The 72,089-nt window shown below is 37.7% G+C and overlaps 1 protein-coding gene and 1 pseudogene across 1 annotated transcript; both read left to right on the forward strand.

Moving 5' to 3' along the window:
• The first annotated feature begins 16,783 nt into the window (after nucleotides 1–16,783).
• LOC118650593 lies at nucleotides 16,784–18,291 on the forward strand (annotated as a pseudogene).
• A 4,342-nt stretch (nucleotides 18,292–22,633) lies between these two features.
• On the forward strand, nucleotides 22,634–55,661 carry RASSF9 (Ras association domain family member 9). Its single transcript, XM_036300076.1, has 2 exons — nucleotides 22,634–22,939; nucleotides 51,566–55,661. Exons 1-2 carry the CDS (start codon nucleotides 22,893–22,895, stop codon nucleotides 52,824–52,826), a joined length of 1,308 nt encoding a protein of 435 aa, XP_036155969.1. The 5' UTR covers nucleotides 22,634–22,892; the 3' UTR covers nucleotides 52,827–55,661.
• The last annotated feature ends 16,428 nt before the right edge of the window (nucleotides 55,662–72,089 follow it).

The raw sequence follows: 72,089 nt of genomic DNA on the forward strand, positions 1-72,089 counted from the left end.
ACTTCTCACTGCACAAATGTTTCAGCAAAGGGTCTGTTTTATTACATTTTATTTTTAATTGCTTCTTGATAGCATATAGACACCAGAGAGATGTTTGCATAGTATCCCTGTATCCTGAAATTTTACTAAATTCACTTACCAGATCTACTAGCTTTCGGTATATTCCTTAAGTTATTCTACCTGAACAATCATACTATCTGTCAATAAAAACACTTTTATTTGTTCCTTCTCAAATTTTAATCATTTGTGTCCTTGGTTTTTTTGTTTGTTTGTTTTTGTTTTTTTCCTAATTGAATTTTCTAGGACCTCCAGTACAAAGTTGAATAAAAGCGGAGAGAGTAGAAATTCCTACCCTATTCCAGACATTAATGAGAGGAGTTCAATATTTCACAATTAAGTTTTATGCTAACTCAAAGTTTTTTCTTCTTTTCCTCATTTTCTGAGAGTTGTCATCTTTAATGGGTATTTAATTTTGTCAAATAATTTTTTTCTGCATTTATTAACCCATTGTATGCCATAAGCGTCTGTAGACCCAAGCAGCGGACCTTCCTCACACACCATGTGCATCTATAAAAAAAAAAAAAAAATCTTTCCCTAAGTGGCAGCCCTGACCAACTTTAAAATAATTTTTCATGAGAATTTTCAGCTGAAAATATTCAAGAACACCCGAATTGTGAGTAATATATTTATTTTTATAATATTCATTGCAAACTGATATTTTAAATTAAATTCAAAACATCATTGGGATGGTTTCTGGTTTAGACGCATGGCAGTTAACTGGTTAAGGTATCATATGAATTTTTTCTATTAATATGTTGAATTATCATTGACTTTTAAGATTAAAAAAATCAACATTTTGTTGCTGGAATAAACCTCACTATATCTTGTCTTATTATCCTTTTAATAAATGTTTGGTTTGCTTTGCTTATAGTTTGTTAAATATTATTTTCAAGTCTTTTCATGAGAGATAATGGTCTGTAATTTTCCTGGAATACGTTTGACTAATTTGGTATCAGGATTATTCTGACCTCATATAATAAGGTGGAGAGTAATATATTCTCTTCTATCTTTTGAAAAGTTTGTATAACATTGGTACTATTGTTTTAACTGTGCTTGGAATCTACAGTGAAAACACCTCAGCCTGGTGAAAAAGTTTAAGCTTTTGAAAAATTTTAAAGTAAATCTAGTCCTATTCATATGTTCTATTTATTTATCTAATTTAGTTTTATTCTAAAAATAATCACTAAGTATGATAGAAGGGTCATCTGTGCTTATTTGTAAGTCTTTTCATTTGTGTCTACAAAATGTTGAGCAGTTAACACACATTATTTAAGACATAGGTAGTTAACTGTTTAAATGAACATAAATGTTAAGACTGATTCATCCCAATAATTGTCTTTCACTGTGAGCATACTAGGAAGCTGACTACTAATTCTGACAATATGATCATAATACCAATTGAGAAGCTGCTTCAGTAAGTATCCCACTATTTTTAAACATATATATCCTGACTGGATAAATCATTGTTTTAGTGACTATTTTAATGAATTTCACTATATTGGTTAAGTTATTAAACTCATTCATATGTATTTCTTCATATTTATTATTTTTATTATTTGGAGCATTCTTTTCATTCTTAGAGTTGTTTGTATTTTCCTTTTTTCTTGATCAATTTGTTAGAAATTTTTCAGTTCCATTTATCTTTTCAAAAACTACTTTTAATTTTGTTGATTTTGTTGTAGCATTTGTTTTATTGATTTATCAGTCTTATCATTATTATGACTTCCTTTCACTTACTTTTGATTTAAATTATTCTTTCTCTTTATATTCTTTAGGTTATGCTTAGAACAATGATTTCAAACTTTTTCTCTTTTGTAATATAAATATGTAAATCTATAAATTTCCATCAACTCATGGTTTTAGCTGTTTTCCACTACTTTTTGATAAGTTGTGTTTTCATAAACCTTTATTTTAAATTATTTTTTAAATTTCCTTGTAAACTTTAATTTGATCCACAAAGTCCTGGATCCCACCCCTAAAGTTTCAGATTCAGTGGGTCAGGTAGGGGTCAGAAAATTAGCATTTCCAACAAGTTGATACATGATTGCTGCTGTTACTGTTCTGAGAGCCAGACATGAGGGACCACTGCTCTCAGACACGGTTCTTAATCTTAAGGTGTGGCCTTTCTAAGCTTCTTCACTCTAGCAATTTGGAAATCCAATTTCTTCCAGCACCTGGCTACTTCTAGAATTTCCGTTCTGCTTCTGTTGTTCCAACAATTACTCTGTTGAGGCCTGTGGAGTCAAGCCTTGTGTTTAGTCAAATATCTGAAGAAGCACCCTGCAGATGTCTGAGGCTCCTTCTCTGTGCCATTCCCTCATCTCCGCTACCTGTGCCACCGAATACAGCAGGCTCAGCAGTTCCAAGATAGGATCAGTGTTTTCTTTGCCCAGCAAGGCTCAGTCTTCTTCGCGGGGTTTTCTTCCTTGTGCTGCAGTTTGAAAAGTGTCCAGGAAGAAAATCAGGGTGAATGTGGGACTCAGCTCATAAGTTTTCCTTTATTCAGGAACTATAGTAATATGCTGTGCTTTCCCCAAAGCCCAAAAAGAATTGTTTAACATATTTTATGCTATTTTGTTGATTTTTAAGGCCGGAAGGTAAACCTGATAGCCATTACTCTGTTGTGGCCAGAACTGGAATTCTACATACTTCATTATTGCAACTCCTTCCCCGCAACTGAATGAAAGATATTCTCTCAAATGGCTAGTTGTTGTTTGTTTCTTCCAATTCTCATTCACCACTCTCCAATTCCTGCTCTGAATATAAACTACACAGCAAAGTATTTAATATTTTGAATTCAATTAAATGAGTCCATCAATGAATCAGAAATAACTCTCTAAGTAACAACTTAGAATGAAACAAGGTAAATGGCAATAAACAACCTGATATATTTTAAAAATCTGTTTTGGGTGTATTCATTCATTTTTAATTCATTTATTCTATTTACATTTATTGAATACCTACATTTTGAAAGCTCATAACTAAGATGGAGGATTGGACAGTGAATAAGAGACATCATTCTTTTATTATGGTTTGGAGAAATAGTCTGAAAGAAAAATTTCATTGTGAAAAAAAGAACATCCCAAAGCCTAGATACCAACTCTTCTCTTTGGTTGACATTTATCTTGATGAATTCAGCATGGTTTAGGATCCAGAAAAAAAATCTTTGTCAACTAATTCATGATAACTGAACGTGCCAGAAAGTAAAGTACTTTAAATATTTTTTAATTGATTTTGGAGAGAGAGAAAGGGAGAGGAAGAGGTAGAAACAGTGATGAGAAACATCAACATTGATTGGCTGCCTCTTGCACATCCCCTGCTGGAGATCCAGCCCAAAACCCAGGCATATGCCCTGAGCAGGAATCAAACTGGTGACCTCCTGGTGCATGGGTCGATTCTCAACCACGGAGCCACACTGGCTGGGCAAGAGTAAAGTACTTGAATCAGATTATAAATTTCTTAATTTATATTCAGACCAATAACTACCATAGGGTCTGCTCTCACCCCCTCAGGCCAAGACATTCTTCCTTTGTACACAGATCTATTATAATTAGGAATTGTTTGTGAGAATGACATCAGCACAAAGACTCTTAAATGATAAGAATGGTTCCTGGCACCAGGCTCTGAATTGCTTCATCTTCACAGCAATAAGAGTTAATGTTTATTAAGCCACTACTTTCTCACAGAATTTCAATGTCTTACCATACACTTTTAATCTGTATTTTACAAATAGAAACACTGAGGCACAGAGAGCTTGAGTAACTAGTAAGTGATAGAGCTGGAATTCAAACACATGAAGACTCATTCAAGAATTTAAGTTCTCAGCCACTCTGTTATAGTGCTATGCAGAGTCCAAGGCAGCAAGATCTGATATATTGATTCTTGAGATGATAGTACATGCATTGAGGTGGCCTCAACATGTCACTTATTTCTATCTATTTTTCTATGTTTCAGTGGCTGCCTAATGTCGCATTAACTAAGATATTATTTTTTTAGGGATGATAATGAATTCAACTATATTTCAGTGAAGTTTGTCAGGTGGCTTTGAATAACTCTTTTCAATCCACTATTGTAAATTTATAGGGAGCTGTCAACCTGGTGCACTGTGGGTAGTGTCTGCATTCAGAATTATTATATTTGGCTTTGGCATTTAAAAAAAATGTAATTTGTTGCTCTGTGTTTCATATGTCAAGGTTTCACATTTTAAAAAATTCAGATTTTCACAGGTTCTCTTGAAAAAGAATTTGAGAATTTAGAAATGATGGACCCACATTCCACATAGTGGCAATCTGCTAGAGCTATCCACGTACTCCACTAGCATCACCTGCTTAACAATTTCAGGCAGTTTTCAGTAGCAATCCTTGACATGTGGTTTCGCTTGAAAGAAAATAATTACTGATATCATTTCATTAAATTGTATATGAATACCTAATTTAATATTCATTGAGTTATAATTGGAGTGCATTATTTACTTAAGCATTCTGCTATTAAAATATATGAAAAATATTGCTTTTTTTGAGAAGCAACCTATTGTAATTTTTAAGAGCATGGCTATGAAACTCTGCTCTGCTACTTAGTAGCTTTGTGATCTCAAAGAAGTTATTTCACTTCTCTGCATCCCAGTTTCCCTTATCTAGAAAATGGTGATTAAAAAATAAGCCTATCTGGCCTGGCCAGTGTGTTCGTTCAGTGGTTAGAGCATTGGCCTGTGCACACAAGTGTGAAGTGTCATGGGATAGGTTCCAGTCAAGGGCACACTCCTGGGTTGTAGGTTCCATCCCTCGCCTGCTCAGGTCACATGTGGGAGGCAACCAATGGATGTGACTCTCTCACATTGATGTTTCTCTCTTTTTCTCTCTTCCTTGTCTCTCTCCTCCTACCCCTCTCCTTTCCCCTGTCTCTGAAAATCAATGGAAGAAATACCCAAGGGTGAGGTTTTTTTAAAAAAAATGAACCTATCTCATAGACTCTTATAAGGATTTAGGAATTCCCTGACGAATAATGTGTTTTTCACTACTGTACACAATGATACGAAGTGCACCTTTTTGGACATTTCCACATACTTCTTTAGGTGGATTTTTTGAAGTAGAACCACTGAGTTAGACATGTGTATTAAACATTTATAGATAGTATATTGGAAAATTATTCTCCGGAGTGTTTTAATTAAATATCCTATATAATAAAAGCCTAGGCGGCATCACGCCCTTGCACAACGCCCTCGCGTGACACCTTGCAGGACGTCATCACAAGATGGCCACCACAAGAGGGCCAGCAGGGGAGGGCAGTTGGGGGCCATCAGGCTGGCAGGGGAGGGCAGTTGGGAATGACCAGGCCTGCAAGGGGGGAGAGTTGGGGGTGATCAGGCCAGCAGGGGAGGGAAGTTGGGGGCAACCAGGCCTGCAGGCAAGGGCAGCTGAAGGCGAGCAGGCCATCAGAGGAGGACAGCTGAAGGCCAGCAGGCCATCAGGGGAGGGCAGTTGGGGGCAATTGGGCTGGCAGGGAGGGGAGTTGGGAGCAATCAGGCCAGCAGGGGAGGGAAGTTGGGGTTGATCAGGTTGGCAGGGAGGGGAGTTGGAGGTGATTGGGCCCGCAGGGGAGCAGTTAGGCATCGATCAGCCTGGCAGGGGAGTGGTTAAATGATGATCAGGCTGGCAGGCAGGAGAGCAGTTAGGAGCCAACAGTTCCGGATTGTGAGAGGGATATCCGATTGCCGGTTTAGGCCCAATCCCTGCTGGCAGTCGGACATCTCCCAAGGGGTCCCAGATTGGCGAGGGTGCAGGCTGGGCTGAGGGACAACCCCCACCCCTTGCACAAATTTCATGCACTGGGCCTCTAGTTCACCAACAATGTATGCCCTGATAAATAATTACTTTTTAAAATTTGGCCAATCTACTATTTAAGAATTGTCTGGGTTTTTTGTTTGTTTGTTTGTTTGTTTATTTGTTGTTTGTTTTGTTTTGTTTTTGCATTTCTCTGATATCTAGTGAGTTGAATTGTGATAGTTATTTAACTCTGTATGATACTGTGATTTATAATAAGGAACACATACTTGGTCTTTGTCCCCATTTGTGGCACGGAGAGCTAAAAACCCTTGGAATTTCCTAAATGAGAGAGTAATAAATGTGTCTTTTGTTATATGAATGAGGTAGATGTGGGACCCCACCTAAGGATGGGGGGCTGGCTATCAGGAACCAACTGTGTGATTAGACTGTTGGGACTTTCCATCTCCCAGCCCTCACCTCCAGCGAGGGGAGAGGAGCTGAAGATTGAATTCACTCACCAATGACGAATGATTGAATTGTCATGCCTATGTAATTCAGGCTCCTTAAAACCCCTAAAGTATAGGGTTCAGAGAGCTTCTGGGTTGGTGGACACGTGGAGATGTGGGGAGAGTGGTGCATTCTGAGAGGGCTTGGGAGCTCTGCACCTTTTCCCCCAACGCTTGCCCTATGCATCGCTCCCGTCTGGTGTTCCTGAGTTATATCCATTTTATAATAAAACAAGGATCTAGTAAGTAAAATGTTTGTCTGAGCCACTCCAACAATTTAATTGAACCTGAGGAGGGGATCATGGGAACTTCTGATTTATAGCCATTCAGTCAGCAGTACAGGTACCAACCTGGATTATTAATGGAAACTAAAATTGGGGGGTGTAGGAGGTGGCAGTCTTGTAGGACTGAACGCTTCACCCATGGGATCTGGTGCTGCCAGAGTCCATTCATTGTCTTCACTAGCTGAGTTTAGACAGAGACCCCCAAAAGCTAGTAACCTTTGAAGTCCTAGCAAAGGTCAAAACTGTGCACCACCCAGTTAATCTAGGAACCACCCAGTTAATTTAGGTAATAATAGTTGAAGCATCCCCACCTTAGTTCCCTTAATTCCTTAGATACTTATGTAGATCCTTGTTGATTATTGTTAATCAGATACTCTGCCTACTCCCGGAAATCTATTGATGAGCTAATCAGATACTTTGTCTATTCCTGGAAATTGTTTTCTGATCTGTGTGTCATTGAAACCTCCTTACCCTAGGGCTACCCCAGATCAATAAAAGATTGGAGCAGCCTGAGCAGTGGGGGAAGTCCTTCGGGACTTGCCGCCTGGTCCCCCAATATTGCAAAATTATCTCGTGTCTTTTTCTCTCATTTGTTGTGCGGCTCCTCTTTCAGATACCGAACCCTACTCCACGCAGAACGTGGAGGGAGTCTTACTCAACAGGTGCTATCTCCATGTAGACAGTCTCATAATTGAGCTGAATTGTTGAATACCCAGGGGTGTCTGGAGCACTGCTTTCCCTTTACCCAACAGTTTGGAACTGTGATTAGGATACAAACACTTTATGTGACAATTTATCCCAAAGCTTAACAGCTAAAAACCATTTATTAATCCAGGCAGTTTATAAGAGGCAAGAATCTGGGAGCAGCTTTGCTGGGTGGTTGTGTCTCAAAGTCTCTAATGAGCGCTCAGCCAATCTGTTGGCAGGGATGCAGTGTCTGAAGGGGCTGGGTGTCCGCTTCTACACTCATGCCATGTGGCCATTGGCAGTAGGCTTCACTTACTCACCATGTGGACTCTCCATAGATTGCTCACAACATGACTTTCCCCAGAGTGAGACCAAAGCTACAGTCTTTTTATAATCTAATATTAGAAAACATCATAACTTCTGCCATTATGTGTTATAAACAAGTCACTAAGTCTACCCTACTGCTATTCATTGGAAATGTGTCACTAAGACCTGTCTACACTCTTGGAGAGGGGATTAAGCTTCACCTATTGAAGCGAGGAGCATAGAAGAATCTGTGGACACAGTTTTAACATGTCAGCACTGAGCTTCTTTCATCCTTCTGTGGATTGCCTGTTCACAAGTGTGACCATTTTTTAATAGTAATATTTAGGACTTCACTACATATGAAAATCTACAAGATCTAAGCCACTATATTGAGTGACAATATAATCACATTTTTTATGTTTCTCCCATCAAGCACTTGAGTAAATGCCTATATTCTCCAGTAAATACCTGAAATGAGGATAGTACTAAACCCTATATACACTGGTTTTGGTTTTTGTTTTCCTTATACATACATACCACTTCTCTTGGGCAAATCCGAACTGCCAGCATCACTACTCTTGTGCTTCAGGACCATTATTGAGTCAAATAAATGTTACTTGAACATAAGCACTGTGATTCTATGACAGTCAATCTGATAACAGAGGTGGCTACTGAGTGACTGAGGGTGGTGGTGTACAGTGAGGATACTCTGGACAAAGGGACGATTCACGTCCCAGGCAGGATGGATAGGGACAGTATGACATGTCATCACTCTACTTAGAAAGGCACCAATTTATAACATATGAATTGATTATTTCTAGAATTTTCCATTTAATCTTTTCAGACTGTTGTTGACCAGGTGTATGAAACGTCAGGAAACAAAGCAATGGATAGGGGGGACTACAGCATTCATCAGAAAATCTAATATTACTTCTCCCTCCCTCATTCATTTTTCTCTTTATTTATAAAATAAATCAGTTCTGCTTACAGAGAATATGGAAAGGGAATTTTTAAAAAGTGAAAAGTTTACTTGTAGTTGTAGCTTTTAAAATTTATTTTAAGAATAGTTTAGTGGGTTTTAGAGAGAGAGAAAGGGAGAGGGAGACAGAGAAACATCAGTGATGTGAGTGCACAACATCCATTGGCTGCCTCCTGCACACCCCCTACCAGGGATCAAAGCCACAACCTGGGCACTGCCCTTGACCAGGAATCGAACCAGCAACCTCCTGGTGGCTGGGATGAGTGCCCAACCAACTGAATCATACTGATCAGGGCTGCAGTTATAGCTTTTTAGCTGCCCTTGTTTCTATTGCTCTCACAGGTTCCAATCTGAAAATCTACATTCATAAAATCGTATCTGTGCCCACTTATCTAACAAGCTTAGATCCCTACAAGTGCAGAAATGGCAGCATTGAGGGTCACACATTTCTTTCTGACCTACACTAACAAATTTAGCTAGAATTTGGAAATTTATGGTGGCTGCATCTTAAAAATTTTGAGAATGAGTCGTCCCTCATACGGCTGCAGGTTTGTCCATAGAACCCTAGTGAGAAAGATGCAACATGTAAACTTGCTTACAGTTGGATTCAAATCACCCTTAGCAACCCTGGTATCCTTTTAATCCAGGATGACACTTTTAGTCATGAGAAATTCTGTAACATTGAATCTCAAAGGGAAGGTGTGGACTGAGATCCATGAACTTCCCAGGAGGCTCCCAATTCAGGTGCAAATTCGCCTGCCAGTTCTCTCAGAAGACATAGGTATTAAAGAAGGTAGTGATTTTCCCAAAGAGCAAAAGGTACTGTGATGTTCTTCAAAAAAAATTAGTCCAAGTTCATATGTTTCATATTATTGGTGTATTAGTCTACTCGGGCTATCATAAACACACACACACACACACACACACACACACACACACACCACAGATTGGGTGTCTTAAGCTACAGAAATTCACTTTCTCAAAGTTCTTGGGGCTAGAAGTCATTTATCAAGATGCTGGTAAATTCAGTTTATGGTGAGAACTCTCATTTTGGCTTTAAACTGTTTCCTTCTCTGTATCCGCATGGCCTTTTCTCTGTGTGTCCTCAGTGAGAGAGAGCTCTGCTATCTCTTTCTCTTCTTAAAAGGATATCATTGCTATGGGATCAGGGACCTGCCCTCATTTAACCTCAACTAAACTCCCTAAATGCCCTCCAAATACAGTAACATTGGGGGTCAGAGCTTCAACATATTAATTTTGGTGAGACTGTTTAGTTCATAAAATTGGTATTAGTGCTTTGATAAATATGAGACTAATCTCATCTTTGTATTCTAAGGAAAGATAGCTGGTATTGAGGTGAACTAAAATTATATTCACTATATCCTTAATAATTTTAAAAAAGGAAACAATTCTAAAGCTATTTAATTAAATATCAATTAAAAGCTATGTTCGTGGCTGTATTATAATTCTAAATCATTATTGTTGTTAACATCTATAAATAATAGTAGCAATAATAACAGCTATTTTTCAGTTATTATAGTTTTCCTCAATTCTCCTAAGTCGATTTAATTGCTTTTCTCCCCATATTACCACTCTATGCATAACTATATTATAATTGTTTTTCCAATTCAATTCAACCTCTTTGAAAGCCAGTACTGTGCCATTCAGTCTTTGAATAGTAGGCTTTTAATTCAGGCTTAAAATTTTTGTTAAGTGAAAACTCTAGCATTTGAAAAAATGTTTATTGTGTCAAAGAACTAATGAGCTTCAAATCAATGTGTTTGTTAAACATGAACCAAACATAAATGGTAAAGAATATGATTAGTAAATTTATTAAGATTATGTTTGTATCTTTTTAATATTAATAATTTAACTATTTTAACCTTTATTAAAAATCAGCAACATGTGTTATTATTACTACAGATTAATTTGAATCACTCCCATAAGGCACTTCAGAGGTAAAAGATTTAAGGCTCTTATTTTTGGTATTAATAATATTTGAGGTAAACCTCAAAGTCTTAAAGCAATAAATGATAATTCGCTTTTTAACATTTTTTAAAAGCTCTGAATTGAATGATATTCTATTTCTTTTTTTGTTTTGCTGTACAGATGTAGACTCTTTTTTAATATTTACTGATAATATTTATAAATTAGTCAGAGCCAAAGACTAACCTTCAACTTGTAATAATTCTAGCACTTTCATGTGTGAGTAGTTGAGGAGGTAGGAAAAAAAGAGGTGGTCCTAATTCTTCTAGAAACAGTCTATTCCAGCAAAATAATTTTCCATACATAGCTCCAAATAGTCAGGAAATGCTGGGAAATGGAGCTAACATTTATTGATTACATATTATGTACTTGGAATGTTGTGTATATTCCCTATTATAATTTTAAAAAACCATCATATTAAGTATGAATTCTGTCATTGGAGGCTAGTTAGAAAATTAAGGGTTAGAGAGTTTAAAGAACTCAATGTCCCAATGTCACACAGCTAGTAAATAACAGAGGCCAAATTCAAATTCAGATGTTAGATTCCAGAACTCATGGTCTAGGTCAGTAGGAGTATATTGCATGGCAGTAGTTCAGCATAAGATCTTTTTCTAAGGGGATGAAATATTGACAGAGAGTTTTCTATTACCAGTATATTTATATACACATAATTTACATCACTCATAAGATAGGACATATTAAACAGCTTTCCCTTTACTCAGCCTTTCTCCCTTGGCAATATGTATCACATCTCTGATTTTTTTTCCTCCACTTACTTTATATACAGAAAGTGTGTCTTTTGTCTCTGTACTCTTCCAGGTAGCTATATATTGGCAAACTAGCTAATGTCAAATCTTATATGACTTAATTCTTCTTAGTCCATGTCCTTCTGTATTTTCCACCATGCCAATAAGTTTAGAAGCCTGAAAATTCTATTTCTGAGACACTTTGCCAAGCTAGTAGCTTAAGTGCCAACTTCTCTTAAGTTATGACATTGAGAAATATGGGCAGAAGTTTTGAAAGTGGGAGGATCTGAGGGATTTACAAATATTGACCCAGCAGCATTGGAGTACACACTGCAGGGTTTTGCCAGGAGCACCCTGAAGTTTTAACAGGTGTGGTTGGTCAAAGAAGTTTCCCCAGCAGCTGAGAAGCTGTTGCTGGCTCATGGCTTCCAGTATGGTAGCAGCTTCCTGTTATTCTGCTTTTGTTTCTCTATTCCTTTCAACACCTTTGTAAATAACTCTCTGCACCAAACCTTGCTTGGCTTGAACTACCTAAAGTGGTGTTTAATGCCAAAACTAGAAACATGGTGTCAGCTTTTCTTTCCTTTTTTAAAGAGACTTCCACATTTTAAAATTATTATTAGTATTTGGCACATTAAAACGTAAAGAGCAAATTTCTAGTAATCATACATGACACCTACACTAATCAAAGACAAATATGCAAATTGACTGTACCTTCGCTACACCTTAAGCCATTCCCACCAGCCAATCAGAGTGACTATATGCAAATTAACTCAACCAAGATGGTGGTCGGCAGCCACGGAGCTTGAGCAAGCAGGAGGCTTGATTGTTCCAGTGATGGAGGAAGCCAAGCTTCCCACCTGCCCAGCTGGCTATGAGCTCCACTCAAGGCAACAAAGTTTCAATTATAGAAGATAAATAAACCCTAGATACCTGCATTCAGCTGGCGGTGGCCATGGAGCTGGAGGGAGTAGGAGGCTTGGGTTGCCCCTGGCGATGGAGGAAGCCAAGCTTCCCGCTTGCCCTGGCCAGCTTTGAGCTCCACTCAAGGCTACAAAGTTTCAATTATAGAAGGTAAATAAATCCCAGAAATAAAAAAAAAAAAAAGAAAAGGAAAAGAGGAGAGGCTGGGAGCTTCCATCGCTGGGGGGCATGCCAGCCTGAAAATGGCTCTCAGCCCCTCACCCAGACTGGCCAGGCACCCCAGTGAGGAACCCTCACCCTAAAGGGGGTGTGGCCAGCCTGAAAACAGCCATCAGCCGCTCACCCAGGCTGGCATAACCTCCATGGGGTGAGGGTCCCCACTGGGGGTAGGGGCTTGACCAGCCTGCAAATACCCATCAGCCCCTCACCCAGGCTGGCCAGGCACCCCAGCGGGACCCCCACCCTGATCCAGGACACCCTTCAGGGCAAACCAGCTGGCCCCCACCCGTGCACCAGACCTCTATCCTATATAATAAAAGGGTAATATGCAAATTGACTCTAACAGCAGAATGACTGGAAATGACCGGTCACTATGACACACACTGACCACCAGGGGGCAGACACTCAATGCAGGAGATGCTCCCTGGTGGTCAGTGCGCTCCCACATGGGGAGCTCTGCTGAGCCACAAGCCAGGCTGATGGCTGCCAGCACAGCGGTGGTGGTGGGAGCCTCTTTCACCTCCTCAGCAGCACTAAGGATGTCCTACTGCAGCTTAGGTCTGCTCCCTGCTGGCAAGTGGACAACCCCTGAGGGCTCCCAGAGGGATGTCTGACTGCCAGCTTGGGCCCGATCCCCCAGGGAGCGGGCCTAAGCCAGCCGTTGGTCATCCTCTGCGGGGTCCCAGACTGTGAGAGGGCACAGGCTGGGCTGAGGGACCCCCCCTGCTCCGAGTGCACAAAATTTGTGCACCAGGCCTCTAGTCCTATATAATAAAGAGGTAATATGCAAATTGATCCTCATGCCCTCACAACACAAGATGGCTGCCCCCATGTTGTCACAAGATGGCCATTAGGGGAGGGCAGTTGGGGGCAACCAGGCCTGCAAGGGATGGCAGTTGGGGGTGATTGGACCTGCAGGGGAAGGCTGTTGGGGGGAGCAGGCCAGCAGGGGAGCAGTTAGGGGGTGATCAGGCTGGCAGGCAGAAGGGGTTAGTTGCAATCAGGCAGGCACGCAGGCAAGTGGTTAGGAGCCAGCAGTCCCAGATTGTGAATGAGATGTCCAAGATTGGAGAGGGTGCAGGCTGGGCTGAGGGACACCTCCCCTCCCCGACCCAAAAGCACAAATTTCATTCAGCAGCCCTTGAGTATCTTTATAAGAGTATTTTTAAAAATCTGCTATTGTTTCATGAGTTCATCAAAATTATTTTCACTGAATTAAAACTATTTTTTAAAATTATTTATTGTTTAATATATTACATATAATATTAATAAGTCTCCTTTATCCCCCACTGACTTCTCCCCAGCCACTCCCAACCCCCACACATTCCGTCACCCCCCTAGTGTCTGTGTCCATTGGTTATGCTTATATGCATGCATAAAAGTCCTTTGGTTGATCTCTTACCCTGCCCCCCACCTCCCCTGCCTTCCCTTGAAATTTGACGGTCTGTTTGATGCTTCTTTATATCTGAATCTATTTTTGCTCATCAGTTTATGTTGTTTATTACATTCTATAAATGAGTGAGATCATGTGATATTTATCTTTCTCTGACTGGCTAATTTCACTTAGCATAATGCTCTCCTGGTCCATCCATGCTGTTGTGAATGGTAAGAATTCTTTCTTTTTTATAGGAGTGTAGTATTCCACTGTGTAGATGCACCACAGTTTTCTAATCCACTCATCTGCTGATGGGCACTTAGGCTGTTTCCAAATCTTAGCTATGGTGAATTGTGCTGCTATGAACATAGGGGTGCATATATCCTTTCTGATTGGTATTTCTAGTTTCTTGGGATATATTCCTAGAAGTGGGATCACTGGGTCAAATGGGAGTTCCATTTTTAAATTTTTGAGGAAACTCCATACTGTTTTCCACAGTGGCTGCACCAGTCTGCATTCCCACCAGTTGTTTTCTTTATTTATAAACTATAAAATACAGGTCATTTTGGTCTGTGAGATTAAACCCAAGTCATTTAAATGCTTGCAAATAGAATGATCATATACATTTATACAATTTAAAAAGAGTGCTGAATTGGGAGAATTGTGTTTCAAGCCTACTACTCTGTGGTTGGCAATTAATTTATTCTGATGTCCTTAGCAGGAAACCTTGCATGGATGAACTCTAAGGTCTGTTTTAAATCCCTAGGTTTTTATTTTGTTCTACTTTACAAGTTAACTAAAAGGCTATATGTGAGTTATTAACATAGTTGATAAAGTCTGTTCTTGGTTCTCCTCTATGCTAACACGTGCCCTTGAGCAAGTGCATTTATCTCTGAGTCTTGTGTTCTTCATTTTTATAATGAGAGATTTTACATTGAGGGTGTCTATGTTTTTCACCTACTCTAAAATTATCTTTGTTCCAGTTTGATTTTATTGCTTTGAGTAATAGTTAAATCACCACATAACTCTTAATGTCAGCTTTTTAATTGATAAAAATTAAAATAATGCCTTTCTTTTTTAAAAGTATGTTTTTATTGATTTTAATGACAGAGGAAGAGAGAGGGAGAGAGAAAAATATCCACGAGAGATAGAAACATCCATTGGCTGCCTCTTGCATACCCTCTACTGAGGATGAAGCCTGGGAATTAAGCCTGCAACAAAATAGCCAACATTTTTTTAAACATATTTTTATTGATTTCAGAGAGGAAGGGAGAGGGAATGAGGGATAGAAACATCAATGATGAGAGACAATCATTGACCGGCTGCCTCCTGCACCCCCTACACTGGGGATCGAGCCTGAAACCTGGGCATATGCCCTGACCCAGAATCGCACTGTGAACTCCTCGTTCATAGGTCAATGCTCAACTACTGAGCCACGCCAGTCGGGCAAACAGGCAACCTTTTGGTGCATGGGACCACACCCAGCCAATTAAGCCACAGCAGCCAGTGCTGAAATAAAATTTTCTTTTCTGCTATCAATATTGGGATCAAATGAGATATTAGATATAAAAATACCTTGTGTAAAACATTATTATATAATAATATGATTCTATTATTTAGTACTGTAGATGATGTCTATTTGACAATGTTTAATCATATGCACACATTTGATTTTATTAAACTATCTGTGTTTCACAACACTTTTTTTGAAGGTGAGTCATTTATAGTAGTAGTCACCCTTATAGGGATTTGCCAATTTATCTCTTTAGAGTTAATAAATGTCATTGCTATGAAGTGAAGAAATTTGGACTTTTATTTAGGACACAGGTATCTCGCTAACACCCAACCTGTCAGCTATTCAAATATTGGTTAATTAGTTAAAAGCCTATTGAAGCTGGGTGACTAATTAGACACATGATTATATAAGGCCTACAAAAGCTTAGGAGTGGCAGTCTAAACTTTTTTGGAAAATGGAAAGGACATTGCCACCATAAAATCTCTGCTTCTGGGCTTTCCCTAACATTCAAGATAATAATTTTTTCCAGGCTCAAACCTCTTAGAGAAATTAGTTCACTACTCGTGATACCTACATCCAGTATTTACACGATCCTGTGAGAAAAGCCACATCCATTCCAACTTTAAGACATGATTTATTTTACTATGAGAAAAATTAAGGCAGGAAAAAACTTCGGAAGGTAGCTTCTCATTGGAATAATAATAATAATAGCAACTCAGATTCAGTCTAACTTTTTATACTCCACTAACTCTCTTGTGGTTTTCTACCTTCTTCTATGAACAGCTCCATTCTGCATGGTGCCCTTTTGCTAAATCGTGATGGTCCAAAAATTCTCATTTAAATTTTGATCCCACTTTTCTGGCTAGCGTTATTTGTGAGTTCTCTATTGTCCAAACAAAAAAGATTTTGTATCTTGCTATTATTTTCCTTAATTAAGCATGGGCTTTTGAGTAAATCAGATAAACTGATTATTATAACAAGCTGTGTAGGATGTTATTCCCTCACAAATTACCATATAAGTGGTAATAGAATAGCTCAGAATCAAGTAACTGTGTGTAATCAAAGATCTAGAACCTTAGATCTGCTGTTCTTTTCAGGCAGGCCCTGGGGAAAACTGGCTTTACCGGTACAGACGCGTATGATAATTATACCACTAAGCCAGTTTTATCATTAATATGTGAAGAGTAAATTTCTAGTAATAAGAAAAAACATCTGTACAAGACACTATTTTTTTAAAGAAAAAAATCCCCTTTCACTTACTTTTGATGGAAAATGAGAATGCATTTTTATTAGTTTCTTCATTTTGCAGATCAGGAAACTCAGACAGGTTAAGGATTTTATTCAAGATCTCTACTAGGAAGTGGCAGAGCTATGACATGCATCCAGTCTATGTAGCTCCAAAACGAATGCTCTTACCTCCTGTGCTATAGGGGATGGGGCCTTACATCTCTCATCCCGCGCAGAGCAGCGTCACACGGGCTCCCTTGCCACGCCCTGAACTGCTGATCCAGGTTGTTGATGTTATTGTTGGGAAAGACAGTAAAAGGCAGAAAGATCCCAGAATGTCACGACCATTTTAACAGTTGGAACAGAAGCTGGGATGGGTGGGCAGCTGAAGATCATGTGCTCGTAACACCAATAAAAATCGAAGATTATCGAATAAATTCGCAAGAAAAGCTGCAGCTCACATAACCACAAAAAGAAGGGAGAAGCGCTGCAGGTTACCTGATGTCAATTCTGTTGTTAAAAGCCTCCCCTTAGAAGAAAACGAGAAAAGTGATGAGAACTCCATCAGCACTTCCTCTGGGACAGTAGTGGAGAAAAGGGTGAAGCAACACATGAAGAAAGTGGCCTGCAGAAGAGGCTGACGTGAAGGAAGAGCTGGAGCCGCACACACAGAGGCAGACGGAAGAAGGAGCAATGACTAGACATCCCTGGCGCTCTGAGGAAGCCGGAGGACGATTGTTACTATATCAAGGAAAGAGGAAAGAGTGAGTGAAACTTCCGTGCCAACCAACACCTTAACTGTTTTGGAATCCAAACTGAAGCGTTTTGCTATCAGTGCATCTTGTCAGCCGATGAGAGGCCTCGCTGCCGCAGCCAACATGGATGTGCATTGTATCCCAGCAGAACAGAACGCTGACCTTTGTAAGGAGACGGTGGTGGATTAAGGATAACCTTTGGTTATACTCTTCCACTGTTTTTGCCGTATCCATAGGAGCAAGGTCAGTATATAAAGGTGACGACCCTATTTTCCCTTCTGCTTAAGGAAAGTGCCGCAAACACTAATAAGAAACAGAATGAGCTTTCTCCAAGCCCACCTTTGTTGAACCCGTCTACCCCTTAGTCCATGGAGAGTCAGCCCAGCACAGGTGAACCGGCCTCCCCCAAAAGGTAGGAAGCTGAGCCAGAAGCCATGCAGTCTCTGTGGTGGTCGGTCCACACATCACTCTCCCAAAAGTCTTAGTGACTTGTTACCTCAGCCCAGGCGCCTGCAGCAGGACACAGCAGGACATGTCCGCCATCACATCCTGCACCTAGAGAGGAAGACACCTGTGCATAGCAGATCGTCCCCACCTGTTCCCGTGACCCCTAAAGAGGAAGGGAGTGCAGCATATGCCAGCTTGGATGTCAGAAGAGCTAATGAAATGAGCAAGGTACTCTCCCTGAGACTTGTACCTGACAGTTGCCCTCCAGGTGACCTGTGGCCTCCACCTCTTCCATTTATGGGGGACAGCACTTGCGGTTGTTTGTGCGTGTTCCCAAAATCTTTGGAAAGATGTGCTTTCCTGAGGAGAATCTGAAGGCTTTCCTGGAGCACTTTGATCTCTTTCAGCACACTCTTTCAGAGGCTCTCCTAGGGTCCCAGGGTTCCAGAGTCTGCCAGTGTCGCTGCCTGGGGGCACACCACAGCACCAAGAGCCCCATGGCGATTTACTGAAGTTCCCATGGCTCTGGAAGAACAGCCTCTCTGCCCGGCTTTGCACTCTAGGTTCCCAGTGGGGAACTGGGGAGAGAGTGGGAGATGTGATGTCCATCCCCGGGGAGGGGGGCTAGAGCGGAGGGCCCAGTTATTTGAATTATTACATACCGTAGTTACTTCTGTTAAGGAGTACTTCCTTTGTGCTTGAACAGCCTCCAACACCTGACGGTAGCCACTGTACGCATCATCTGTGATGGTGGGAAAAGAGCAGCTATGTTCCCAGTGAAATGTTTATGAAAATGTATATAGGTTACCAGTGGTCAGCAAACTGCAGCTCGCGAGCCACATGCGGCTCTTTGGCCCCTTGAGGGTGGCTCTTCTAAGCCTTAGGAGTACCCTAATTAAGTTAATAACAATGTACCTACCTATATAGTTTAAGTTTAAAAAATTTGGCTCTCAAAAGAAATTTCAATCGTTGTACTGTTGATATCTGGCTCTGCTGACTAATGAGTTTGCCGACCACTTGTTATCTCAGCCAAGGCGCCTGCATCAGGACACAACCCTTAGGCTGTTTCAGTACACATTGGAGTTGTTAGCAATAACCACAGTTTTTAGTTACTTGTTACCACTAGTAAAATTGTGTTGCAAACTGTTTTCATTCTTATGATGACACTGAGCAACTCTAACAAATTTTAGTTTTCCCTGGAAATTGCAAAAGTAGTCCAAAATTATTTTAGAGGGAATTGATATCGAAGGCAAAAGAAAATTTGCAGCTATACATTTGCTTGTTACAGTTTCTTTTCTGTAAAACTTTATTTTTGATGATCTAAATAAAAGCATTGCTTGAGTTGTTTCAGATTTTACAGCTGTACTTCATTACGTAATGTTATGGTTCCCATTCTGTAAAATGTTATTTTTTTTAATGTTCTGAATAAAGCAGAGACCTCCTCCCCAGAAGCAAAAAGGGTTTTCTATCAGAATACATGTTTTAATGTTTTAACCTTGTTTGGCTTTTGAGATAAACTCAAGCATACATTAAGTATTCTCATTTGTGAAAAATATTCATTCACTTTTTTTTCATATCAAGTGTAATGTTTCATTTCCATGTTGATTTTTCACATTAATTTAAATGTATAAGAAAATACACCTTTTCTGTATATTCTGGTTGAGCTTCGTACTCATAAATGAGTAAAAGGGCACTTTATATTATACCATCAAAACTTATTTTACGCATTTTTATCTTTTAAGAAGGTGGAGATTTTATGGAATCTTTCTTCTACAAAGATTTCCTTTTGATTCAGAAAAGAACAATACATTCTGAATTTTTTAAAGTATAAGTTTTAAAAATCTGAAATGTATGAATCTCATACAAATGTATAGTAGGCAAGTAACAGAGATTGGCTAAATTTATTAATGAGGAATGCAGCAGAAGTATAAAGCTGTTCAAAAGAGGATAGAAAAGAGTGCTATCCTATATAATAAAAGGGTAGTATGCAAATTGACCAAATGGTGGAATGACCAGTCTCTATGACACACACTGGCCACCAGGGGGAAGACGCTCAACACAGGAGCTGCCCCCAGCCCACAGGCCCTGATTGCCTGATGGCCAACAGGAAACCAGGGGTGGGTGGCAGCAGATGCGGGCGGTGCCAGGTCAAGGCCTCTGCCCCGCCAGTCACCCCACACACAGAGAGTGACTGGCATTGGGGGACAGGGCTGGCGAGCAGGCAGGAAGGGCCAACCTCTTGGTCCCTCCCCCGGCTGGCAGGCTCTGATCAATTGGTGATCTTCTACAGGGCAATAAAACCATAACCTTTTGAGTTATAATTCTACTAGACAAAAACCATTTGTATTGCACCCAAATAAAAAATAATTTGCAACTCACTCTTTTGTTTTTCAATTTAACATCTAATTTTTCAGAGTATGGGCCTAACTAATAGTAAAAAGTGAGTTTAAAAAAATGCCTTTTTCCAAAGAAGTGAATCATCTTTGGGAGGAACTATGCAATGCTCCAAGATATCACTGCAAAGACATGCAGTCAGAGTTGGCCTATAATCCCTGTTTTTTAAATAAATTAGTACTTTGTCTAATACTCTGTGTCAACACTTGTACACAATATTTTATCTAGTTCTCAAATGAATATCAATAAATATAGGCCTTTATATGAAACTCTGATTATTTCCTTATGAGAATCAACTTGAATAAAATAGTTTAAATATTTTGAAGGTTATTGATGTACATAGCCAGATTCATTTCTATCAGGGATATTATCAATCTGTACTACTCATGTAGAGTAGTATACTCTGACCATCATACTGACAGACTTGAGCATCATCATTTTTAAAAATCAGGCAATTAGATAGATGCAAAATGAAATCTCTTTTTCAGTTACCTATACAATATCTGGTTACTAGTAAAGTTGATTTTTTAAAAAACATGGTTTTGTTCTTTTCTTTTAAAATTGTTATTTGCTTATTTTTCTATTTAGATGTTAGTGCCCATGTTGTGAGTCCTTTTAGCTTTTAATGTCTGAGGGACATTAACCCTGTGTTTTAATTCTTACACATCAAAGAGCTTGTCATGAACAGTATTAATAGAATATTTTATGTGAGGAATAACAACATCATAAATGAGACTCATTTGAGCTAACTTGAAACTCAACATAAGATTATACTAATAAAGATGTAATGTTTCCTCTTGTTCCATTAAAATTCCTTTATTGAAAAACGTTTTATATGAAAACTGTCTGTACAAATAATCTTAATAAGGGTGGAGAACCAAAACTACAGGAAACAGGTATTTGTAAATACGAAATTCTTTGCAAATTGATGTCAGGCATTATATTAATAAGTAAACAGTATAACTTTAGGTGATTGTGTTTAGAACAACTTAGAATAACTGGGTGATCATCCGCAATAGTTTAAATCAAAAATGTTTGTGATGTGCTTGTAAAATAAAATCAAGAACTGAAACTGATGTATGCCCAAGATGGATATTTATATATATATATATATATATATATATATATATGGCATACACACCCACATTAAAAATAATAAATAACACATTTTAAATATAATATATAAATTGCATATATGTATATATAGATAGAGAGCTATACAATATAGAGGACTAGAGAAGAATTATGATAGTAGACATTGGAGGAAAATTTTGAGCTCTGTAGAATCCTTTATAAATCAGTTCATATAAAAGGATAGTCATTTTTTGGTCCCTTGTTTTGTTGTTGTTTGATGTTGTTGGGGATGCGGCTAGAGCTCCCAAAGAAAGTGTGAACCATCATGCTCTCCGCCAGGGTCCAGAGACCCCCTAGCCTAAAGTGTGATTTCCAGTGAACCTACGGGTACAGTCCCTTTGACTTCTTTCCCTGTCTCCCTTTGCTGAGGAAGCCAATGATTAGATGCTTTGGGCCAGGAGTGGGAGGAGGGGCAGGAGGGAGGGGATTAGGGAGAGGAAATCCTAGAAAAAATATCCTGGGAAAACTCAGCAGGCCCTCATCTCCGCACAGCGCTTTCCCACGCCTTCGTGGGGCGCAGGGTAGCTCAGGGGGCACTGCGCTGGCTGCCCGGGCCCTGGGTTCGAGCTAGCTTGGGATCCGGCGATGCCTGCCCACCCCTCGACCTCCACTGCACACTTGAAGTTCCCTGAAGTCCTCCTGGCGCGTCCTGTCACTTTCCTAGTTGAGTGAGGGGCGGGACCAAACTTGTCGCTCTTCCTTCAAACTCCCAGGCCCCCAAAGGCCCGAGAAATGCCCAAGGTGAGGCTGGGGCAGGCTTAAACCCCTGGGAAGTCGCACTGCAAACCCCGACTGGCTCCCAGGCCGGTGCTGAGCTCAGGGGCCCTTTGGCGCTTCACCTTTCGAAAGGTGACCTGGAAGAGTGTGAGGAGTGGCGTTGGGACGCTCTGAGAAGCGGGAACTGGGGGGCTGAGAGCCCCGGGAAGTCTGTGACCACCCGCACTGCGTCTCCAGCTGCGCTCCTCCCCCGCACGCTTCCCGGCACCGGCACCCCGGGCAGGGGATTTCGGTGTGGAATCCGCAGGCAGAGTTCTGGGCCCTCACTCCCACTTGCCAGATCAGATGATTTTCACCGACTGGAGCTGCTGGGAGGTGGGGGATTTACTGTTAATCCTTTTATGTGTGTTCAGCTCACCTTGTGTGGTTGGGTGTGGAAAGGAGGGAGGGGGGTTTCCAAACCAAGTGGAATTCTCATTCCATGGGCATGAACCTGCCCGCGGGGTTGGCAGTTCTTAAAGTTTAGCAAGTCTGCAAATAAGTACAGAACACAATAGATTCCCCCTCCCTTCCTCTCCCTTTTTTTTTCTTTTCCTGCTTCCAAATGCTTTCTTCGAGGCTGAAGCTGGGCAGGTCTCCAAAGGTGCAGCAGCCACAACAATCCCGCAGTTCAAAGTTAAGCAGCAGTTGCACAACTTCCAGCAGCTCCCTTCGCCTGCTGCTAATGAGCTGAAAGCCAGGGACATCTAAGGAGGTGAGCAGGAAGCTTCCAGTCCGCCTCCCTTCATCAGAAACACCCGGCACTCCTGCCTCCCATCCTCAGATAACTTTGAGATATAAGTCCTTGCTCTTCAATTGCTTGGCGACCATGGCTCCCTTTGGAAGAAACTTGCTCAAGACTCGGCATAAAAATAGGTAAAGTCCGACGTATGTGTGCTCCGGAGTTTGTGTGAAAGTATGTGATTTGTTGCAGTTGGGTTCTGGTGAAAATTGTTCTTTGGGGGCAGAGCCCTAGGGAGTGAGGTCTTGTATTTGTACTTAACTGGTGAGGATATTGTTTCAGAACCAGTGACTGCAGTGGCCAGGTCAAGGATCTTTGAAAATAATGATTTTTTTTTAACTCATTTCCCTCCGCATTTGGCCAGTCATTGTACCACAATAACACCAAAATTTCTCTTTGTGTTGCTTTACATATTTGAGAGTAGTAGGCTAGCAAGTTTCATTTTGTTTTAGACAAAAATTTAATGTGTTTTTGGAAGAGTTAAATTATTATGAATACATAAGTAAAATTAATTAACCACTAATTAGAATGAAAAACACGGCTGCTGATACAATCCTGAAACAATGCTTTGGCTCTCCTTAAAGTAGGGCAGTCCTGAAACTTGAAAAGTTCCTGAAGGGAAAATGCTCTGTAGAGAAACTTTTCATGAACTGGTTCTTTAGCAAATGTTTCGGAACTTTAGGTGGTTTTAGGAGGATTCAAACAGCTGTCCTCCTTAATCCTTATTATTAACATTTTACTTTGATTTGATTTCCTTTGCACTTTCAAGCCTGCAATGCCCATAATGTAAATAATTTCTCTTTATCTCAGTCTCTCCCTCCCTCTCTCTCTCTCCCTCTCTCTCTCTCTCTCTCTCTCTCTCTCTCTCTCTCTCTCTCTCTCTCTCTCTCAGATTTTTTGAGCCAATATGTGTTTCAGTCCTCTTAAATGTTTTATTAACACCTTCAATGTTACATCTCTAAGCCAAAAATGTGAGGATAATTTTATACATGGGCTTTATTTTTTAATATATTTATTTTGGCATAAAGGCTTTTCCACAACTCTTCTCTCAGTCATGCCTGTTTGTACTTGTAATTTACTTGTGTAAATTTAAAAGCATACAATTAGATGGTAGGAAATGATACAATTATTTTAAAGTGTCTGCATAACAATATGGGAGCGATACCACTTTAAAGTAAATCTCCATAGTTTAATTCTATATGAATGTCTATTTGAAACATTCTGTTTTTAACTCATTCCAAATATATTCATGATTCAGTTGACTAAGTTTGCTTAAGAAACTAAAACAGCAATAATTTATACTATAACATTTTCTGAACCTGTTTTATTTGCTAATAACTCACAATATACCACAAATATGGTATATCTGGTAATCGGTAAAACTGTGTTAAAATAAATAAATGTGTTTGGGTATTATTAAAAAAATGTTAGTGATGGTTATCAAAAATAGGTTTGTATCTTATACATGCAAAATATTCTAAAATACTCCCCTTTTCAAAATAAAATCCTTACTACTTTTTAAATAATTATTCAGTAGTATTATTTATGAGTATGTTTTTTTTTTAAATGCTGTCAAAATATATAGAAATTTCTTTGGGAAAGTTTATGGTTTTATAAGACAAGATATATTTCTGCCATACTGATATTTTGAATACTTCCAGGTAGTTTAGGATTGTTGTGTGCATGTGCGTGTGTTTGTCTTTTGTTTTTTTATTATAAATTCAAGAATTCTGTCATTGGTATGCTAAATAACAGTGCAATAAGGCTTTGCACACACCCCTCTGAGTTTCCCTCAGGGGAATACGTATCCACTTTCATTACCTCAGTTTTGCTACTGCTCCATCTACTCTGCCCATAAAACTAATTTTTGTTCAAGGAGGTGAGTATAGAAACATTTTTAATGTAACATTTTCTATGCAAAATTATGAAAAAGCGGAAAGAACAATAAAAAATGAGGAGTTTCATAGTATTTCAAGTTTCTCTGAGTAAATGGAATGGTGCTCCAAAAGGTGATGCTTTATTATGAATATGTTTTCGCAAAGGTGGTAAGTGATATTTTCCTCTTATAATTGAGAGCTTCTGTTACAGGTTTGTATATTTCTAACCCTTAAGAAAAATTTAAACCACAGTGGTAGTTGAGTCTGTAAAAATAGGGGTATTTCAAACTAAGCAGTAAATAAGCCATATAGAGTATTGAAATATAATTATTTTGTATTTATTTTTTCAGTGTTTAATATTGCTATCGATGATATATTTTTGTTTTCTTCTGTTTCATTTTTCCACCTGTTTCTCTCTTATTCCCCTCCCCCACCTTCCTCCCTTCCACTCTCTCTAAAAATCAATGGAGAAAATATCCCTGGGTGAGGATTAACGAAAAACAAGAAAAAACCTGGTTGATATTTGATATAATGCAAAACCCAGGGAAATAGACAAATAATTATATGGATTTGGACACGAAGTTAATCTTACCCTACCAGATCATCTTCTAAATTTAAAAAAATAATTAAAAAATTTTAGGAAACAGTATGCAGGAAATTTGAGAATAAAATATATGGTCACAAAATGATTGTCTTTGGGCCAGCAAACTTTTTACGCTTTTCAGTTCTATGTTGCATATAAATAAAAGAAGTGGAGCCAATATAAAATTATTTGTTTACAATCAGAATTAACCTTTAACATTTTTCTAACTCATTAGCATTTAATAGCGAGAGTAATTTTCAGAAGAGCTTTTAGTCTCAGAAGATGGGTCGTTTACTTTGGTTCCAGAATAATAAAATATTCTGTGACTGAATCCTAAAGATCCATGAAGACCTTATGCAACTTCTTGTTCAACATGAAGAATAAAAATGTTGGAGATTCTAGATATTTTCTTTTCAATAAACCAAGATTCTGAAAGTGCTTTCTAAAAGTCACTAGATAGATATTGTTTCTCATATAAAAGCCAAAGAAGCAAATAGTGAAGCCGACTTGACTTGGCATTCATATGGACATTTAGTAATGGGATTTAGATTATTAGCCTTTTCAAATATTCACATAGGTTCCATTTGTGATCCTGATCATTTTTATAGTAGATTTGATGGTCAAAATAATGATTGTTTTAAAAAATATTGCTACTAAATAGCAACCAGCAACTTTTTTGAAAGTTCAGAGAAGTAGAATGCCACTGGTAAAGCTTTTAGGGAGACTTGGTTGTGAGTTGTGATTCCTTGGGGTTTTCATTAATAAAATTTGAGGTCAGAGAGTTGCTTGGACCTTTTGCTAAACTTTGCTAAAGGCAGAAAATTGTCATAGTAAAGCAGCATCCCATATGTTTATTTGAAATTTAAAATAGAATATTTATTTAGGTGATTTGTAAAAGGAAATTAACAGTGATTATGATAGGATCTAATCTGGTTAACATGGCCTTATAATTGTTGTTAAGCACTATTTAGTCCACTCTTGACTTTCCTTTGGCTTTCCCTATATCTATGGATATATGTCTATTGCAGGTCATAAGAAATATTGTCGTAATATCAACTTGAAATTAAAAGTCTCCAAAAATGTTCTTGTAATAAATATATTAGAAATAAAATACAGCTATCTTGTTTATAATTGATACATAAAATCTGCATTTAAACTTGCTTTTGAATCAATTAGAACATATCTGCCAGGCTTTTTAAAACCAGGTGCTTTATATTGCTCCCATAAGTACATCATGCCATGAATGCTTCATCAGAAGGAATAATTAAGTTTTGTGGTTAGAAGAATTAAGTTTTGCTGGCCGGATAGATATTTTCCCTTTGTAATTAGAAGTATGGTAATTCATGAATTCTGCAGAATAGGAAGTTATTATGTACTCTTTTGTTTGACTTTCAATGAATATTTAAAATGGCCCCAAAACTGGATTGAGAAATGCCAGATATTTGAGTATGAACATCTTCTTAGTTCCCAGGAGTTCCTGAAAAAAAACTCCCTTAATACCTGGTAACTTAAGTAGTTACTAGTTGGCAGCAGACAGCCCATTCAGAACAATGAATGGAATGCTCTATTCCTGGCAAAAATATCCTGAGAACAGTAGCAGTGGTGAAATTGAGCTCTAGGTTAAATCTTGAATTGTTACTCAAACAACTATAAGCCAACTTAAAATCCCCCTACAGAAGATGTGTTGTTATGCCCTGTACTAATTCATGAAACATCAAGGTATAAAGCTCTTAAGTGGATGTTTTTGGAAAAAAAAAACATTATAAAAATGCTGTAGCTGGTGAACGATTTTATTTATGAGGAAATTTGATAGTAGCTTTAAGTAATTCACAGAACGTGGCTAGCTTTATTTTAATTCTGAAGGTGGAAGAAAGTTGAAGTGGGGGCATGAGTTTACCTCTTTCAGGTGCATGTGGATCCCAGTTCTGGAAAAGCAATCTCTTTGTCTCTAGCATATTAGTTTTCTGAAGTGAGGCAATAATCTGCACCAGGTACATGTGAAAGTCAAAAGTTCAGCATACTTCTGTGTTCCAATATTTTTTAATGTATGTTTGCTTAGGAGTTTTTAAAGACATCTTTTTGGCTAAATAAATATACACAACACATATACTATTGATTTCTCAAGAATCAATTATTTAAAATATATTCTGATTCCATTCCTGTGGAGCCTGTTGTAATACTACTTTTTAGAGGAAGTTTGCATAGTTGTTGATTATAAAGTAAAGCAATTACTAATGTGAATAGTCATGCAGGGGTAAAGTTATTACTTTATGTGAATTGAATAGAGCCTTGGGAAGATGCTTAGCCCTGGCAAGATATTTTAAGGATAAGGATAATCAATGACAATTAAATATGCTGACAAAGAAAATTATCCTGAAAGGCTTATATCCGCCAACTATAAAGCCCTCTTGTTTTTTTTTTTGTTTGTTTGTTTGTTTTTGTGTGTGTGTGTGTGTGTTTTATAAATAAAGTAACTGAAAATAGCTATAAAAATTCCCATTGAGTATAGGCTTAGTGAGAGCAGGACTTTATCTTGTTCCTTTCTAGGTAACTAGTGAATAGGTGCTCAATAAATATTTGTTGATTGAATAAGTGGATTCAATATATACTCTCCAAATACAGATGATCCCTGTACAGAACTTGGATCACAGCAATAGAGCAGTATGTTTGATGCATGGGCAACTTAAAGAATGAATCTAGAAATTCAAGGTTGACTTCTTTTTTTTCTTTGTTTTTTTGGATTTTTTTTTTTTTTTGCATTTGATTGAATAGTAGTTCAAAATATGTAACTATTTAAATTTTTTAAATAATGTTATGTTTTAATTTGTCCTTCTCCTTGAAAGTATTGCAGATGTTCCCTCCCTTTTTTTCCCCATTGACCCCCTCCAACCCATACCCACCCCTCCCAGGCCTTCACCTCACTATTGTCTGTGTCCATGGACTATGTATATCTATATTTATATTTATAAAAGCCAAGTGACCAGAATGACGAGAACATCTGGTCGCTGTGACGCCACTGCGGCTGGCCAACCACCCTGATCGGCAACTCCCCATCAGTGGTGGGGCCAGCTGACTTCCCGCGGCCCTCCCTCGGCCGGCCCAGCCCCCACTGGGCCCTGATCAGGGGCAGGGCTGGCAGCCAACCTCCCGCAGCCATTCTCCCTGGCCGTGCATGAATTCATGCACCAGGCCTCTAGTCCAATATAATAAAAGGCTAATATGCAAATAGACCAAACCGCGGAACAACTGAACAACTGGTCACTATGACGTGTGCTGACCACCAGGGGGCACACATGGAACATGGCAGGCATTGGCATCAGGCAGCAGAGGGCAGAACATGGTAGGCATTGGCTGTGGTGGGATTATCGAGCAGGTGAGCAGGGGTGCCAGGCCAAGGTGGGGCACCGGTTGCTGTTATCTGGGCGAGCCTCTGGTGATTACTGAAAATTCTTTGCTCCTGTGCTCCGTGGTCCCACTCAAGGCTCACACCTGCTGCCGGCACCAGAGCCACCGCTCGCACCTGCTGACAGTGCCCGGCACTGGCCCCGATCGCTCAGGACCGTCAGAGGGTGCGAGCACCGGTTGCCAGCCTCAATGATTACCCCTCAGGGCCTCTCCACCTCCCTCTGTTCCTGAGGGGCGATTGGGGCTGGCAGCTGACACTCACACCACTGCTGGCACTGGCCCCAATTGTTCCACGCTGTCAGCAGGTGTGAGCTGGGCTGGTGTCGTCAGCCCGTGGGAGCTGTGGTGGCAGGAGCAAGGCTGCCAGCAGACAAGGGGCCAGGGGCCATAACAGGAGGGGCTGGGCATGGGCACGGAGGATGGGCCAAGTCCCACCCCTGTGCCCACCGCAGCCTCACAGCCCACAGTTCCTTTCAAGGTTCACAAATTCTTGCACTGGGCTCCTAGTATGCATATAAGTTCTTTGGTTGATCTCTCCCCACCCACTCATCCACACCGTCTTCCCTCTGATATTCCACAGTCTGTTCCATGCTTCTATGTCCCTGCATCTATTTTGTTCATCAATTTATTTTGTTCATTAGGTTCACCTCTTTATATCTCTGGTCCTAGGCTCAACACCTTCTTTCCGTCAAATGGTGAAGGGTTATATCTGACAAAAATGCTGTAAAAGATATTTTAGAAATATGGCTTGGCTTTTGGTAGCAAATAAACAAAGGTAACACATTCTTCACTAGTGATACTCGTATTTAACTTCATCTCCTTGAACACAACTGAGTATGTGTGAGTGAGGTTTGGCAGACAATGGTGGATGGCTACTCTATACACCACTGCTAAATGTGAGCATTTTCTTTTTCTTTTTAGATAAGAGGGAAATATGATTGTGAAACATTTATTTTCTCACATGAAATGATAATTTATGCTCTTTGTATAAGATAATCACAGTTATGAGACAAAGGGAAAATGTTAGGAAGAAAAATATCTTGATTAAGAGTTCCAGCTTTTTATTTACATAGACCTTAGGTCATATCTCAGATATGCTATTACTAATTGTATGCCCTGTGGCAAATACTTAATCTTTCTAATATAACAACATGCAAAGGTAAATCCAAGTTTGATAATTAGAGGACGTGCTCTTTAAGTAAATAATACACAATTATGAATAAAAATATTGCTAAGGTCATTCTCGGGTCGTGGAAGGTCACTGTGCAAATAAGGCAGCCCTTATGCTTAAGTTTCATTAGTTTCAGGGTAAATCCACCTCTGCTAATACTTTTTATAACATGACGTGCCAAGAACTGCTTTAAATAATTTACATAATACTTAAAATAATGCTGTGAAGAAGGAGCTATTTTTTTCTCTATTCTACATTTGAGGCAATAAAGACACAGAGGAGTGCAACAATTAAGTGGCAGAGACAGGCTTTAAATTCATGCTTTTAACCATTGTGGTATATGGCTTATTTTGGACTAAATTTTGTCATCTCTAAAATAGACTTAATCCCAAACCATCAAGAAATCTGATTTTATGTTAAAGACAATGCAATACTAGGAGATAATAAAATCTCAATAAATACTTATTCCTTGTTCAGTCCTGTTGGATTAAAAATGCTATTTAATACTTAAACATGGTGTGATATTTTGGGTTTTGAAATGTCAATCCTCACACTCTAAAACTTCCGTATCACCACTGATTTCTTTTCCTCCTTGGATATAGAAAAGTCGATTATAAATTAATTAATAAAATTAAAAATGAATCTATAAATGTTATATAAAACTATCTCTGAATCCTGATGAAAACATGAATTCTGACATCTTTTAGGTTTAATCCTCACACTTTTTTGAGCCAAATTGTAAGACCATTAATGATTTTGCAATGCATAACATAGTTAAGGGATATTTCCTTATTGTTTTTGTGAAGTTTTGATAAAAAGAAGGGATACATAATTTAAATATTTTAACCTTACCTTCAATAAAAAGAGAGATTGAATATTTAAGGTCCCCTTAATGTCTAAGCTTCTATAATTCTAAAGAACCCTCTGCAAATTAGAGTTTAATTCTCTTGTCCCCTTTGCTTACCTTTTCAAGATAACTTTAGAAAATAGAATTATAAGGAGAAATTTATTTTAGTGTGATTTCATTTTACCTAAGACATGTGATGCATTGTCACATAGCCTCTACCATGAAAGGTAGCATTATGGTAAAAGTCAAATGTGCTTATTTCTACTTATAATCACATGTGATTAGTTTATAAATTATTTTGTTTATCTAAAATATCTAAGAATTATTGAGTATTTTCTATCTGCTAACCATAATTTTAAATTTAGTAATACAAATACATGAATGTTATGAGTAGTTATCTTTTTTTAAAAATTCCTTAGAGTAGTTATCTTTTTTATTACATTTCTTTAGGACCGGTAAACTCTGGATTTGGTATTGTACCAGACATGCAAAGACACACTTCCATTCCTAAGAGATTAAACTCCTAATTGAGAAAACAGCATTATAGTTCAAATCTCATGAATGAACTTATTTTTAATTCACTCTTTCATGGGAGACTACCTTTGACAGGGTAGATAAAAGCACAATCTTTATCAGACAGTTAAGAAAATGAAAGCTTAGTATCTTGGAGTTAGAGAAGGCTGTTTTTCTGTAGAGTAGGTCTCAATAAATGTTTTTGAAGTGGAAGTATATAACAGAGAAGTAAATGGAGGTACAGGAAAACAAAAAGAGCATCATCATAATTAGCATTTATTAAACTCCCACAGTTAGGTGACAAGCTTGGACAAGAGAAGGGAACACAATAAGATGTATAAAAGTATGTAGGAGGGGGCTGAATCACCCAAAGCTAAGACTGGCTCAGATAGGATAATCAAAAAAGAGGAATCCGGAAGCAGGCAGAAATACGATCAGTGTGGCGACAATCCATAATCTTGGTTATGTTAGTAGAAAACAACATTTACAATTGAAGAAGTGTATAGAAAAATGTTAAAGATGTGTTTATGACAAACCATATTAGACTTACAGTCAACTGTAGTTAATTGCTGTTCATTCTAATAATCATATTAAATTGGTCAGATTATCAGTTCATAGAATTGAGTTATTCTACTATTATGTGGATCTCTTGGAGTTGAATTCCATTTGTGCATATAGTGGTCTAACTTCAGCAAACGATAGGAGTTTTGTGTCTGAGGCTTATTGGTATACTGCACAGTGTATGCTTTTTTCTCAACCAGTGATTAGGAAATTGATAGTCACCTCAAATGCCCTTGGTTGCTCTCATGCTCCTCATTTACTCTGACTTTTTTCAATCCTCCTGGAATTCCCTGAAGTATGGATAACTGAGGGTACTTATGATCTAGTAGCAGGGCATTAATTTGGGGAGGCCACAGTCTTTCATAGTAGAGTCTGAGGATACCTATTTTCAGCTCTGCACATAAGACCTTACATTTGCCTGGAAGCTCAAGAGATGCTATTAAAAACATGTCTGTTTCCACCAGTTAGACATATAATAACTATAATCTCACATGAAGAAAAGAGCTTTACACAATTAGAAAAAGCCCGTACTGTATAAAGCTATAGTGAGCCTTTGAGATTCCATCTTTTTTACCAGTGCAGGCAGTTAGGAACTTTACAGCAATGGGACCAGGATGTATAAACTTTGGTTTCTTGACTGCCTGCTTGTCTACTCTAGTATTGAAAGTGAAAGAATTTATTCCTAGGACTACTAAAATAGGCATGAAATTTAGACCAACTCACTTTTTTTAGATGCTGATTATTTTCAGTGGTCCTACTTTTTTTGCTGTAATCACAGTTTAGAGGATTAAGTAAAATGGCAGTTTGCACTATGTAATGCTTTATGAAGTCTGGGTAGACTTTGGTATTGCTTTCCTATCTATCTTGGCACCTAAAAACAAAACATTCATGAACTATCCCACTCTGTCATATTTGGCATTTACTTGTATATATCTGGCTTGTTGTGACACAAAATAATGATTATTTGGTGACTTTTAAAAATACAGAAATATTAAATGAACCCCACACCTTGGTGGGCATTATAAGAGAGTAAAGATGAATCAGATATAGATCATACTTTGAAAGAATTTGCTGATTAGTGGACACACAGACATACATAAATAATTAAAATGCAAGGCAGGCATTTTAAAGTATCATAATAAAATTTATGTATTCAACAATAAATATTTACTTCCTAATATGTGCCATATGTTATTTTATAATGAGGTAGCATAATGAGATAGTCAAGGTCTCTACTCTCACTGAATTTGTAGTGCAGTGGTAAACAGCAGACAATAAACAAACAATAAATGAAACAATTTATTGTTTCAAATACTGTTTGAAACAATACATTTTAGATATTGGTTACTATTAGGGGTCACTCGGGAGACAGAATTTATGGGAATTCAAAATTGAGTTGGTAAGGGCAGTAGAAAGTGTCAGGATGGGAGAAAAAGAGTCACTGATAATAATAATTTTGGATCTGAGTAACTGGGAACATAGTGTGTCATCATGAGGAACAGAAAAAATGGCAAGGTTAATTTGGGGAGGGAAGAACATCAGGGTGAAGAGTGAAAAAATGCAAGGTATCATTTGAATGTTTCCAAATATTCCACCTCCAACCACCTGGTGTTGAGACATGCTGCACCTGAGATGGGACTGTGAAAGCAGCCTTTCATCCAGCCTGCTTCGATACCTCCTGATGTCCACACAGGGCTGATTAGTGTGGAACATACAGCACCTGGAATGGGGCTTTAAAGACAAAACACACTGGTTTCCCAGAGAGGACTTTCAAGCTGACTAACCCTATATTAAACCCACCCAATTTCCAGGGAGCATTTAGTAACCACTCCTTTAGTGATCCTTCAGTCATTACCTTTGGTTGAAATTACTTCTAAACAGGGCCATCACTTCTATGGGATTGCAAATTTTTTGTGTTTATTACCTTTTTTATCCCTTAGAGTCAGATACAGAATCATTGTGTATACAATGGAGTTCAAAGAATTTTCATATTTAAATAAATAAAAATCTAGATTTTTGGTGCAGGGACGTCGTCTGGGTCAGGAGTTGGCAATTTTTTTGTGTGTAAAAGGCCACATGCTAAATTTATTTCAGTGTTTGGGGGCCATAATCTTACCCTCTCAGCTACTCAACTCTGTCAATATAGTGTGAAAACACCTGTAGACAATAGATAATTAAATGTGCATGACTGGTTCCAAGAAAACTGTATTTACAAAAACAGGTGGTGGGACAGTTGTAACCACCAGACCCTAATTGACTGAGAAATTCCCTTCATTTGTCTCCCACCCCAAATACAGTGGGGCCTTGACTTACGAGTGTCCCGACTAACCAGTTTTTCAGCCAATTTTTTGCATTGAGTTGATAGAGTAATTTGAGTTAACGAGCTCCTTAATGAGCTCGGTCTCAGAACGAATTAAACTCCTAAGTCAAGGCCCCACTGTATAATCCCACATCCCCATCTACCGCCCCACCCCTACTCCAAAAATTAAAAGAAACATTTATAACATCTACTAAGTTAGACACTTAGACTTCAAAGATGAAAGACTCAATCCAGGACCTGACTGAAAAACTACCAAAAAATAAAAGTTAGAGATGCTATTACTTAAGTCACTGGGTTTTGTAGAAGCATTAAGAATGCAAACTCATTTCAGTCTGAGGTGGTGGAGGGTAGGGTATTCAGAGAAGGTAAGGGAATTTTCCTAGAGGAAGCAATATTTGAAGTAGAGTTAATCCAATGGAGAAGGAGGTAGAAGGGTTTTTCAGACAAAGGGAACAAATTGTAGAAAAGCCCAGAGTGAGAACAAAAATATGGCAGATATAGTTCAATTCTGTCGAGTAATCCATAGGGTGGTACATGTGAAAGTCAGGTTGCCCTCATGTTAGACCTGTCAGATATCAGCAAGAAGATAGGAATCGCTAGATGAATGTGCTTGGTTATGAGCTGGGGAAAACAGATCATAGACGAAATCCTAGGAGCAGACAGGGGAGAGAGGCTGAATGGGGGAGGTTTGCATGAGAGATAGGGAAAGGAGAAAGGCTGAAGTAGAGAGGAAGAGAGGTAAAGAGATTAAAAATAAAGGACTTGGAAGCTATTTAAAATTTTAATTAAGGAAGATACACAATTAGATTGCAGTTTAAAAGGAAAGTCTGGCAATATGGTGCACAAATGTGAAGTGGACAGGAGTTTATAATATAATTTGTAATAGTTTACTACAGTAATCTATTGTAAAATAGAGTTGTCTGAATTGAAGTAGTAATCATAGAAATGAGGGCACATATTTGTGACAGTTGGAAGGAAGAATAATATTACTGGGGATGAGAGAGAGAGAAAAGAATTGAGGAAGACATCCAGTTTTCAAGCTTGAAAAAGGGGCACGGGGATAGTGATTACATTCAGTAAGGTGGAATAGTTTGGGATATGATAGGATTGGATGATGAATTAGTTTTTGATTGGTCAAATTTGAAACGCCTTGGGCTATACAAATGTAAATATCAAGTAAATAAGCAAAGAAAGGAAGTTGGGAACATGGGTCTGGAATTCAAGGGAAAAATAATTGGATTTGGGAACTATTATACACTTGGTTGATAAATTTGTGGGCAATATTACAATCACTCATAAAATGTGTATAGTGAAACAAGAAATGAGTCATGGAAACCTGGGGGGTGCCAATTATATCAGTTATCACTGCATAATAAAACATCCTAATAATTACTAGCTGAAAATAAAAATTTATTATTTGTCAAGATTTTGTCGATAAACTGGGGTGGTTCTTCTGGATACACCTGGCTCTCTTGTGAGCAGTGGGTTGGCTGAAGACTAGGGTCAGAAGGGACAACAAATGGCTGGGTCTCTCCATGTAGTCTTCCATCTCAGGCTTTTTCATCAAACAACAGCCTCAGTTCAGCTGCAAAGGATCTGTGGCCATTCCTGCATGACACCTACATCTGTAGAATGTGCAGAGGAAGTGAGGCCCATGCAGGAACTGAGTCGCAGGAGCTAGAAAGTAAAGGAAGAACCATGGAGAGCGCAGTCAAGAAGTCAAGCAATGGATTGCTGCAAAGATGGAAGAGAAAGGTCACAATGCATAATGTAACAAAGAGGTCAAGTCGGATCAGGGCCAAAAATGGCTATTGGGTTTGACAGTGAGGAGAGTTCTGATAAACAAGAATTGTGTTGGTTGGAGGTGGGAAAGGGTGGAAGTCTTTTTATTACGGTGGATTGTTGCTTCTGTAAAGTGATGAACTAGAAAAAGTAACTGTGGGTTGCTATTGGTGTTTGGTAAAGAAAGATAACTGAGTGGAATATGTGGTCACTCATATTCAGGCTATGTGACAGGGTAGTAGGAAGGACCAGAGGAAAAGGGAGAAGATAAAAAGAGATTAAGAATGAATAAACCATAAAGCAACGTCCACGAGGAGGTGGAGGCAGTGAAGTTCAGAGCATATTAAAGAGTTTAAGATATTGGGAAGTAAATGGACATAGATACTTTTGATATAGATAACCAGTGTTTTTCTCTTATAGATGATGTTTTCAAGTATCTCCTTTTCCTTAACAAAATTATATGACAGGTCCTCGTGTATTCTTGTTTCTACAAGTTACTAATTTATTGTTTCCCTTTAGGTAATTTATTTATGACTAATGTGAAGAGCTAATTATTTTAGATAAGTTTCCAATTGGAGGTCATATTTTATTACAGTTTATTACAAAGTATGTTCAGAAAATCAGGGATAAAGAAGCTTATCTGGTGCCTTCAGCTATCCTACTGTATAATTCAAATTCATACATATTTCTAGTGCCATTCAAATATGCCAACATATCTGAGAATACATTTAGAGAGGAAAGAGCAGGTGGCTGCAGGCAGATACAGGCTGAAAATCATCATCACCAGGGAATATATTTCACTGAGAACCAAAACCAATCGTGGACTTAGCTGCCAAAAGGAAAACAAATGCTAATCGTTGATATAACTACAGCAATCATTACACTAAATACTCAGGCTAGGGAATTTTCCTTTAATAAATATACTCATGCTTTGTTGTTATGAAATATTTCTCTACAAAGTGCAAATCAATAAGCAACTTTAGGTGTTTGCTAGTACCGGTAACACTGGGAAGTAAGCACTAGAATTTCCAATGAGATTATTTTCTCAGCATTTCATTTGGCAAATACAACATGTTAAATATTTGCATTTTGATTATAATCAATTTCTGGAATCTGAACTATGAGCTTAGTTTACTTAACCCTCAGTAGTCTCCAATACACATTCTTTACACATTCCCTTCCCTTTTCTCTGTGAATGGGAATTATGTATTAGAGCTACCCTGCAGTTATGGAACATCTAGGGTTTTCCTTATCCTCCATGACTGGCATATATTATTACTTTCTAGAAAATTAAGCTGCCATTAATAGAGCATATAATAGTGAATTTTTCTATAGATATGCATATATACATATATATGAAATTTTAATTTTCAGTGTGTCTTAAATTATTATTTTTCACTGTTGCAGTTATGTATAGAATATTTTCTGAAGGACCCCAATTTGAAAACTATTACAATAAAAGTTAATGGTTTATGTTTAGTGAAAACTATTTGATAGAACTACTTTCATGCTTCATTTATTAAAACAGTGATTCAAATTTTCTTAGTGACTTGACGCATTCCTTAGTGACGCATTCTTTATGGCTCAAAGGTTGTGTGATTTTCTCTTCCCCAGACGACAGCACTGTGGTCCCCAAAATGTGACTTCAGAAGCCATTTGCCACACTCTGGGTAAAATAACCAGAGTGAGCTTGTGGCCCGGAACTGCCTCACTATTTGCCTGCTTTATTAATTTTAATAAACTTGTGTGTGTGTGTGTGTGTGTGTGTGTGTGTGTGCATGCACACACTCACACACTTTAAAGAAAGACAATCAAAATGGTCATTTAACATTCCCTTTTCAATTTTATGTACAGCGTAGGGGAGAAAAAAAATTCCTCAACCTTCTTGAGGTCCCTGGGTAGGTCTGAAAATTAAACTGACACAAAATAACAGGAAAAGAGCACACACGTTTATTACAAGTTTTACATGACTTGGGAGCCTTTCTAAGGAAATGAAGAGAAAAAAAAAGGTTAAACCTGCATATTTTTTGGTAGCTTTGATAAAGAGCGACAGGTACTGTAGTAAACTGGAGGCAGCTTAGAAAGTCATGCCTGTTGGATTCCTCTTGTTCTTCTGTCTTCAGAGATAACGGTGCTCATTCCCTCCAGGTGTAGGGAGGGCACTTCCCGCGTAAGGGTGTTATGACCTGTTTCGTGAAAGAGGCATGTGTGGAAAGTCTGAATGAACTTCCTGCTTCTCCCATTTTCTCCCTCTGTAAGCTAAAAATACTCAGCATACCAAGGTGCCTTATCTAGGGCTATTGTGTCCTGAATCCCACTAGTAGTATATTTGCTTTATTCCAAATGCCATCAGTCTTCCTGAGGTGATCAATTTTTAAGTACAGAAAATAGCCAAAACAAACTTCAAATAGATTTAAAAAGTCAACATAACTTTTAAAGGCTGAAAGAATGGGAAACACACAATACCTTAGACAAAAAAATAACATTCATGAACAATTCTCTGAGACAAAGAAACCCGAAACTCTCTCTTAGGTTGTTATTCAACATCTATTCTTTCAAAAATTAGAATGTTTTATATAAGAGAGCCCATGACTATATACCATATCTACACTAATAAAAGAGAAACATGCAAATTGGTTTCACTCTGCTACGCCCACCAGCCATTCAGAGTGACTATGCAAATTAACCCAACAAAGATGGCAGTTAACTTGCATACACAGGCGCAGAGCGAAGACTGAAGATGACTAAAGATGGCGGCGGCCACGGAGCTGGAGTGAGCAGGAGGCTTGGGTTGCTCCCGGCGATGGAGGAAGCCAAGCTTCCCACGGCTCTGGACTCTGCTCAAGGAGTGACTGGGGGCCTGGGTCACTGGGGGCAACCCAGGCTTCCAGCCTGCCCTGGGTTCTGCTCAAGGAGGGGCTGGGGGCCTGGATCTCCAGGGCTGACCCAGGCTTCCAGCCTGCCCTGGCCTCCACTCGAGGAGCTGGGAAAAAAAAAAAAAGGGAGCGGCTGGGAGCAGCTGGAGCGGAGAAGCCAAGCCTCGCTGCTGCGGTAAATCTTCGTGCAACAGGCCACTAGTATATAATATATATGTCATGCTTTGGTTACATGAGAGAAATGTTGTTTTAATTTTTTATTAAATACTGGTGGCTTGTTGTGAGAAAAAACGATATCTTATTTCATATAGTAAAGAAAATCGCTGAATTTGTGCATTGTAAATGTTTCCTGTAAGTCATGAATTTTGTGAGATGTCATGCCAAGAAGGTCAACTAAGTTAAACCTGTTTCTGAATAGGTTCATGTATCTGACTCAGATTTCCTATCTTGTTTTCAAAGAGAAAACAATGAAATATGTTGATCATTATATTAGACTTAATAGAGTTGATCAATGACTTTATTCAATTCTTATTTATCCATATTATCCTTATTTTCTTTATTTCCTTGTTATCTTTATTTCCCCCCACTTATTACCTGAGGGTAGTATTGAACAAGTGCTTAATCTGTTGTTCCTCAGTTTCCTAATCTGTAAAATGAGTTTGACAATAGGACCTATCTGATAGGGTTGTGATGAAAATTAAATGAGTTGATATGTATAACCATGTCTGGTACATACTAAGCACTCAATAAATGTTTGTTATCCAGTAGATCCTTTTACACAGACTCCACTGTTCTTCTCCCCAGTCACTTTATTAGTTTTTAAGTACCTGTTCCTTAACTACCAGGCCCACACATAATAATATTAAATAACAATGTCAAAGGGTCTTCTTACAGACAGGTTCCCAAATCAGCATCAATTAAATCTCTTGAGGCTCTTTAATGTAATCGGACATTCTACAAGGGTTATGGGAATTCAGAATGAACTGAAGACATTGAGGTCAACTTGTATGTCATTTTTATTATGTATTCAATATTACTTAACTTTTATTATTGCCATTACTTTTTTATTTTTTGAAACTTTATAACACATTTGTACAGAGTATATCTCATGATTTTAAAAAGTGTCTAACATGGTCTTAAAATTTTAAAATCTCTCTCTGAGATATCTTTTCTCTCTCCTAGCTGTATGACAAATTCCTGAAGATGAGGGTAATCTTATCTTCCATATAATTTTATCCTCAGCATTTATTCACATTTGCTAAAATTATTGTTCCTTTGACAAATGAATGGTAAAGCAACTCATAAAAATTCATATATCAATATGAATTAATGGATCAATAAAATGGATAATTTATTTTGGATTAAAATCTGTGTCCAGCTGGATCAGAATATCTGTGCAAGAACAATTTTTTCACTATTTTTTCTATTACATTTATCAGAATACAGGACACATAAACAAATAACAGATATTTAATTCTGACTGTGTTTTGATATCGCTTTGGATTGCATAATGATGTGATATTAGGGTAAAATAAACTTTTATCTTTTGAGGAATATAAATGTGTTTTGAGGTTAACTAAAAATTTGAAGGGCATCACTTGTATGATGTGTTAAAAAATATTAGGGACACAATTCTCATTTCCTTATGGAATGAGAAGTTTGACTGAAAAGCATTTATTTACTTTCAACTGCATGGGAAAAATATGACAATATCTTTATTTAGCCAAAAGGCTGATAAAACTTAAAATATTAGTAGCCCTTGCTTTGTGAGAAAGTACAAATAACCAGATTTTTTTATATCTTTGTCATGCCAATCCATTTGAATAATAGTGACTTCAGGACGTACTACAGTGCAGATTGTTATATTCAGTATTATTTTATTGCTAAGAAAATTTTTTCTTTATTGATTAAGGTATTACATATGTGTCCTAATCCCCCCATTGCCCCCCCCCCCCAAGGTGTTTTGAAATACTGTTTCTGACTTACCTAGGCATAGCTTCCATGCCTGCAATGCCCCTAACCTTTATGAGGTGATAGCAATGATTTTTTTCTCCTCTCATTTCCCAGTTATCCCTGGCACCTTCTCTTTCATCCAGTAAAGAAGGCAGGTATTATCTTGTCTTCCTCTAGAAACCTCCATTCCTTTGTCCCCTCTGTTCAGGGCAGAATGGACTGCAAAGAAGGAGTGCGAGAGAAATACAATGGAAATCCCTTCAGCTGACTCCCAACCTCCTATCCCCTCCACTGTTTCCTTGACCATTCCCGTCATGTCATTCTAAATACACTTTTTTTTTACCCCCCTACCCAAAGTTGGCAGCCAGATGTTCAAATACTATTTCTTAATGAAGAAGGGAGATTTACTAGTCTGTGGATGTAATTTTTTTTTTTCTGTGCTAAAATTAACCTTATTCTGAATAGGGTTTGTGTTTCTGTCACATCTAAATGCAAATATCAGTATTCTTTAGGACCAGCTCTGGTATCAAAGGAGGGAAGTCCAGTTGTGCAAGATTAATAATAACAAGCATACCGATTGGCTATGGGGTGAGAGGAGAGAAAAAAAGTTCCATTTTATTCCATTAAGTAGAATGCCAACTTTCATTAATTTTAGACTACTTGAGATTAGAAATGTCTCTCTTGTAAATTTGTTTCCATATATTTTACTATTAGTTTCTCAAGATGAAAGAAACAAAAGAGTAAATAAAGGTGAAGCTGCAATGCAAGTATATTTTGTTGTAAATCTGGAACAGGATTGCTCAACAGCATGACTACTGACATTTTAGGCTGGATAGTTCTTTGCTGTGAGGATACTGTTCTGTGCATGGGGGGATGTTTATGTTCCTGGCCTCTACCCACTAGATGCTAGTAGCACCCCTAGACTCTAACGTGAAAAACAAAAATGTCTCTGCATTTCAAAAAGTCCCCCCTGGGGTGGGGCAAAATCATCCCTGGTAGAGAATCATTGGTTTAGAAAAAGAGAATCTTCAGTTTAAAGACTAAGTAATGGTAATTTAAAGGAAACCAGAGCCTTTGGGTGGTGGGACGGGACTCAGGTATTCCCCCTAAGGCTTCGTAGTTCTTTACCCTTCAATCTGATGTGTCCGTCCATGAAATCAGAAGCGTGGCTCTGCAGAGGTAAGCAACAAAAGCTCCTGTACATGGCTGCTGGATTGTGTCAGTAGCATACTTGCTGGACTGGAAATAATTATGTCATAAATTCTATGGAAAAATGCATTTTAACATCCAAATATTTTCTATAAATATTTATAACTAGAGGCCCGGTGCACGAATGGGGTCTGGCTGGCCTGCCCCAATTGGGGCCAATTGGGCTGGGCCGGTCAGGGGGAGTGGCCAAGGGCAGTTGGCCAGCAGGCCCTGCCCCTGACTGGGTGGGGATATGGGGCAGGACCGGCCAGGAGGAGAGGATATGGGTGGTGGCTGGCCGGCCCACACCCTGGTCAAACTCCCAGTTAAACTCCTTGTTGAAATTCGGTTGAGGGGACAATTTGTATATTAGACTTTTTTTTTTTTTAAATATATTTTATTGATCTTTTTACAGAGAGGAAGGGAGAGGGATAGAGAGTTAGAAACATCGATGAGAGAGAAACATCGATCAGCTGCCTCCTGCACATCTCCTACTGGGGATATGCCCTCAACCAAGGCACACTCCCCTGACCGGAATCAAACCTGGGACCCTTCAGTCCGCAGGCCGACGCTCTATCCACTGAGCCAAACCGGTTTTGGCTATTAGACTTTTATTATATAGGATTGCATTATAACATAGGTTCTAAAGATTAAAGTCCATACAAAGGTCCATGTATTTTTCATAAGTATCTATAGCTTGCATTCTGATGTTCAAATACTGGCATTTCTTATAATGTAATTATTTTTAATAATTTTTCATTTTAATGATTCTTCTATTTTTTAAAAGTAGAGTTAATATGAAATATTGTCCTGATAATTTTATACATCAATTTTCAATAAAGTAATGATACTCTTTGATTGAAACTCCTTCTTTACAACTTCAGTGCCTTTTTCCTCTCCACAAGTGAGTAATCATGGACAAATATTGCCCACCTATCTCTGTCATTACAAGGAATCCTTTTTCTGTAAATATACATTTGATGGGATCTTCAAATTAGCATTGAAATATCATTCAGTATTTTATATTAATAGCTTTAAGTATAGATTTAAATAGCTTACTTATTCCCTAATGCTTTGTGAATAATATATACTCAATTGAGGTTTGTTGAAGAAATGTTTTTATGAATGTTGCATTTGTATTTATAAGCCAGGTTATCTTAATTTTATGTAATTGTATTTGATTTATTAAAATTATTTATCAATGGGGATATTTTTAAGTTTCTGGTTGACAATAAAATAAATGCAAAAGTCTCATATTTAATATTCACTATTAGTTCAGAGTGAATATAGAAAAATACCTGTAAGTGAGGGTAATACATGTTGTTAAAGTGTTTTATTTAGCATATAAATATTATTAATTTTCTATATACATACATAAAAAATTGAATGTAGGATTTTTTTTGGTATGATAAGTTTCATTAGCACAATCTTAACCAAAATCAGAGTTATCTATATATATAAAAAGCTAATATGCAAAGTGTCCCAGTGGGAATTTGACTGGGAGACCGGTAGTTCTATTGCTTGTTATGACATGCACTGACCAGCAGGGGGCGGCATGGAATGAAGGAAGGCCCCAGCCAACAGCTGGCAGCCGGGGAAGGGAGGCTCCAGCCAGCAGCTGGAAGGCCCCAATCGGCCCTCATCGCCAGCCAGGTCTAGGGACTCTACCCATGCATGAATTTTGTGCACAGGGCCTCTAATAAATTAGAGTAAGAATAAAAGCATTCTCAGCTCATCTGGGATCCAAAGATTATATTAATGATGTTTTTTAAATGTCTCTTATTAGCCCACAGCTATGATATATTGGAAGTATAAATGCAAAAATATTTGAGTAGTTGAAACAGGTGAAAAAATATTGTGGGATAGGTTGGAAAGTATTTATAAAATAATATTGTTAAATACTGTAGGAAGTTCAATAAAGTAACTGAATGACAATGCTAAAAACACTACACTCTGCTCTGAATTAAATAACGTTAATTTTATTATTATTGTTAATAACCTATATTTACCCAGGTTGTGTTTTATGATTTTCAAAGCACTTTTACTTTTTTTCTCTTATTTGATATTTGCAGCAACCTTGTGAGAACTGTTAGTCTTATATGTAAATTGCAGTATTACAATGAAGGGTACAGAGGATTAGAAAAAAAATGATTTATTAGAATTCAAAATGACTATTATAGTTAAGATGATATCATAAATTTAAAATTTTAGTCCATTTGTTCCCACTGTACTCTTGCAAATCTTCACAAACAAATCTTATTAATGTTTCAAAGGGAAAAAAAGTATTAAAGCATTTGATAAAAAATGGATACTGTAGCATGATGAATATTTTTTAAAAAATTTTGTATATATATATAAATAATTTTCAAACATTTTGTGATTACAAACTTTAAAATAAATTAAACAGAAGTGTGCTAGGCCAAAAAAAATACATATACATATATATATATATATTTAATATACATATATAAAAATAGAGTTAATATGAAATATTGTCCTGATAATTTTATACATCAATTTTCAATAAAGTAATGATACTCTTTGATTGAAACTCCTTCTTTACAACTTCAGTGCCTTTTTCCTCTCCACAAGTGAGTAAACATGGACAAATATTGCCCACCTATCTCTGTCATTACAAGGAATCCTTTTTCTGTAAATATACATTTGATGGGATCTTCAAATTAGCATTGAAATATCATTCAGTATTTTATATTAATAGCTTTAATTATAGATTTAAATAGCTTACTTATTCCCTAATGCTTTGTGAATAATATTTACTCAATTGAGGTTTGTTGAAGAAATGTTTTTATGAATGTTGCATTTGTATTTATAAGCCAGGTTATCTCCTCTAGTTTTGGTTAAAGCCGATGCTTTTCTACCATCCACATTAAGCTTGCCATATGCTGCCATTCTCTTTGTCCCTACTGCCTTAATATTATGGAGTCAGATACATAGAAGTCCCTCAGTACTTGCCTTTATACTGGACTAGAGGCCTGGTGCACAAATTCATGCATGGGTGGGGTCTGGCTGGCCTGCCCCTATGGAGGCTCATCAGGTCAGGCTGGTGGGTGGGAGGGGCCACAGGTGGTTGGCTGGCCAGCCCGCCCCTGATCAGGGTGTTAGGGGCCCATCAGGGGTGGGGTCATGTGAGTAGAAGGGCGGTGCACTGTTGGTGGCTGGCCTCACCCCTGATCAGGGTGTTGGGGGCCGATCAGGGACAGGGCCAGGAGGGGAGGGAGGCAATCGGGGCCCAGATCAGGCTGTTTGGCTGCTGCAGTGCACGTCATAGCCACCAGTTGTTCCGGTCATTCTGGTCGTTCTGCCATTCTGGTCACTGTGCTTTTATATATAGAGATGCCTAAATGAAAGTTAAGGAAGGCAAATTTTAATCGAATCAGGAACTTGGTTGATTAAAACAGGGGGGTCATTAATTTTATGGTGAAAATGCATTGAGATTCAAGCAGTTAATTTAAAAACAACTTTTTAAATAAAAGCGGTTCATAAATTGAAAACTATTTGTAGGTGGATAGCCATAATGACTTTTAGGGAATAGTTCTAAACATAAAGTAACATCTAATTGGAAGGAACATTTCTGCTTTCTAGCTTTGTGACTTTAGACATGTTACTTACCCTCTCTTTGTCTCAGTCCTTTCATCTGTAAAATGGAGATGATATTATTAACTACCACATACATGAGTTCTTAAAATCAAAGGATGCTGCAAACCAAGAAACATATAAAATAAAAAGTAACTTAGCTAAGTTAGAAATAGTAAATATCAAGAAATATCTTCATTATACAGAAAAAAAAAACTTTAATTGTACTATTAAGTAACATCAAGTGAGCAAGGGCAGAGTATGAGGAGCTAAAAAGAAAAAGAAAAGAATTAATACTATTAATCAAATTGACAATGAGAAATGGAACTAAAATACTGGGATAAAATTAAAAATTGAAGTGAATGACTGAGATAAAACTTTATAAAGCTCTATGATTTTTCAGTTTTTACATGGTTAAAGTACATTCTCTGTGAAGTTTAAGATCCAGTAAAATTTTTATCACTTCTCCCCAACAAACATACAGTAAAGCAAAGCAAAACAAAAACAATACTCTTAGACATACAGTGTCTGTATTTATTTTTATTTTGCTGCATTGTAATTGGAAGTTATATGTCTAACTACTAGATTTGAATCATTAGGTAAGAGCTGTTGTTAATTATATTACATGACAAACCATTTTATGTAGTATAAGTTTGTATTTTTAACCTTTATTATGTATGTGTTTATAGATGTCATTATTTATACTAGATAATAAATTTCCACTGGTTTGGAAGGAAACATTATTTTTAGTCCCAATTCTAGTGTTAAATTCTTTATTTATATCAGATGACTAGATTTGCATAGGTCTATGAAGAAATAAAAACAATTCTTAAATATTGTAATTAAGATCAATAAATTGGTTTAATTTTGATGAATATTTTTTATTTGAAGGTTCTTTTATTTTATATGATGCTGAGGGTTATCAGTCTAGTTTCTGGGAAGCACTAATGAAATGAGAAACTTATCTCTAAAATTGACACTAAAGTGTTCTCTGTCCAACTCTAGCACTCTTTCCCACAATAGGCCAGGGACAATGTCTTATAAATAGTATTGTCTTTATACAATCCACATTTCTGTGACAGTGCCAGACACACAGGAAGTGCTCAGCAAATATTTGTCAAATGAATGAATAGAAACTCAATCAGACCATACTATAAAATAAGTACAGTTTTCCCAAATCCTAAATATGTTAACAAAGCAGATTTTTTAAAAAAATATATTTTATTGATTTTTTTACAGAGAGGAAGGGAGAGGGATAGAGAGTTAGAAACATCAATGAGAGAGAAGCATCGATCAGCTGCCTCCTGTACACCCCCTACTGGGGATGTGCCTGAACCAAGGTACATGCCCTTGACCAGAATCAAACCTGGAACCCTTCAGTCCCCAGGCCCATGCTCTATCCAGTGAGCCAAACCGGCTAGGGCAACAATGCAGAATTTTAAAATGATGAAGCTTATAGTAGGTATGAAAGATTTATTCCCTAAATTGAATAACGAGCAGTCATTGCTTTTAAATATGTTCAGTCAAGTGGCATAATTTCTGAAAATTTTCTGGTTTGAATGATGGTTGTAAAAATTACACAAAACATTTAGAAATAACGGGCCCAAGAAAATATAAGGACGTTTAGGGCAGACTTAAAAGCAAAGGCTGGAAAGGATTGTGAGGTTATTAATAAAGGCACTAACTTTCTCATATGTTATATAGAAATAAAAATATATGTCTTGATTGTGAATAATACCCATCAGTGTTATATTATCCACATGAGCTGAAAACTAACAGATCTCTAGGGAAAGACATAATATTCAAGAACTTGAACCTTCCAAACAATACGAATTTCAATTGGAATAGGGGTCATGAAAGTATTGGAGAGTTGTCATATAAGTGGTTACTATTATTCTAAAGAATCTATCCACCTCTGTTTCTCAGCCCTCTTCACAGATATAGTGTAGGGTTGAGTTTACCCAGAACTGGTGTTTCCCAGCCAGAAAGTAGGACAAGACATAGGAACTACTCCAAGGAGATAACAATAACTACTTTTATATATATGAGAGTTTTGTCAGCTAAGGGAGGCACCAGGCCAGTCAGAAATCCCTTTGACTAAATCAGAGTAGGAATAAGGTTAAGAAGAAAAAGGCACAGAAGGTAACACCTATCCACACACTTTTTTCCAAGGTTGGCCATTGGGAAACATCCTTCCTTGACCAGTTGAGTGCTCCAATAGGGCACTACAGTTCCAATTACTATCAAAGGCTAATGTATGTCATAGAGTTTCTCCTAAAAATAAAGTCTGTTTTATGATTTTTTTTCAATTTAATCTGCATATCTAATTCATCAAATTTGTAAACTTGTTTTTCTTGTGTAATGGTTAGAACTGCATTCTGGAATCAGCTTTCTTGTTTAGGTTTGAATCTTCACTGCACCACTAACTGTGTGACCTTAAAACAGTCACTAAACCCCTCTGTGCTTCAGTTTCTTTATCTGTAAAACTAGAGGCCCAGCACATGAAATTCATGCACGGGTAGGGTCCCTTGGTCTGGCCCGCGATCAGGGCTGATCTTCCCCGGCTGCCGACAGCCAGCCTCGCCCCCTGCTGCCCATGTCTGCAGCCACCCACCCCCTGTTCCCCATTACCCGTTGGGTGATTGAAGCCTGCCGGCCAGGGGGAGTAACCAAGAAGTTGGCTGTTCCCACCCACTCGTTGGCCCTACCCCCTGCCACCAGTCACCCTCTGTGTGTGGGTTGACTGGCGGGGCAAACAGGCCCGTCTCGCTCACACCTGCCTTGGTCTGGCACCACCACCCACCCCCAGTTCCCCATTCTCCATCAGAGCCTGCCAGCCAGAGGCAGCTCCTGCATTGAGCGTCTGCCCCCCAGTGATCAGTGTACATCATAGCAACTGGTCGTTCTGTCATCCGGTCGATTTGCATATTACGCTTTTATATATAGAGAGAGAGAGAGATAATATTTGCCACCTTACAGAAATTCTACCCTAGAATTGTGAGGGCTAAATGACTGATATATGTAAGAGCTTCGAACAGTGCTTGGCATATATTAAAAGTTTATAATTGATTATTATAATCTTTATTGCTGCTTTTTTTGAGAGAGAGAGAAGAAGGGGGGAGACATCAATTGGGTATGGGCCCCAATGGGTGTTCAAACCTGCAGCCTAGGTATGTGCCCTGACTGGGAATCAAATCTGCCACCTTTTGGTATCTAGGACAATGCTCCAACAAGCTGAGCCACACCAGCCAGGGCTGCTGCTTGTTGTTTTTAATAGTATTTATTTTAGAGTTTAACACTAAAGACTAAAACATTATCTATATATATAAAAGCCTAAGCAGACAGTCAACCAAACAACTGAATGACCAGTCGACCAGTAGCTATGACATACACTGACCACCAGGGGGTAGAGGCTCAACATAGGAGCTGCTCCCTGGTGGTCAGTGTGCTCCCACGGCCAACATTCCATGCTCCCTCCCCCGCTGCTGGCCGACCCCGACTGCTGGCTAGGCTAGGGACCCCACCCATGCATGAATTCATGCATCAAGCCTCTAGTATAAAATAAAGATGTCCTTAGTTATAACATAATAGCTATTGCCATTATCTTATGAGACGAATAATTATGACAATTACTCTATTTTGTTATTTTTACCATGACTTATAAAAATTCATATGGAAGTTAGTTGTAATTTAACATACAGTATGTACATTGAATTTGTGTTACTTCTTTTCAAATTATCCAAGTTAGTTAGTAAACTCCTAACTACACAGTGTATAAAAATGTTTGTTAAATTTGAATATTTTATGTACATGCTTAAAACATATCAAAGTAAGCATTAATTTAGAGGTAATGTCTTGTATAGTCAGTCATAAAGCAGATAGTAATTAATTACTTGGAGAACATATTTGTTTGGTTTAGAGTATATTTGTGTATTATTTTTCTAGTAATTGAAATATGAAAGTAATTTTATCTTAATTTCTAACCTATCTTTATGCTGCTTAGAATTATTAAATGATGTGTCATAAATATCAGATATCAGATTAATCCATATTGTCATTAAATGTAAAATGTTTTTTAAGAGAGAAATTACAACTCAGAATGACTTTTTGAACAATCATTGATAAAATTTTATTAGTACACTGAACTAGATCTAATCTTCTATGTTATTTGGTGTCACCAATTTGTTCTTTCTTCTTTAGTAGTCACTTTATGATCTCAGGAGAGTCAATAACCAAAGTATAAGAGTCAGTCATTTAAAATAAAGATAACAATATATGATCAATCACTATTGCTACTGAAACATAAACACCACAAACTAAATTCTAAGTGTTAAATGATTCTAGAAACCAGGGAAAATTTTTTCGGTACGTGCTTCCTGGAGTAATATGCTTTGAAGTGCTACATAAATAAAGTGATAAATGACTAACTTTCACAGCAAGTCAATTACTACTCAAAAATCATATGTCTTCATAAATCATATGGATTATAATTCATTTCATATTATTTGTTTTTAGCATTTTTTAAAGAGATATTATGAAAAACAGCCTTTTTTATTTAGTCAGGATAGAAATGTGATTATAAAACTTTGCCAAAAGGTATAGCCTAGAAATTATGCAACTTTCTTGGTTCTTTCACTACCTATGTCTTCTTTTCTTCAGAAAACTGTTCCCCTCCCCCCATGCACCTCTATATCATAAAGGAAATTACTATCAAGTTTTTACTTGATATATATGTCCCAACTTGAACCACTTCCTATTATCTCTACTGTTAAAATTCTAGTCCAGGCAGTCCTCATCCCTTTTTCAGACCACTCCACTAGGCTTTCAACTGAGACGTCCTGCCTTATTTGCCCTTTTTACAGTATATTCCATAAACAGAAGCCAGATATACTTAAAGAATAAATTAGATCATATTCCTCTCCTTCTTAAAACTTTCTCATGGCTTCTCATTAAAACTGAAACAAAATCCAAATACTTTATCATGGCCTGTAGGCTACGCCTGTCTTCTAGATCTCATCACCTGTCATTGACCCCTCTCTCCCACCAGCAACAACCCTGACTCCACTATCCTCAGCCTCCAACTCTAGTCACATTTTTTTCTGTCCCTGGAACATATTTCACGGTCCCTGCAAGTCTGTTCACTCTTTTTGGAAGTCTTCCCTTAGGCCTCTGATTGCCTTCTCATAACTTACTTTCCTATTCAAATATCACCTTCTTAGAGAAGTCTTAAGTCTTAAACACTCTAAATAGACTTCTTTCAAGTCACTCTGTATCCCTTTATCCATTTAATATTTTTTCTAGCATTTACCACTGTCTGATTTAATATTAAGTACACATTTGTGTCTGTGTCCTCATTTCCTTTGCTTATTATAGTATCTTTAGCATCTTCAGAAATATCTGGCACATGGTCGGCATACAATATACATTTGTTGAATGAAAGAATGACAATTTTAAAAATGGACTGTTTTCAACTCTATGACTTTAATATAATTTCACCATTTCTACCTTTGCTTCCATGGTCCTTCCCTAGTCCTAAGGTTCTATCATGACTGTAAATAAAATTGACTGTCATAATATCTCTTTTAAACAATGCTAAGAAACAAATGAAATGAATTATACTCCAGATGATTTATGAAGACATAAAACTTTTGAGTAGTAATTGGCTTGTTGTGAAAGCTAGTCATTTATCACTTTATGTGGCACCCTCAAGGCGTAATACTCCAGGAAGAACATACCAAAAACGTTTTCCCTGAAAATTTTCTTTCTCCTCCGACTCACCTTCACTCTGATAATTGTCTTGATTGTCTTAACTCTAGCAGTTTGAACTTAGTTATATTGTAGTTGACTTCTAAAAATAAATTAAAATAGCCTCACTTGTTTTTCATGAGAATTGGCACTTTCTGAGACCACTAAGAAAGGAAATTAAGATATCTCCCATGGTTTTAAGATTTTTTTCATGCACTAAAACTTCTGATTCTTATGTAGTATCAACCACAAAATGTGTGTCTGTTAAGGGTATTAAAGTTAAACCATCTTTCTGACTTTACACAGGTGATGACAGGAATATAATGTGCTTTGTTTTTCTTTCAGATCTCCAACTAAAGACATGGATTCGGAAGAGAAGGAAATCGTGGTTTGGGTTTGCCAAGAAGAGAAGATTGTCTGTGGTTTAACTAAACGTACCACCTCGGCTGATGTCATTCAGGCTTTGCTGGAAGAACACGAGACTACATTTGGGGAGAAACGATTTCTTTTGGGGAAGCCCAATGATTACTGCATCATAGAAAAGTGGAGGGGCTCAGAACGGGCTCTCCCTCCCCTAACTAGAATCCTGAAGCTTTGGAAAGCATGGGGGGATGAGCGGCCCAATATGCAATTCGTTTTGGTTAAAGCCGATGCTTTTCTACCAGTTCCCTTGTGGCGGACAGCTGAAGCCAAATTAGTACAAAACACAGAAAAACTGTGGGAGCTCAGCCCTGCAAATTACATGAAGACGTTACCACCAGATAAGCAAAAAAGAATAGTCAGGAAAACATTCCGGAAACTGGCCAAAATTAAGCAGGACACAGTTTCCCATGATCGAGACAGTATGGAGACCTTAGTTCATCTGATTATTTCCCAGGACCACACTATTCATCAGCAAGTCAAGAGAATGAAAGAACTGGATCTGGAAATTGAAAAGTGTGAGGCTAAGTTCCACCTGGAGCGGGTAGAAAGTAATGGAGAAAATTACGTCCAGGATGCATACTTAGTGCCCAGTTTCAGTGACATGGAGCAGAAGCTGGACTTGCAGTGTGATGAAAACCAGATTCTGGAGGACTTGAGCAAAAGTGACGGAATCCTGCAGCTGGAGGAACAGCTCACATATTACAGAATGCTCATTGATAAGCTCTCCGCTGAAATCGGAAAAGAGGTCAAAAGTCTTTGCATGGAGATACATGAAGATGTGGAAGGGGCAGCTGCAAGTGAACTTGAAAGCCTGAATTTAGAAAGCGTTAAGTGTGATTTGGAGAAAAGCATGAAAGCTGGCTTGAAAATCCACTCTCACTTGAGTGGCATCCAGAAAGAGATTAAATACAGTGACTCATTGCTCCAAATGAAAGCAAAAGAATATGAGCTCCTGGCCAAGGAGTTCAGTTCAGCTCATATTAGCAACAAAGATGGATGCCAGCTAAAGGAAAGCAGAGGGAAGGAGCCCGAGGCCCCCGGCAGCTGTGGGGAGGTTCCTCCCTCTACTCAAAGACTATTTAACATGTACACAAATGACACAGACTCGGACACTGGCATCAGCTCCAATCACAGTCAGGACTCAGAAACCACCGTAGCTGATGTGGTGCTGTTGTCAACGTAATTGGAATGTCTTCTTTCTGACCTACTTTTGTGTTGTTCATGCTTGTTTAATTTACCAGGAAACTTTATTTCAAATATTACATGCTGAAAAAAAAAGTTAATCCTGTTAAAATCTTCACTAGTTAATAAAAGCTAGAGAAATGTGTAAGCTTGTTTTTGATTAAAGATATCCAAGGTGACCTCATTATTACTAGTTCAAATGATGAACTGTTTATTAGGAATGCAGCACAAATAGCTTGCAATCGTATAAGAGAAATGATTTGATGGGAGTTATAACCTCCCATAACTTCTATGAGAAATGACATAAAACCAGTTCTTAATATTAGGCAGTCATATTATTCAAGCTACACTCATGAACAGTTAAAATGCTGTAATAGATTTTTTTGATGCTGTATTATTGAAATTTTTTATATCTGTAAAGTACATGACAGGCACTGTATTGTACCTATATTAATTCAAATCTTGATTCATCTCATTGATACTTATAATGTACATTATCTTTGTCACTTCCTGAACCCCTCTCTACCTTTCTGGACTTAAACAACAGGAAGTGGGAAGGGCTGCTGGTGGGACATGTACAAAGACCAGCAGTGGATCGGATGGGGGTAGAGATGACGGAAGGGCCAAGGGCTGCATGCAACAGCAATTTTTTTTTCTAAAGAAGCCTGAAGTGACTAAGACATAAGCATATGTTTTCTCTAGCTGGCATTACCAGTCTTCTGATTACACCAATGGTCTGTGCAGCTTCATTTTTTGAAGGAGGTATGGTGTGGGTTACAGAGAAAATCACATGGTCATAGTCCTGTTTGTTTACTTCCTACTAAAGTTGAAGGGATGCAACTCAGAGTCCTTTGAATGGGTAAAATAGAGTCTATAGGCCATTTTATCTGTGAACATGCAGAGTGCAGAGAGGAACTCACATGGACAAAAACACATTTATTCTGCTGTACTGTAATTCAGATCATTGTTGTACTTCATGTAAGGTGCAAACTAAAAAAAGTACTAGCTCAATCCCCTATTCCCAAGCATGCTAGTAAACATACAACAAATAAAATGAATTTTTTTTTACATCCTGCCATAGTGCCAGACTATACTTGGTTTTGCCTGGTTTTTAGTTTAGAAGTTCCTGTCTTTCTCCTGTTTTCTCTCTTTCTCCTCTCACTTCCTTGCTTCTGGCCAGTGAACACGATAAATCATATGGAAACAATTTTATTGTACTGTTAAATGAATACTGCCACAGTTTATTTTTATTTAGCTGACACTTATCTTGTATGCCACAGCACATGTAAGTAGAAATATTATTTTACTTATATATGAATAACTAATATATGAATATTGGTTAAGATTCCCAGAATTTCTCATTTCTTCTGTTTGTTGTTATGCTTACTGTAGTGCATATTGTAATTGTTTTTTAATCTATTTCTTTTATTCCTCCATCCCCCAGAGTTTTCATCAATCTTTGGGAAAATATTTTGAATTTCACTTTGGGGAAGAATCTATGTTATCAATTCTTGCACCAATATATTGCTAAATGCTTTATATGAAGCTGACTGGCAAGAAAAGTAGGAATTTTTGTTTCAGAACAAGTACAGTGATAAAGAGTAAGTAATAATGCTAACATGGGTTTACTTTTTTAAAAAATGAGAAGGGATTGAATAGTCATCTGAGAAAGGGTAGTTTATCTGTCTAATCTATCAAATCATTCAGCAAAATGGTAAGCTATTGAGATAGTGTTATTGTTATTTCTGGGGATCAAATTTAGATTATCATCAATGACAAACAAATTGTAATGCTTGTTCTAAAGTGAAAGTAATCTCTGGATTACACTTTAGTGAAAAAATAATTTTAAAAAGTGCTTATCTGCTATAAATTTGCTTACTTATCTGAATTAAAAAGAGATTCTGATATAGAAGCAGGACCAGACAGGTCAATTTATTTTAGAAACTTTGACTTAACTTTTGCTTTTATACAGTTAAGCACAGTGATGCATTCAAAGAACCAATTCTTCCACATTTTTACAATAAATAATGTTAAAAACTCTTATCTGGATGCAGTAAAGTTTATATTTAAATTCATTCTAGATTTTCCATTTGTTTTTTAGTTATGCAAATATATTTCTGCTTTTGGTTTATTATAATATTAAATCCCCAGATAGCATGGTGAATTTCTAATTTAGAGTACTATACTAATACAAATAAAAATAATAAAATACAATGCACTCATTTCTGGAAACTTAACTATTCTTTATTAAATTAACAGACTTTGAATTATGAATATAGAACTTGACAGAAATGTAATATTTTAATTGGTTATGGAAGTTTTAAAACAAAGTGTTTAAAATTATTGACTAACCTGACAGGTTAACTATGCAATTGCTTTATGTAGCTAGAATCAGCAAACAAAACTGACTAGTCTTCCTTCTTATAACAAAAATTAGATTTTCACCCACTGTGCCTTGACTGTCATTCCACTTAGAATGTCTCTTTTCTTTCATCTGCCATATACTGAAATCCTACCCGTTCTCAGTCAGTAATGTTATCTCTTCTAGGAAAGATTTATTGCATTCAACCAGTCCAAATGTCTTATCTCTGAATCCACAAATATTTTAGGTGTACTATTCAGAGAGGAGCATTTATATTGTGGTGTAGCTTATATTTACTTATGAATTTATCTAACTTCCTTCCCCCAATGTATTTTTGATTGTCTATTACTTTGTCTTTTATCTTGTTAACCCTACTCCCTCCAATCAACCTCTTTGCCCCTACTTAATTTTTTAACTGAATTTTGAAATTTTAGAAGATTTTACAATTGCTAAATTATAACTTTTAAAAATTTATATGTGGCAAATGATGCTTGTGCATTTTATATATGCATTTTAGCAGAATATTAGCAGCAATTCTACTTGTAAATTCTTTGGGGGAAGTACTAAATCTTCATGTTGTTATGAAAAAAATTAATGTGGTATCAGTTATTTTATTTTATTTCTAATTAGCAGTTTACTGGTTTAAAGCAATGCAAATAATATCTTTTTAAAAGCCCCTCAGTTAATTATGGCATTTTTCTCTGCATTATATGCAATATATATATATATATATATATATATATACATATATATATATATAATTGAATTTGAAATGGTAGAAAACAAAATAATTTTGAAATATTCTAAATAAAATAATCTATTTTCTTCTTTTAATAAAAATTATTGCCCCTTATTAATGCATAGAAGCTATTTTAATTCATTAAAATTTATTTTTATATTTATTTAAGCATTTACTGTACCTGACAAAATATATTTCTGTGGCTGCATTTCATAATTTTCAAAGTAGGATTATGGTTTTATTTAAAATGTATTTTTCTAGTAACAAAAGGAGTATCTTCTTATCTAGATCTAGATTTTTTTAAAAAAATATTTGTCTATTTATTTTCATACTACCTGTTTGGTTTAACAAACCTGTCATGACAAATATTAAAAAAATATGTAATTTCTTCCTGTGTAACTAATTTAGAATAATAAAAGAAATAGTGCACCCTTTTACATGGTATTGTTTGTCTTTCTGGGTGTAATACTTGGCTATATTAAAAATAAGTTTTTAGCCCTAGCCAGTATGGCTCAGTGGATAGACCATTGGCCTGTGGACTAAAGGGTCCTAGGTTTGATTCTGGTCAAGGGAACATGCTCAGGTTGTGGGCTCAATCCCCAGTATGGGGTGTGCAGGAGGCAGCTGATCAATGATTCTCTCTAATCATTGATGTTTCTATCTCTCCCTCTCCCTTCCTCTCTGAAATAAAACATATATATATATTAATTTTTTATATCAGTTGGAATTATATAATTGCTCACCTAACTCACACAATCTGAGATCAGATAGTATTTTCTGACACTATAAATGTATAGCAAAAAATAAGATCTTTTTTTAGGTTTCATACATAGTTGTTTCAATTTACCATTAAAAAATATTCTCACTTTTATGCAGTAACTCCCCCTTATTCACTGAAGATATGTTTGAAGACCTCAAGTGTATGCCTAAAACTGTGGATAGTATACCAAAACATTTATATTATGTTTTTTCAAAAGCATACATACCTATGATAAAGTTTAAATTATAAATTAGGCACAGTAAGAGATTTAAAAATAACTAATAATAAAATAAAAATTAAAACAATACTAGAGACTGGTACACGAATTCATGCATGGGTGGGGTCAAGCTGGCCCACCCCAATTAGGGCTGGGCCAGGGGGAGGGGCCACAGGCAATTGGCGAGCCAGCCCTGCCCCCTAACGGGGTGGGAGGGCAAGCAGGGAAAGGGCTGGGCCAGGGGGAGGGGCCACTGGCAATTGGCGAGCCAGCCCTGCCCCCTAATGGGGTGGGAGGGCAAGCAGGGAAAGGGCTGGCCTGGGGGAGGGACTACAGGTGGTTGGCAGGCCCCGTCCCCTGGTCAAACTCCCTGAGGAAGGGACAATTTGCATATTAGCCTTTTATTATATAGGATACTATAATAAAAAAGTTATGTGAATGGCTTTGGGGCATTTATTAAGTAAAATAAGGGTTACTTGTCCACAAGCCCTGCAATGTCAACAGTCAATCAGATAAATGAGACAGCTACTAAGGGACTACCAGGCAGGTAGTGTATGCAGTATGGATGCCCTGGATAAAGGCATGATTCCCATCCTGGGTGGGAAGGAGCAGGATGGTGAGAGATTTCATCACACTACTCAGAACTGTGCAATTTAAAATTTATACAGTATCTATTTCTGGAATTTTTCATTTAACATTTGACTATGGGTAGCTGAAACTGCAGCAAGCAAAACCGTGGATAAGGGGGACTGCTGCACTAAGTGGCCGGGTTTATGGCCTGGTATTTTGCTTTCTAAAATAAACTCCAGCCCTAGCCAGTTTGACTCAGTGGATAAAGCGTCCCAGGTTCGATTCCGATCAAGAGCTGGAACCTCGGTTGCAGACATCTCCCGGTCGTGCAGGAGGCAACCAATTGATGTGCTTCTCTCACTTCAATGTTTCTCTCTGTCTTTTCCTCTGTCTTCCAATCTCTCTAAAAATCAATGGAAAAAATGTCATCGGGTGAGGACTAAAATAAATACATACATACATACATACATAAAACAATAAACTCCATTTCAATATAAAAATATTCAAGTGTAAATTGTTCTTCTATTATTTAATTTGTCACTATCCTTATTTCTCAAAATAGATCTTTAATTTTGTCTGTGTTTAACAACTAAATCATTTAAAAATAAGGAAACATTTGCTCATTCTATAAATCACTATAAAATGACTCTAATAAATAGTGTCTATCATGTTCAGTAACAACACTTAGAAGTAAGTTAACACTGTTTTTTTAGCCAGTATATCTCAATAGTGAGAGAAAACACTCAGCAGTTATTTTGTTAATCTAGAGTTAACTCGTCTCCAACGCCTGGCAAAATTGAGAATTATAATTTGCATCCAAGGAGGGCAGATTTCTACAAATGAAATAATTTTTTTAGAAAATAAAAAGTTAACCTTTCAACTTTGTTAAATTATGTAAGCTAATGTATTCAATGGATTTGATACATGCACAACAAATATTAGCTATGTACATATTGTTCTTCATTTTATCTCTGGTAGAGCCTACACAGGATTAAAATAAAGTAGTGCAAAAACTCTCAAAAGAGTGAGTAAAACTCAAAACTCTGCCTCTGTCAACATTTGTATTCTTATCTCTTATTTTTCCAAATTAGTTAAGGCAGGGCTATAGAGTGGTTAGTATGAGCCTTGATAGACAAATGAGTCATGGTTATGATAGTTAAATAATATGTGGCCAGGTAAAAAGAATATCATTGTGTTTCCAGAACAGAAAAACTATGCTGGAAATAGAGGTAGGGAGGAAAGTAACCTGTATTTATTATTTTTATACCTCTCTACTGTCTAAATGAGATTTGCATCTAGTATTTGCCAAAAAAATACACACTAATAAAATTAGATATGTAATGAAAAAGCTAGCAGTTTCCAGAATATGAGTTGTTCTGTGAATATAAATGAGAGAAAAATAAAGCTTCTGTTCAGTAAACTATGCTTATATACTATATTCAAAATAAACACTACCTCTTCCTCTCCTGTAAATTAATTATTTCATTGTTATAATTTAAGTAGTTGGGAAAGTATATAGCATCATCTATCACTCAGCACAAATATACTGGCACTCATAGAGATACACATTCAAGATAAGGTTTTCCATTCCAAACCCTATTTTTAAAGTGGGGTGTTTTTTTCCACTCTTGGTAGCATTTGTCATACCCAGATAAGAGCACAGAAAGTTTTATACCTTTTTAGAACCAAAACTAAGATCTTGAAATGTTTCTTAGCATTACCTTTAGGTATGTGAATTTTTCATGAGTCATTCTCCTTTAGTAAGGGCAGATGTTTGACACAGTGATTGTTAGTGCTTTTTCTGCTTTTCAAGTACCATTGACCAAAATTCAAGTTACCCAAAGGGGGGAAAGCTCAAAGAGAAAGCTATCTACCTTTTTTTCAGCGTTAGCCCACAAGACCCATTTCTGAGGTCATCTTCCAGATGATTATAAAATGCACAAATGTCAAATACTGAGAGAAACAGCAGTTTTATTAAGGATGGGCGTATAGTAATGCTAACTGGGATTGGTAATTCAAAAGTAAGACAGCCTAGATAGGGAAATGCCTGTGGATAGGAGACTTAACTTTTAGGCCACCCTGAGCCATGAGCCTTTCTGCAGTAATTACCAAACCTGTCCCCACAACAGAATCACAAAGAGTACTTGTTAAGATACAGATTCCTGAAATTTACCCTGGGGAATTCGATTGTAGAATTCTGGACTGTGGCCCCAACTTTTGTGCTCTAAATAGCTTCCCAAATCTTTTTAAAGCGATGGCATTCAAGTGTGGTTTGCTGATTCTAGCAGAGATGGGGAGTAACTGAAGACATTACTAAGCAAACATTAAAAAGTGTGAAAAGCAAGCATTCTCAAGATGACCAAGAGCGGTCATTGGCTTTGAAAAGACATAAACAGTTCTAGGAAATGAAGCCAAAGGCAATCTGGAAACAGAAACTTATTAAAAAGCAGCTCCAAAGACTGCACACTTCTGCCCAAGGACAGAGGTTTATTGTTCTATTTCTAGATAGTGCTTAATCTGAAGTAAAAATGATAGAATAAATTGGCTATTGGGGGACTACTGTGACCAAATGAGTGCTCTAGGTATTTTTGATGTTATGCCCCTTCAGATGTGCCAGAGATGTGCTTGCATATTAAGAATAATAAACTGCCCAAAAGTGTTATGTTTTCTTGGCTCAAATTAAATGTTATTCCTTCTGTAATATAGCTAAGGCAGTTTTCATTTAAGAAGCCAGACAGATTTAGTTCAAATTTGGATTCCAGCCTTTATTACCTCTATGACTTTAGCCAAATTACTTAACCATGTTGTGCCTGAGTTTCCCCACTCAGAAAATTGAGATAATAATATCTGACTTTTTGAAATGCTTTAAGGATAAGAAATGTAGCTTGAAAAATAAACTTGCATTGCACCTGGCATATAGTAAGCTTTTATTATTATGGAAATAATTATTGCTATAATACTTTCATGATTTTATTACTTTTTAATATGTTAATGCTAATAAAAGAAACATAGATCATTCTATTTATGTCAAAAAAAGATTTAAGTGCTTACCAGATTGAAAAGTAAGTTATGCTGCAGTGTTTATTGTCAGTGTTGTAGGATCATTTATAGAAGGTCGGTCTATGTATCCCATTGCCATTTCAGCTGGATTTTTTTTTAATAACACCATTTTAAAAAAATATATTTTTATTGATTCAGAGTGGAAGGGAGAGGGAGAGAGAGAGAGAAACATCAATGATGAAAGAGAACCACTGATTGGTTGACTCCTGCATGCCCCCTACTGGGGATGGAGCCCACAACCTAGGCATATGCCCTTGACCAGAATCGAACCCCGGACCCTTAGGTCTGCAGGCCGATGCTTTATCCACTAAGCCAAACCAGCTAGGGCTCAGCTGGATTTTTATACAATTTGTACTACATCATAAAAACTCACTTAACATTTTTTTACTACAATCCAATATTAAAATTAAAAATGTGTGTGTGGGGAAAAAAGAGGATACAAATAGAGCTTTGAAAGGAGGTATTTAATATAAGTTTTACAAGCAATGCATGCACCCTTCCTTGGAAGATGACTGTGTATTTATATTTAATTTAAGACAACAATAAAAAATTTTACAAAATCTAATAAATCAAGAAAAAGTTGCACTATATTTGGTCATTGAAATACATTATGAAGGGATTGCTTATTCACAGAACAGATAATACAATTAAAGGCAGTAAAATGCCAAGCATCTCAGAACAGACCACAGAATTTTCAAAGTTAAGAGGTATTGTTAGGGTGAGTAACTTATGTATTAAGAAGCCTATCTCTCAGGCACCAAATAACAATTTGTCAAAAATATCTGACTGATTTTCAGGAAAAGTTCATTCCCAACAATATTTAATGTAATTATGTTAAGAAAACAAATTATACCAGAAGAGAGATGCTGATTTTTTATATTCTACTAGTGGCCCGGTGTATGGATTTGTGCACTGGTGGGGTTCCTCAGCCTGGCCTGCGGGAATCGGGCTGAAACTGGCTCTCTGACATCCCCTGAGGGGTCCCAGATTGCAAGAGGGTGCAGGGTCTCTATCCTATCTAATAAAAGAGAAACATGGTAATTGGCGTACAACCGCTACCCTTCCCATTGGCTAATCAGGGCAATATGCAAATTAACTGTCAGCCAAGATGGCGGCCGGCAGCCAGGCAGCTTGAAACTAACATGGGGCTTGCTTGCTTCAGTGACGGAGGACTCCAACATTCCCCGCCTGCCCCTGCAGGCCTCTGAGCTGCAAGCAACTATGTAACAAACATAGAAGCTAAACAAAACCCCAGCCAGCAGGATCGCAACATTGTAAGCAAAGGCCAGAAACCTACTTTCATGAGTGGAGGCCTAAGAGCTGGAGCCAAGCCTCAAAGCTAAAGCTGGCCCAGAATAAAAAAAAAAAAAAAAAGAAAAAAAGGAGCGGTTGGGAGCTTCAGTCACCCCCAGCCTGAAAACAGCCCTCAGCCCCTCACCCAGACTGGCCAGGCACCCCAGTGGGGACCCCCACCCTGAAGGGTGTGTGACCAACTACAAACAGCCATCATCCCCTCACCCAGGCTAGCCAGGCACCCCAGTGGGGACCCCCACCCTGATCCAGGACACCCTTCAGGGCAAACCAGCCGGCACCCACCCGTGCACCAGGCCTCTACCCTATATAGTAAAAGGGTAATATGCCTCCCGGCACCGGGATCAGTGAGACAGGGGGCAGCGCCCAAACCCCCTGATCGCCCTGCGGCTCTGTGTGTGACAGGGTGTGGCGCCCAACACCCCCCCCCCCCCAAGGGGCCCTGCTCTGTGTGTGACGGGGTAGAGCCATAACCTCCCCATCGGCCCTACCCTGAGTGTGAGAGTGGCGGTGCCCCAACCCCCTGATCCCCTGATCGGACCTGCTCTGTGGGTGATAGAGGGCAGTGCCCCAACCCCCTGATGGGCCCTGCTCTGTGCGTGACAGGGGGCTGTGCCCCAACCCCCTGATTGTCCCTGCTCTGTGAGTGACAGGGGGAAATGCCCCACCCCCCTGATTGGCCCTGCTCTGTGCATGACAGGGGGTGGTGCCGCAACTTCCCCATCGACCCTGCCTTGAGTGTGACAGGGGATGGTGCCCCAAATCCCCAATTGGTCCTACCCTGAGCGTGACTGAGGATGGAATCACAACCTCTCAATCCGCCCTGCTCTGTGCATGACAGGGGGCAGCGCCCCAACTCCCCAATTGGCCCTGATCTGAGCCTGAGCAGGGGCTGCACCTAGGGATTGGGCCTGCCCTCTGCCACCTGGGAGCAGGCCTAAGCCAGCAGGTTGTTATCTCTGGAGGGGTCCCAGACTGCGAGAGGGCACAGGCCAGGCTGAGGGACCCCCCTCCCCCCTGAGTGCACAAATTTTTGTGCACCGGGACTCTAGTTATGCATATAAAATCTTTGGTTAATCTCTTTCTGCCTTCCCTCTGAGATTCATCAGTCTGTTCCATGTTTCCATGTCTGTGCATTGACATCTTCCCCCTGATGGTCATTGTACATCATAGCTACTGGACAGTCAGCCGGTCAGCCAGTTGGCCAGTCAGCCAATCACTTAGGCTTTTATATATATATACTAGAGGCTCGGTGCATGAAATTCGTCCCCCAACCCAGCCTACACTCTCTCCAATCTGGGACCCCTGGGGGATGTCCAACTGCTGGTTTAGGCCTGATCTCTGCAGGATTGGGCCTAAACCAGCAGTCGGACATCCCTCTCACGATCTGGGCCCGCTGGCTCCTAACCGCTCACCTGCCTGCCTGCCTGATCATTCCAACTGCCCCCCTCTGCCGGCCTGATCGCCCCCAACTGCCATCCCTGCTGGCCTGCTTGTCTCCAACTACCACCCCCTGCCAGCCCAATTGTCCCCAACTGCCACCCCCCCTCTGCTGGCCTGATTCCCCCCAATTGCCCTCCCTTGCTGGCCTGGTCCCCCTAACTGCTCTCCTCTACTGGCCTGATCGCCCCTAACCACCTCTTCCTCGGCCCCGCCACCATGGCTTTGTCTGGAAGGACATCCAGAAGGTCTCCCAGTCTAATTAGCATATTACCCTTTTATTATATAGGTATATATATAGATGATTTTTCTCAAGAGAAAAAGATCAAGTTCATAATTATTTGCTTTGATAATCAGTATTTTATAAACATCTGAATTAGTCATAATTGCCAATACTCAGAAGTGATGTAGAACAGTTTAGGGATTCTTAATGGGAAGACTAAACCTAAACTGTTATAGCAGAAAAGTAAAGTGATATAATTGTTGGTTAAAGATGCTAGAGCATGTAGTTTCTTTTATTCATCAAAAGCTACTGTCCTAGCTGGTTTGGCTCAGTGGATACAGCGTCAGCCTGCGAACTAAAGGGTCCTGGGTTTGATTTTAGTCAAGGGCATGTACCTAGATTTCAGGCTCAATCCCTAGCCCTGGTTGGAGCATGTGCAGGAGGCAACCAATAGATGTGACTCTCTCACATCAATGTTTTTCTCTCTGTGTGTCTCTCCCCCTCCCTTCCACTCTCTCTAAAACTCGATGGAAAAAATATCCTCAGGTGAAGATTACAAACCTGTTATTGAGAAAATATGCATTATATGTATAATACATTGTATTTTATAATAAATAACAGATAACATCAAGTATGACAAAAGCAAGTCCCAGTTTCCAAAAGAAGCAAGAGATTGTTGATTTTAATTTTACTTCACTGTAGTTGAGCTAGAGAGGAGACTGAATTTGCTGTATAAAGAAGTACATGATGGTTATGATACAGTTGGGAAGATATCATATCTGACATTTATTCTAATGCTAAAATTTTTAAAAGATTGTTTTAGCAACTAATGAATTGAAGAGATAAGCAATAATAATACCAGAGGGGGGAAATTTTACGTACTAAATACCAGTTTTAAGGATTGAGAGTGAGGAATTCCCAAATTACTACAAAAAGATAAAATTATCTGCTTATTTTGATCTTAAATTTTTTCAAACTTTTTAAATATATTTGTTTATGTTTAAAAAATAAATAAGCAGTTTTCCATGTATAGCAGAGTTGGAGTATGTGATATGAGTTCACAACTTGAAGCCTGATGTAGTGATGTGTCATTCCAAACAGACTGCTCCTGCAGGCAGGCCTCCGTCGCCATGGGAGCGCAGCTGAAACTGGCTCTGTGAGTCTCTGTCTCCACCTTATTGCATGTGACACTGCCATTAGCGAGGATCATGGGTGGGCACCACCTCATGCTTTACCCACTACCTTAAAATCATAATTAGAGCCCCTGCTTAGCATTCATCATTCCCTGTACACACACATTAAATGAGGCTTGAAGTGTGTGTGCTTTCTCCATGCTAAGTGAGTAATGAACTATTATGCATAATGCCAGAGGAATTTTTCCAGATGGTTAGAACTAGAATACACAAGTCAGGGAAAGAGGGAGAAAATAGGTTATAGCTTTCCCAGGTAATCAGTGCTCAATTGTAGAATATGTGACTCATCCTGACTGGTGCTTTCTCCTTGTGTTGCCTGAATTTTGAGGGAGTTACCAGTTCACTAACTTCTCTAAAACTTACCTAGACATCAGTGATCCAAACTGAAATACTTAGAATCTCCTTAGACTCCTCATATCAAATCACTATGTTCGGTGTCCTCAAGTCCCATGGCTTTTGCCATCCATGTATTTTTCAAAGTCCCATTTTTTTTTTTTTTTATCAATGTCTTATTGCAGCTGGAGTCAGAGAGGAAGCGAAGAGTTTGTGTAGTCCAAATATGTAATTTTACAAAAGAGTAAAGTGATTCATGCACAGCTGGAGTTTTATAGATAGGTAATGGAGGAAATAGGACAGATACTCAGGCCTTTGAACTCTTAATAAAAAAGTGGATTCCCCACAGTCTCTGTGTGAACATAGCACTTGCTGTTCTAATTCTGATATTCTAATTAAGCTGCAGCTTTCCTTTGTGTCATTTCCTTGTTTGGAAAAACCAGCAGAACTGATAGGAAAGTACCATGTAGTTCCGGAAGAGCTGGAGACTAGCTTCAAATCCTTCTGTAACTCCCCCCTTACATTCTTAGAAGAAGCAAATTGACAGGTACCATATCTTGTTTATCTTTTTGTCCTAATCATGAAAAAAATGCCTACAGCTGACAAGTATCCAATGAATATTGGCTGAGTTCAAATTGCATCAGTCATCTGACAACCCGTTGCACAATTATGAGGCATGAACCTCCTCACCTATCACAACAAGCAGTTTATATTTTCCCGTGTATTGACTATAGGAAAATCAGCTGCCATTTCCAAAAGGGCAGAAGAGAGACTATTTCTGAATGTTATAAATATCTGAAAATCTGTAAGGAAATGTTATTCTATAGTTAGCATTTATTTTTAAATGTTACATTATATGTTGCTTTATTGCAATATAGTTTGAACATATTTTATAGAACACTTGAGAGATATGTCTCTCGTCTAAGTACAGCTTCCTTAATTAAGAGTGTGCACTACCACAATCTTTGTTTATTGAGTTCATCTATTTACTCCAAGCTTGTGAAGGAGTGAAAGAAGAGTCCTCTATGGAAGACACTAAGTTACTCTCTCATTCATTTATTTACTCAACAAATTTTGTTGCTAAAAGCCTTCAATTTTGTTGGTCTTTTCATCCTTCAGAGGGGAATGACAAGGGACATTCCAGAATTATCTGTGAGCTAACCCTCTGGAATTTCAGTCACTGTGCCTGTTTTTCTCACCCTTTCTGCCACTCCCAAGGACCAACATGGGAGAGATCACTCAAGGTGACAAATCTCCAAACCAATTTGTTTATCCAGGCTCTCCCAGACATCCATCATCGTAGATACTCAAGAGTTTACAGTAGTGTAATTACAATAAAGATATCTTGGGTGTTATCCTGAAACTTAATGTACACAACCCTAGGATGGGCGAGGAAGCTGAATTTGAATAGGTCTGAACTTCAGGTAGTACAATCGACAAGAGAGGCAGGGGAATAAGAATAGATCAGATGTATAGTGAATGACATATAAACACAAAATCATGACTATTAAGAAGAAATTATAAGAATAAATAAAACATTCTATATCTGTGAAGAAACACACCTATACAATACCTATAGTACTACTATATGCAACGATGATCTTACTTTATATATGTAGCTCTTTGAAGCTATACAAAAACAACCCTCAATTTTTCCATATATGATATTGTCTTACCATCACAACTCACATGGATGAGGTTAAATGTGTATTTACCTACATTTTAGTGATGTTGAAACAAAAGCAGATCAGAGTATTTGCCTCCCAGCACTACCATATAATTAACATTGTAGGCAGGGAATAAAACTAGTTTTCTGGCTCACTTGTATCAGTATCTAATCTTAAACTGTATATGCATTTTATTTCCAACAATAAGATTTCCATTTATGTTTTGTTCTTCCTCTTTCTTTCTGTTTAAATACCAAAATGTACATGGCTTTTTAAATCTATATATTAGAAGCTCCTGAGAATTTTTTCATAATTAAAACTTACAAGAGTTTGGTTTGTACTTCAATAGAAAATTTCATCATTTACTTAGCAAAATCCATTCAAGAAAAGTTTCATGATGTCAATCATGAATATAATACAGGGTAAATACTGTGGTGAACAGATAAGAGGTATGATTCAAGATAGGGGTGTAGTCTGGTCTAAATGGAAGGGAAAATTATCTGGAAAAGGAACCAATATTTTTGAGAATATATATTTAACAAGGGACTTTACAATGATTAATTTATTTCAGTTTTACAACTCTGAGAGCTGGTATCATCTCCAACAAACCTATTTTAAAAGCAGACAAAAAGAGTGGAGCAAAGTTCCCGTGATAATAAAGTGAGATCTGAAACTAAATGCATGATGTCAAAGATCTTAATTTGGAATATGAACAACTTGGAAAGTAGAGAGAAAAAGATCATCATTATCAAAGGAATAAAATGATAAATGAATAAGCAAAAGACCTTAGAACTGTAGTCTGGCTAAAGGAAACAGACAAGAAAGGTGATAAAAGGGTGGGGGGGATAGGAACAGGCTGGAAGAGGTTAATGAGGAAAAAAGGAAGACCTATGTAATGTTTTCAACAATGAAGATTTAAAAAAAGTGATACAAATGTTGCATTTGCTTGTTTTGAATATGAATAGCCAATAAATGATCAATAACATGATCAAAAATTTTTGGAGAGCATTATTCTGGAAGGGTATATGAAGAGACGCTATTACAACAGTCTTGGCAAGAGGCAATAAAGCACAAAAGGGAGACTAAATGGGATTATAGAGGAAAAGAACAAAAGATGTTTAACAATATTATTTGTAGGGAAGTATTTTAAAATTTGGGTTATGATTGAAGAAGGAGAGTAAATATATAAAATTATAAATTGATTGGGACTTAGTAATAATTAAGAACAGATAAGAATAAAGATCCTGAGTCGCTGATTTTGAGAGATTGTTAGAATTTAACAATTAGTGGCTGTAACTAAGAGAAAACCCACAGAGCAGCGGCCTTAACGTAGCTATTTGTTGTAATGACCTTTAGAAGATTATAAAGATCCCAATATACACGCAAGGATGGAATCATAATAATGGGGGGCAGCTGAACTTCAATCATTTTTAAGTATTTCCATGTGCAGCCAAGGTTGAGAAGCACCACCACAGAGAGTGAGATTTGAAGTTGTGAATATGGATGAGAACACCACATGGTGAGTAACTACTCCCTCAGGAGAATGCTGAGTCAGCAAATGATACAGCAGTGGCCACAGGTAGGCCAAAGCTGATAGTGCAAGAACCCAAAGGCCAAGGAATGAAGTCACATAGCAAGACATAATCAATGGGCCAACTGTTCAGACACAATTAGAAAGAGGACTGGAAAAAGGTTTCAGGTTTATGATAAGGAAGTTACCTCCTGATTGAAGAATCAGTTTCAGGAATTTAGGAAAGGTCATATTACAATTGACAGAGAGAATAGGTGTTGAAAAAAAAGAGTTCATGTAAATTAACACTTTGAAAAAGAAGTGGTCTGAGAGCTGAGGAAGAGAAAGAAATGAATTGAAGAAATTTGATAACTTACATTATGGTAGACATATGAGTATTTTAAACTAAACGAAAAGAAGTAGGATTGTGAGACAGATTGAAGATGTATATAAAACACTGAGAAATTGTGTTTAGGAGAAAGTAAGAAACGATGAGATGCAAAATCTATGCAGAGGATTAGTCCTAGTGATGGGGAACTCAAGAATTTAAAGAGGAATAATAGGGAACTCAAGAAGTTAACATTTTTTTAGCTTTAGATATATAATTAATGGGCTTGGTAATTAATACATGTAGAAAGCTGTTGTTCTGGGGCTTGAAATGTATGACTGGACCTGCCTTGACTTCAGAGACATGCAAGCAATTTGACCCTTGTGCTCCAGAGGGACTGCAAGCAACCAAGACCGTATTTGGGCTACTGTACTCCAGGGAGATACTGTCCACTGCCCAGGATGCAGATTAAAAATCATGGGTCAGCAGATAAAGGGATGCTCAGAAAATCACGGCACTGCAGCTTTTATTTGATCAATCTTTTTTCTTGAGTTCCAAACCCTTTACCTACACTTTTCTTTGCCATATAAAAAAGGGGCGTCTTGAGATGAGGTGTAAGACTGTCTTTTTAGGGTACATAACCCACAGTCTTCTCAGATCACTGAATAAAGTACCCATAAAGATTCAATCCTTGTATCTATTTATTGGTGCTAGCAGTGGCAGGTCGATCGAACACTGTCTTTTCTGGTTTCTCTAGCACATAGGAAAGTTTTGTTTTTTAGAAAATGATATGAAATAGGAAGAATGATTTGGGATTCTCTGAAAATGAAGAGACAAGACCATTTTCTTGGGGTTTTAAGGTCTGATAGGCACCTTCAGGACTATCAAGTAGGCATGGGGTATGTGCAAACCTTGATAATGTTATCAATAAGCCACCCACACACACAACATTCAGAGTAGCAGTGGAGGCTCAATGAAGACGCATAACAGAAATTTGTGGTAACTCTTATTAGCATAGTCTTGAGACAATTCTCAATAAAGCTCTGTACTTAGAAAAGTTGGGTATGGGTGATTGTGAAATGTTTGCTATTGATATGACTCACACATGATTAGAAATTGACAAGGACAGAAAAAAATAGGTCAACAGATTCTGAGAGATTTTACAATAGTAAGCATGTTATAAAAATGGTGGAGCCTGGAGTTCCAATTGGTTTCATTGATAAAATCAAAGTGGAGGGGGAAAAAGAAGAGGTTCATTGAAATACTGTGATTCTAGTGGTTGGGAATTTGTTCAGTCAAGTTAAGAAGTAGGATAGAAAAAGTGGTTAAAAATAAATATTTCAAGAGTTTAAACGGTAGAAATAAGTATCGAAATGCCTTGGGGACTAAAGAGTCAGAGGACTAAAAGTCACTAAATTTAAAGAGTTTAAAGGATATGATGATGTCAATGATATTAGAAAATTTGCATAAGGCTTATAGTCTACAAAGACAACTAAATGGAAGCCACAAAAAGAAATAGCAGACTAAGCATTCAAGGAAAATAGTTTCTGATATTTTTACACAAGCATTTTTCAGAAATTGCTCATTGAAATGCTAGTCAGGAGGACTTGCCAAGGGTGGGAATGATGGTTGGTGGGTGTGTGTGGGGGGGGATCAATTGGGGAAAAAGAAGACATATGTAAAACTTAAGACAATAAAAAATAGTTTTAAAAAAGATAGCGGGGGGAGGGGGGATAAAAAAATAAAAGAAATGCTAGTCAGATCTTTTAAATCAAAGGAGTGAAGGAGTTCCAAGAGCAAAAATTTAGGGAAATACTGTATCCTACTTTATATTATGAATATTTGTAATGGATATTAGCATATTAAAAGCTCTGAGAATGTCTGTGTTAAGAAGAGACAAAAAATACACAATAATAAGTAACAAAGAACCTGCTTTACTTAAGTGTGTCCAAACTTATTTGCTTATTGAACTTTTTTTTTCTGTTACATCCACAAAGATCCACTAAAAAACCATTTTTGAAACATTTTGGAAAACATTGGTCAAATTCAAATTGAAATGTAATTTTAGCAATGATTTTTTTCCACATTCATTGAGAAGTAATTAAATTTATCTGGATTTTCTTTTTTTTTTTCAATTTTACTTTATTTATTGAATTAAGTAGCCCATTAATTCTATTTTGCCTTTAACTCAGTAGAAAAAGCTTCATTTTCATTACATTTAATTTTCTGTGAGTTGAAGCACACATTTGTATACTAGTGTTAAAGGAATATACACATACTCATAGTTTTACAAAACTATGACATGATAGAATTATTAATAGATTAGTGTTTGCCTCCTAATGTTTATAGATGCAGCCCTGGTGGTGTGGCTCAGTTGGTTGGGCATCTTCCTGCACACAGAAAGGTTATAGTTATATTCCTGGTCAGGGCACATGTCCAAGTTGCAGGCTCCATCCCCAGTATGGGGTGTACAGGAGACAGTCAAACAATGTGTTGCTCTCACATCCATGTTTTTCCTCTCTCTCTCTCTCTCTCTCTCTCTCTCTCTCTCTCTCCCCCTTCCTCTCTCTCTCTCAAAATCAATAAAAGTATTTTAAAGTGCTTATAGATACAGCATAATAGAGATAATACAGTAACAAGAATTCAGAAAAAGAATGTTAACAGGCACATCAATCATACCTTTTTCTATGTAACCACACACAAATAATTATATATTTTAAAGTTTTCTACAATGAGTATATACTACATCTGCAATAAAAATATAAAATCAACTTGACTACATGTCCCACTGGTCACAAGAGAAGTTCAGTCCTAGCTTTAAAAGGCTGATTTATGTCTCACAGCAAATTACAAACACAAAACTGAAACACAAAACTGAAAAAAAAAAAACTGTGCCAACTTCAGGTGCACACCTGGGTCAAGAGGTAATCTAGTTGATGTTACATGTAATATTGTGTTTTCTCTAGTCTGAACATATGCTGAAAAATACGATTATGGTTGAGGTTGGGAAAGATAAAATCTTTTCATATGCAAATGTGTTTAAAATGTTTTAAAAACAAGTTGGGAAAAAATATTCCTTTCAAGAGAACAATAACCCAAATGTAGGTTAATGTTTCTTAAAAGTGTAATTGGAACTCTAGTATCCTGCTAGTTGAGCAATATAAAATTCTTTTCATAGTCAAGTTATTAACTATCCACTTCTTTCATGGAGGTTTTTTTTAAATATTTTTGTGGCACAAATGTGCTAAGGTGATTTACTTCAAGTATAATTACTGCTGTTAAACCACTTTCACTTAAGGAATCTGCAATTTCAACGGGCTCAAACTAACACTTCAACTTGCAGGAAATCAGGATGTTACTAATTTACAATGGGGTGTATCTGAAGAACCAAGGACTAGTTCCTGTGTAGAAAATAACTTGAAACAAGAAAGCATATGCTTTTATTGTTCAGGATTAAAAGTAATTTTGTTGTTTTTTTCTTTCTTATTTTTTTACACCTGAAGGTGAGGACTTCTGAGAACAAATAACTAATACATAGTTTGAATTGCATT

The sequence above is a fragment of the Myotis myotis genome, unplaced genomic scaffold (assembly GCF_014108235.1).
Source record: "Myotis myotis isolate mMyoMyo1 unplaced genomic scaffold, mMyoMyo1.p scaffold_m19_p_3, whole genome shotgun sequence".
Classification (NCBI taxonomy): Eukaryota; Metazoa; Chordata; class Mammalia; order Chiroptera; family Vespertilionidae; genus Myotis; species Myotis myotis.

What these genes read in the sequence shown, in the direction of transcription:
- RASSF9 (XM_036300076.1), top strand. Translation starts at nt 22,893, where the DNA reads ATGGCTCCCTTTGGAAGAAACTTGCTCAAGACTCGGCATAAAAATAG. An exon ending in AAGACTCGGCATAAAAATAG is followed by an intron (nt 22,940 to 51,565) that starts GTAAAGTCCGAC and finishes TTTTTCTTTCAG; the next exon opens with ATCTCCAACTAAAGACATGG.